The sequence below is a fragment of the Coptis chinensis genome, chromosome 2, assembly GCF_015680905.1.
Source record: "Coptis chinensis isolate HL-2020 chromosome 2, ASM1568090v1, whole genome shotgun sequence".
In the NCBI taxonomy this organism is placed as follows: Eukaryota; Viridiplantae; Streptophyta; class Magnoliopsida; order Ranunculales; family Ranunculaceae; genus Coptis; species Coptis chinensis.
Genome location: NC_141457.1, coordinates 7,741,882 through 7,799,539, shown reverse-complemented (window position 1 = coordinate 7,799,539; position 57,658 = coordinate 7,741,882). Strand labels below are relative to the sequence as shown.

At 37.7% G+C, this 57,658-nt stretch overlaps 3 protein-coding genes across 3 annotated transcripts; all 3 read right to left on the bottom strand.

Moving 5' to 3' along the window:
- Positions 1 to 4,246: 4,246 nt before the first annotated feature.
- On the bottom strand, positions 4,247 to 4,789 carry LOC147514670 (uncharacterized). The gene has a single exon (XM_086592656.1). The coding sequence runs from the start codon at positions 4,787 to 4,789 to the stop codon at positions 4,247 to 4,249; it is 543 nt and encodes a 180-aa protein (XP_086448782.1).
- A 642-nt stretch (positions 4,790 to 5,431) lies between these two features.
- Positions 5,432 to 6,652, bottom strand: LOC147514669 (uncharacterized). The gene has a single exon (XM_086592655.1). The coding sequence runs from the start codon at positions 6,650 to 6,652 to the stop codon at positions 5,432 to 5,434; it is 1,221 nt and encodes a 406-aa protein (XP_086448781.1).
- A 28,795-nt stretch (positions 6,653 to 35,447) lies between these two features.
- LOC147514668 (uncharacterized) lies at positions 35,448 to 36,176 on the bottom strand. The gene has a single exon (XM_086592654.1). It carries the CDS (start codon positions 36,174 to 36,176, stop codon positions 35,448 to 35,450), a length of 729 nt encoding a protein of 242 aa, XP_086448780.1.
- Positions 36,177 to 57,658: the final 21,482 nt, after the last annotated feature.

The window sequence follows — 57,658 nt, the reverse complement described above, 5'->3', positions numbered from 1 at the left end:
CTTTGTCTTTATAACTTTCATCTTTGCTAACCGCTCTCTCTCGTTCGTCCATTCCCCCTGATCCTACGTGCCTCATCTCGCCACCTGTCCATCAACCTACCCCGCAGTTCTCGGCAGTTAGGGGTCCGCGACTCCTATCTGCTGCACCCGGTCTTCTCTTCACTATTCTGTATACATGTCTTTCTCCACCAATGATGTCCCATGTCACGAATATGAACCCTACAGATGCCCTCTCTCAGTCCTATTGGTAGTCCGCGGACAAACGATAGAGCCGAGATCTAACAACCGCAAAGCATGGTTTGTCTCTATTATTTTAAATTGTTTCATCTATTGCATGTCCGTGTTCCATCATTACTGTCACGTGGGAACGGCGCAGGCACCGTTGGAATCTGACTTTTCGATTCTCGAGGCCCACGTGTCCCCTTTCCCTTGGTCCCCTTCCTAGCAATTACCCTTTTTACCCTTTGGCTCTTCAAATCCCGCCCAAACTTTTCACTTTCCTCACAACCCATAAACCCCTCATTCCTTTTCATTTGCCTTCCTTCATTTTTCATCTTCTCCAACCTCCTCAAGTTTTTCCTAGTGTTCTTCTATCTCAAGGTTCCTTCTTGCATCGCTTGCGTTTCTTTTTGGTCCATCCACCGCCTTGGCTGCTGTTGCATCTTAGGCTCGTCCTTCACTTTCTCTCTCCCCCTCATTTATTTGCTATACTGCATTTTCAGTATTGTTTCAGCACTCTTTCCTTCTCTCCTAACTTGTACTCTTCCCCAATTATTCACTCGATCCAACTTAGTGTCCATCGCGATATGACGGGATCTGATTCGGCGGAGACATCCGCCACCAGATCCGATGGATCCGGTGCCTCTCCATCCCGATCTAGCCACTCCACTGCGAACAGATTGGAATCCCGGGACTCTAGCTCTGCCAGCCCAGCCGCTATACCATCTACCTCAGGGAGGAAGGCTTATCTTCCTCCCCCTCCATCATATTACTGCCGCCTAACTTAGAAGCAGTTAAAACTACCTATGGCATCCCAGATGACGTGTTATTAGAACACGTGACTAGCGTCACCCATTTTCCACACTTGGTAAAACCAAGGCCAGGATGTCTTGTCGTGACTGTTGGACAGATAGTGGCCGGTTTGCGTTTCCCCTTAACTCTTCTCGATATCGAGGTATGCAACCATTTCAATATTCCGCCTTGTCAAGGCATAGGTAACTTCTAGCGAGTTATGTACACCGCTAACCATTACAACGAATCCCACACTCCTAAAATCCAACTCTGCGACATAGTCGCTCATTTTTATTTGAAAAAGAGCACCAAATTCGGAAGCGTAAGGTACCACTCCTTTTGTACACGTCTGCGGAAGAAGTCCTTTGTTCTCAGCCTCACAACTTCAGACAAGGTGTGGCACCATTATCCATTGTATGTGTCTGGAAGTTTTATTTCCGCAGACCTCCCTTCAAAAGTTTCTCTAAGGCATCTCCATTTCCTTATGAGTGGTAAGTAAAACACTTTGATCCCCAAATCTCCTGCATAACCTTGTTTCTAATGTGTTTTCTTTCTGTGGCCCAGGTTGGAAGCCAGATTCTCACTCTCAATTCTACGCCGGCATCTCCTTTGACATTTTCCAAGGACTCCGGGATCTAGGGAGTAATCAGTGTGAGGTTCTTGGCATAGACCCCGACAAAGGCAACCTTCTTTTGCTTGACCCCTCTCTTAAAGACATAGGGAAGTACCAAGGTCCCCTCTACCGTTTGCCGCCACCCAAAGAGCGCAAACCCAAATCCTCTCCTTCCTCCAAAAGAAGATGCCCAACTCATAGGTCATTTGGCTATACTACCAAGATCTCCCACTCGAAAGCCGCCGCCCAACGAGCCGCTCCTCAATCCCGCCCTCCCCTTACATATACCACCCCCTCTTCTTACTCTGCTTTAGCAGATTGGGAAGACGATTTTGCTCATCCCTCTTCTTCTGTGCCTGTTGCTGACATGGCTTCCAGCAAACTAAAACTCTGGGATAGTGACTCAGAAGGTGATAAGCCCACTGAAGCTGCGGCCAAGAGCCTTCCAGCCAAAAAAGCTCGGACTGCACCTCCGCCTCTATCAGAACCAACCCTTCAATCACCGCGGCCCCTAGCTACCTCTCGCCGCCCTAGAAAGGAACATCATCAGTCAGTCCCTCCTACTTCTGGCTCTGTGGAGATATTGCATCCGCGATTTAAGGCTCGAGACCGCGATGTAACTATACGCAATTCAGCCCTTGACAATCCTACAGTTGCGGCTTCACTGTTTTTCAACTCTCATCTGCCCAGAGACCAAGCATATGGCGATTCAGACTCCCTCGCCTCTCACCGAGCATCCATTTATACCGGTTGGGAAAAGGTATTTCAACTACACCCCCCCCCCCCCATTTTTTTTTTCAACTCTCATCGGCCCCTTTTGCTAACATGTATCTCCTTAGTTGAGTCTGGACATCGACTATATTGTGCGCGGCCTGACCAATACCTTGGAATCTCTGGAGGTCGCGAAACAGGAGATTAATGGTCCCAACGGGTGGAAAGCCAAGCATGCTCAGTTGGAGAAAGACCGTGATGATCTTTGGATCATTGCACTGAAGGCCCAAAAAGCACTCCAACAAGCTGAGGACAAGCATCGGGACTACATAGCAGGAGTCAACTCTAAAATGGAGAGCCAAAGGGAGCTGGATAAACTTGCTACTCAGGCCGCAGTGGACAAAGGTGTGAAGGAAGTGGCCGAACGATTTAGAGCCCTAGCTGAGAAGAAGATTGCTCGGGAATTGAATAACCAACTTGAAGAGCTTGCTACGGCTGGTCGTCTACTTCCCATTCTGCCTCTAGTCCAAGTCCCTGACACTCAAATCGAGTCGCCATCTCTCGCTGTACCTGAGGCCGCTACCCCAGTGCTCGCCGCCGGCACTTCCAGCGCGGTCACCTCTCCCATTGATGTTGATGTTGATACTAACACCGCGGTGGAAGGGGCTGAGGTTTCTTCCCAGCAGGAGGGGGTTGAAGGGCAGCAGTAAATTATTTGGAAATACTTTCGTACTTTTGTGGTTTTGATATTACTTTCTTACAATATACTTTGCAGTATCTAATTTTGCTTGTTATGCCTGTTTTTCTGGGTATGCCCAGCAAGTACTCAATCAAATGTATCAAGTCGTTTATTTTCTCCTCCCCTCATAGTATGAAATCACTTTCCATTATTCATGTACCCAGCCATGACTCTATATTATTACAAAAGTTGGACTTCATTTTTGATTATATTTTCTCTTTGCAATTTGTTTCTAAGTACATAATATGCAAGGTGTTTTCATTAGTCCTGTTGGGGCAACTCAATTTGCCCCCATGTTGATTTGGACATGTTGTCCGTGAAGGGCCCTTCCCTCCCCCCCGCTGTCTTTAATCGGCTGTGAAGCCTGTTAAGGCAACTCCTTGCCCTCATGTTGATTTGGACATGTTGTCCGCGAAGGGCTCTTCCCCCCCCGCTGTCTTTGATCGGTTGTGAAGCCTGTTAGGGCAACTCAATTTGCCCCCATGTTAATTTGGACATGTAATCCGCGAAGGGCTCTTCCCCCCCGGCTGTCTTTGATCGACTGTGAAGCCTGTTGGGGCAACTCAATTTGCCCCTATGTTGATTCGGACATGTAATCCGCGAAGAGCTATTCCCCCAGCAGTCTTTGATCGGTGTGAAGCTGTTGGGGCAACTCATTTTGCCCCCATGTTGATTTGGACATGTTGTCCATGAAGGGGGCTCTTCCCCGCTGTCTTTGATCGGTTTGAAGAAGCCGGTTTAGGGCAACTTCAATTTGCCCCATGTTGATTTGGACATGTTGTCCGCGAAGCGGCTCTCCCCTATGGCAACTCAATTTGCCCCCATGTTGATTTGGACATGTTGTCCGCGAAGGGCGGCCCCCCCGTTGTCTTTGATGGGCCGAAAGCTGTTGGGGCAACTCAATTTTGCCCCCATGTTGATTTGGACATGTAGTCCGCAAAGGGCTCTCTTCCGCCCCCCCCTGCTGTCTTTGATCAGCTATGAAGCCTGTTGGGACAACTCAGTTTGCCCCCATGTTGATTTTCCTCATTCAATACCGTATTTTCATCGGAATAAACACACTCTTTTTATTCAAGGATATAATAATCGAAAGACAAGATCTCATGCCCAACTCCCTGATTTTTATTCAATAGCATTTTTATTACTCAAGTAGAAAATAGAAAGAAAACTAATTAAAGAATGCCTTCGGTATGGAATTTTTTCAACATCCTAATATTCCATGGTTTCTCTATATTCTCTCCTGCCGAAGTCTTTAACCTGTAAGTTCCTGAAGTACCCTTCTCTGTCACGACATATGGCCCCTCCCAGTTGGGGCCCAGTTTGCCATCATTCTCTTTCTTAGTGGCCGGTGTAACACGCCGCAGCACCAAATCCCCCACCTTAAAAGTTCGTGGCTTCACTCGCTTATCATATTGTCTCTGCAACTTTCGGTGATATTCTTCCAGTCGTATGCTTCGCGCTATTTCTCTTTTTTCCTCTATCAAATTCAACTTCGTGGCTAAGATCCTCTCATTTATTCCCAATTCCACAACTTTGGTTCTTGTCGTTTTCTCTATCATCTCCATCGGTATGACTGCCTCTACTCCATATGCCATTGGAAATGGTGATTCCTTAGTAGATGTCCGCGGTGTGGTACGATAAGCCCATAACACGTGATTCAACTCGTCCGCCCACGCACCTTTTCGATCCTCCAATTTTCTCTTTAAGTTATCCATTATAATTTTGTTTGACGCCTCTACTTGTCCATTCCCTTCAGGATTGTAGGAGGCTGAGAACCCCTACTTCACCCTAAATGCCTGCAGAAACTCTCGCACTTTTCCCCCAGTAAACTGAGTCCCATTATCCGCGATGATCATATGGGGCAGCCCGAACCTGCAGATGATATTCTCCCATAAGAATTTCTTCACATTCTCTTCCTTAACCTGTTGCAAAGCCACACCCTCCACCCATTTGGTAAAATAATCAGTACCGGCCAACATAAATCTCCTTTTTCCGCTTGCCATTGGTAAAGGCCCTACAATATCCAACCCCCACATGGAGAACGGCCAAGGGCTGAACACATTGTGCAAGGGCTCAACTGGTGCATGTATGAACGGTGCAAACCTTTGGCATTTCTCACAGTTCTTGGCATACTTTGTGGCATCTCTCTTCATATGGGGCCAAAAATACCCCTGTGATATCAACCTGTGTGTAGTGGTTCGCCCTACGGAATGACTCCCACAATCGCCATCATGAACCTCTGCCAGAAATTCTTGAGGCTGCCGTGGACCTATACATCTTAGTAGTAGTCCGCTGAAATTTCTTCTATATAAGTCACCCTCCAGCAATGTGTCCCTCTGACTCCGCTGTTCCATTCTTCACCTCTCCTGTTTATTACCTATCTTTACTCCCCTCAAGAAAGCCTTAATTGGTTCCATCCAACCCTGATCCTTCTCGGTGGTGAGCCAAACCCTATCCTCATCTGATGTACTTGGTTTGCTCAACACTCTAACTTCAATAGATCTACCCTCTGATCCAGGAAGAACTACCGCTACATAAGCCAAAACATCGGCATGTCTATTCTCTCCGCGGCTTAGGTGGGCAAACTTTATTTTGTCGAACTTGCTTGCTCTTCGTCGTAGGACCTCCAGGTATCTCTCCATCTGGGGGCAGCGAGCCGCAAACCCTCCATTCACCTGACAAACTACCAAATTGGAATATGAAAAAACAGACAACTCATTCACCCCCAGATCTTTGGCCAAATCTAATCCAGCTATCACAGCTTCATATTCAGATTCGTTATTTGAAGCCGCGAACCCAAGTTTCATAGATAGCTTAAGGCGACTGTTTTCAGGAGTCACTAACACGACCCCAATTCTATTTCCTATATCCGTAGCTGAGCCATCTGCGAAAACTCTCCACCCATTGCGCATATCCCAAGGATCCAAAGGATCGCGAATGGCCTCCCCCACAGATTCCATCACCATTTCCTCTCCCCAAGTAGGATCCTCTGCTGGAAATTCGGCCAGAAACTCCGCCATGGCTTGTGCCTTTTCTGCCATCCTGATTTGGTATGTAATCTCATAAGAACTTAGTAACACCGCCCACTTTAGCATCCTACCTGACTTCTCGGCCCTCAACGCCTGTTTGAGAGGCAAATTTGTTACTACCACCACAGAATGAGCTTCGAAGTAAGGCTTCAACTTAAGAGCTGAAAATATCAATGCCAAAGCATACTTCTCAATCCTACTGTACCGGGTCTCCGCATCCAGTAGGGTTTTGCTTTGAAAGTAAACTTGCCATTCTATCTTGTCGATCACCCTTACCAGAACCGAACTTATCGCGTACTCGCTAACACCCAGATATAAATGCAATTTCTCGCCCTGTTCTGGCCGTGATAGCAAGGGGGCCTTCCCTAGGTAATCTTTCAACTCCTGAAATGCTTCGTCACACTCCGCGGTCCAATGGAAATCAGGAGTTTCTCTCAGCAATCGGTATAAAGGCCGACATTTGTCCGACGACTTGGAAATGAATTTGTTAAGTGCCGCAACTTGCCCAGCCAGTCTTTGTACTTCTTTCACATTCTGCGGAGATGGCATTTCAATCAACGATCGAATCTGTTCTGGATTCGCCTCTATTCCGCGGTGGGTGACTATGTAGCCCAGAAATTTTCCTGAAGTTACCCCAAAGGTGCATTTCTCGGGATTGAGTTTCAACTTATGCTTTCACAATATGCCAAAAGTCTCATGGAGTCCTTCTAAGTGTTCTTTTTCTGACATGTTTTTTTCCACCATGTCGTCAATGTATATTTCGATCCCCCTTCAAATCTTGCATTCGAACATCTTTTCTCCCAACCGCTGAAAGGTGGCACCCGCATTTTTTAAGTCGAAAGGCATCCTAGTGTAACAATAGGTACCACCCTCCACCACGAAGGTGGTTTTCTCTTGATCTGGCCCAAACATCGCGACCTAATTGTATCCCATCGATACATCCATGAAGGAGAACACCTTGTATCCTGCCGTTCTATCAACTAACTCATCCACCTGGGGCATAGGGTAACAATCTTTTGGGCACTCCTTGTTCACGTCAGTGAAGTCAACACATATTCTAACCTTGTTGTTCTTTTTTGGTACTGCGACCACATTCGACAACCACTCTGTAAACTCTACTTCCCTTATTATCCCCGCCCCCTTCAGCCGTATAACCTCTTCGTGAATCCCTTCAGCATATTTGGGTCTTATGCTCCTCATCTTCTGTCTTACTAGTTTAGCACCTTCATTCATATGCAAATGATGACAGTCGTATTTCGGGTCTAAACCCATGATATCCTCGATTACCCATGCAAATATATCAGCATTGTCTGTCAAGAACTGCACCAGCTTACACTTCCATTCCTCCGGCAAGTCAGCTCCAACTGATGTAAACTTTTCTTCATCTCCCACCCCCAGGTTCACTACTTCCAACTCATCCAAAGTTTTCGGTCCCAGCAGAGGCTCGTACACTTCGCTTTCACGCTTCCTATAATTGCTATGCTGAACCTGGTTCGGTCGACGACCCCTCCCCTTTTGTTCTGCGGACCATGCTTTTCACAGTAACTTGATGAATGTTCTGTGCTGCCACTTGATCCCCCTTTATTTCATATGTTCCCCCATTAGTAGGGAAGCGGACCACTTGATAAAATGTCGCGAGATGGCTTTCATTTTGTGGATCCACTTTCTCCCTAGTATGGCATTATACTGGGAACTTGTATCCACCACCATAAATCTGGTGAATACCGTTGTCGGACCGGCTGTAACTGGTAACATCAACTCCCCCATGGGCTTTGTCATGCTGCCATTGAACCCATATAGATTGGTTTGAGGTGCTTTTAACTGATCTCTACTGATATTTATCTCCTCCATTGCCCCCTTAAACAACAAGTCTACTGAACTTCCGCAGTCTATCAACACTCTCTTTACTAGATAATTGCCCATCACTATAGTAATCACCAATGCATCCTCATGCAGGGAAATTACTGACTCTAAGTCTTTTGGGGTAAACATTATGCCTTCCTCACCTATCGCGGTTCCTCTAACCAACCACGGCACGCTGACCACCTCGTTCACCTGCTGTAAACTCACTGTCTTTCGTACCTTTTCTCTGTGTGCATTTCTTCCCAGGGTTTCTCCACTAAAGATGACATTGATGGTACCTATAATTCTAGCCGGAGTTGGTACTCTCTCGGATTGGCGAACCTCTGCAACAAACTCCCTTAGCATCCCCTTTTCAATCATTCTCTCCACTAACCACTTCAATGCATAACATTCATTCATGGCATGATTCCTGATTTGATGATATGCACAGAATGACTTCCCTTCTATTTCCGCAGGTGTATTCCGTGGACCCTTAAAGTACTGTTGCCCCTTAATGAGAGACAAGATTTCCTCTAAGGGTCTGTTAAACAGAGTCAGTTCGATTTCCCAGTATGGCTTCCTCTCTCGGATATCTCTTCTGCCGCGGTCCCCCATCCTATCCAGACCTCGGCTCTCCCCTCTGTACCCTCCTTTCTCTTTTTCTTCTATTATGCTTTTTCCCTTCCGGTCATCTCGGTCGACAGCCTGCACTGCCTTTCCTGATCTCTTTTGTTCCTTCGCATTTCTCTGCATTATATCCTCGTAGCGTATGTATTTTTCTACCTTTGGATACAAAGCATGCAAAGAAGTTATTTCGATTTTGGAAACCGACTCATGAACTCTAGTTCCCGCCCTCAAGCGGTGCTGGAAGGCTATGACCACTGTATGCTCATCCAAATTTTCCACCCTCAATGTCTTCTCCTTGAACCTAGACAGAAATTCTCTGAATGATTCCGCGGACCTTTGTTTTATGTTGAACAGAGCCGCGATATCAACCACCCTTCTTTTCTGGTGTATGAAGTGGTCGACAAACGCGCGCTCCAATTCCTCAAACCTTTTGATGCTCCACGAAGCCAACCTTCAATACCAATCTGAGGCTCCCCCCTTTAAACTGGCTGGGAACATCATGCAGCGAAGCCCATCATATTTACTCTCCTACCATAACGGCATCGGTTGCCGGAAATGGTGCAAATGATCCGTCGGGTCTCCCTTTCCATCATACCTCTCAAACCTGGGTTGGGAGAACCTCTTAGGTAGTTCTGAGTTCCATATCGAATCTGCCAGTAGATTTTTGTTGAGGCTTGCAACTTCCTTCTGTGTAGCGCTCTGGTTTGCTTTGTCTGCTGCGCGGTTTATCTCCCTTTCTTTCTTAATCATAGCCTTTACTACCTCCAAGGTGATACCCACCGTTTGTTCTGCGTCTAGAGGTGGGTACTCTTCATTCTTCCCCTCCACTTCGCTGCTCCGATGATCGCCCCGCTCCATTTCACCATGTGTAATCTCTCTTTCCTTTCTCAACTCGTCATTTTCATTCCGTAACCTTACTATCTCCTCTTGGAGAAGTCTGGTGGCATCCACCGCCACGTCAGATATTTTTTCCTCTCCTACCCTTTCTTCCTCTCCTATCCCTTCTTCTTATCCTGCTCTTTCCACCTCGGTGCTCTCTGTTTCTTCAACCACTTCTCTAACCGGTGCTTTCTTAGGTCTCCCTACTCCTCTTTTCACTACCATAGCCGTTTCCTCTTTCGGTCCCCACAGACGGCGCCAAATGTATCACCCTCTATTACAACTTACAATATTACTTGTCTCTCTCTTTTCTCTTCACTCCGGTCTCTTTTCTTTTCTTTTTTTCTCCCTTCTTTCTCTCTCTTCTTTGTCTTTATAACTTTCAACTTTGCTAACCGCTCTCTCTCGTTCGTCCATTCCCCCTGATCCTACGTGCCTCATCTCGCCACCTATCCCTCAACCTACCCCGCAGTTCTCGGCAGTTAGGGGTCTGCGGCTCCTATCCACTGCACCCAGTCTTCTCTTCACTATTATGTATAAATGTCATTCTCCACCAATTATGTCCCATGTCACGAATATGACCCTTACACCGATCTTTCCACGAGAAAATTTCTGAGTGAAAATTTTCGACAGTTCATTATTTTTCCCAAGGCATTATGCCGATCTTTCTAAGAGAATTTTTTTTCGGAGTTAAAATTTTTGACTGCTTCATTATTTTTGTCTAAGGCATTATTTCGGTTTTTCTTCGAGAAATTTTCCAAGTGAAAATTTTCGACAGCTTCATTATTTTTTTCTAAGGTATTATGCCGATCTTTATAAGAGAAATTTTCCAAGTGAAAATTTTCGACTGCTTCATTATTTTTGTCCAAGGCATTATGCCAATCTTTTTTCGAGAAATTTTGCAAGCGAAAACTTTCGACAGCTTCCTTATTTTTTCTAAGGCATTATGCCGATCTTTCTACAAGAAATTCTCCGAGTGAAAATTTTCGACAGCTTTATTATTTTTTCTAAGAGAAATTTTCCGAGCGAAATTTTTTGACAGTTTCATTATTTTTTCTAAGGCATTATGCCGATCTTTCTAAAGGAAATTTTCCGTGTGAAAATTTTCAACTGCTTCATTATTTTTTTCTAAGGCATTACGCCTATCTTTCTACGAGAAATTTTCCAAGCGAAATTTTTTGACAGCTTCATTGTTTTTTCTAAGTCATTATGCCGATCTTTCTAAGAGAAATTTTCCGAGTGAAAATTTTCGACTGCTTCATTATTTTTGTCTAAGGCATTATGTCGATCTTTCTTCAAGAAAATTTTCACATTCGACTGCTTCATTATTTTTTATAAGGTATTATGCCGATCTTTCTAAGAAAAATTTCTTTTCTGTAATAGCCATTTTCATAAGATGGGCCTTTGTAGGTATTGGGCCCAGAGAATAGGCCCAAGACCCTACTAGGCCCCATGAGGTAAACCTAAAGAGGAGATATAAAAGTGAGGAGAGGAGGACAGGAGAAGAGGGGAAAAAGGAAGGGAAGGAGAAAAGAAGAAATAGAGGAAAGAGGCACCAGAGAGAGAAAAAGAGAAAGGTTGAGGGGAGGAGGAGGGAGGAGACAACCAGAGTAGGTGGAGACGACGGCCAGAGGAGACGTTGGCCAGAGAGGAGGCGGAAGAGGAGGGAAAATCTAGAGAAGGGGAGTATAGAGACGTCGGCCAGAGAGGAAGAGGAAGAGGAGGGGAAATCTAGAGAAGGGGAGTATGGAGACGTCAGCCAAAGAGGAGGAGAAAGAGGAGGGGAGATCTAGAGAAGAGAAGAGAGACGTCAGTCAGAGAGGAGGAGGAAGATGAGGGGAGATCTAGAGAAGGGGAGTATGGAGACGTCGGCCAGAGAGGAGGAGGAAGAGGAGGGAAGATCTAGAGAAGAGGAGCAGGGAGACGACGACCAGAGAGGAGGAGGAGTAGTGAGATGATGTCCCGAGATGAGGAAGAAGAGAGGAGGAGATATCTATAGTAGAGAAGGGAGAAGACGACGGCCAGAGGAGACGACGGCCAAAGAAGACGACGACCCGAGGATACAACGGCCAGAGAGGAGGAGTAGGGAGATGATGTCTCGAGATAAGGAGGAAGAGAGGAGGAGATATCTATAGCAGAGAAGGGAGAAGACGACGGCCAGAGGAGACGATGGCCAGAGGAGACGACGGCCAAAGGAGACGACGGCCCGAGGATACGACGGCCAGAGAAGAGGAGTAGGGAGATGATGTCTCGAGATAAGGAGGAAGAGAAGAGGAGATATCTCTAGCAGAGAAGGGAGAAGACGACGGCCAGAGGAGACGACGGCCAAAGGAGACGACGGCCCGAGGATACTACGGCTAGAGAGGAGGATTAGGGAGATGATGTCTCGAGATAAGGAGGAAGAGAGGATGAGATATCTATAACAGAGAAGGGAGAAGACGACGACCAGAGGAGACGACGGCCAAAGGAGACGACGGCCCGAGGATACGACGACCAGAGAGGAGGAGTAGGGAGATGACGTCTCGAGATAAGGAAGAAGAGAGGAGGAGATATCTATAGCAGAGAAGGGAGAAGACGACGGCCAGAGGAGACGACGGCCAAAGGAGACGACGGCCCGAGGATACGACGGCCAGAGAGGAGGAGTAGGGAGATGATGTCTCGAGATAAGGAGGAAGAGAGGAGGAGATATCTATAGCAGAGAAGGGAGAAGACGACGGCCAGAGGAGACGACGGCCAGAGGATACGACGGCCAGAGAGGAGGAGTAGGGAGATGATGTCTCGAGATAAGGAGGAAGAGAGGAGGAGGTATCTAGAGCAGAGAAGGGAGGAGACGATGGCCATAGGAATGGCGGCCAAAGGAGACGACGGTCAGAGGAGACGCCGGGCAAAGGAGACGACAGCTAGATGAGACGACAGCCAGAGAGGATGAGGAATAGGAGGGGAGATCTAGAGAAGAGGAGAAGGGAGACGACAGCCAGAGAGGGGAGGAGGAGTAGGGAGATGATGTCCCGAGATGAGAAAGAAGAGAGGAGGAGATATCTATAGCAGAGAAGGAAAAAGACGAAGGTCAGAGGAGACGACGGCCAGAGGATAAGACGGCCAGAGTGGAGGAGGAGTAGTGAGATGATGTCCCGAGATGAGGAGGAAGAGAGGAGGAGATATCTATAGCAGAGAAGGGAGAAAATGACGGCCAGAGGATACGACGGCCAGAGAGGAGGAGTAGGGAGATGATGTCCTGAGATGAGGAGGAAGAGAGGAGGAGATATCTAGAGCAGAGAAGGGAGGAGACGACGGCCATAGGAACGGCAGCCAAAGGAGACGACGGTTAGAGGAGACGCCGACCAAATGAGACGACAGCCAGAGAGGAGGAGGAATAGGAGGAGAGATCTTGAGAAGAAGAGTAGGGTGACGACATCCAGGGAGGAGGAGAAAGAGGAGGGGAAACCTAGATAAGAGGAGCCAGAATGAGGAGACAATGAGAGGAGAATAGGGAGACAACTAGAGGAGATGACATCTAGAGAGGAGGAGAATCCAAGAGTGAGATAGAAAAGAGTGGAGAGAGGAGAGAACTACAGTGCAGCTTGATCCCTTGATAAGGGGGTACGTAGGCAACCCAAATGGGTTCAGCTGATGAAGTCAGATTAGGTGTATTGTTCGCCTTCAGCATCTAACCAAGTAGTCGAGAATTATAAAAATAAAAAAAAAAATTGTGAAATGGGTTGCAACATTTTCAGAGTGAAAATTTTCGACTGCTTCATTATTTTTGTCTAAGGCATTACGCCTATCTTTCTTCGAGAAATTTTTCAAGCGAAAATTTTCGACAGCTTCATTATTTTTTCTAAGGCATGATGCCGATCTTTCTAAGAGAAATTTTCATAGTGAAAATTTTCGACTGCTTCATTATTTTTGTCTAAAGCATTATGCCGATATTTCTTCAAGAAATTTTCCATGTGACAAATTTCGACAGCTTCATTACTTTTTCTAAGACATTATGCCGATCTTTCTAAGAAAAAATTTTCGAGCAATTTTTTTTTACAGTTTCATTATTTTTTCTAAGGCATTATGCCGATCTTTCTAAGAGAAATTTTTTTTCAGAGTGAAAATTTTCGACTGCTTCATTATTTTTGTCTAATGCATTATGCCGATCTTTCTTCGAGAAATTTTACAAACGAAATTTTTTGACAACTTCATTATTTTTTGCTAAGGCATTATGCCGATCTTTCTAAGAGAAATTTTCCGAGTGAAAATTTTTGACAGCTTCATTATTTTTTCAAAGACATTATGCCATTCTTTCTAAGAGAAATTTTCTGAGCGAATTTTTTTGACAGTTTCATTATTTTTTATAAGGTATTATGCCGATCTTTCTAAGAGAAATTTTCTGAGTAAATTTTTTTTATTGTTTCATTATTTTTGTCTAAGGCATTATGCAGATCTTTCTTCAAGAAATTTTACAAGCGAAAATTTTCGACAGTTTCATTATTTTTTCTAAGACATTATACCTATCTTTCTACGAGAAATTGTCCTAGTGAAAATTTTCGACAGCTTCATTATTTTTTCAAAGACATTATGCTGATCTTTCTAAGATAAATTTTCCGAACGAAATTTTTTTATAGTTTCATTATTTTTTCTAAGACATTATACAAATCTTTCTAAGACAAATTTTTCAAGTGAAAATTTTCGATTGCTTCATTATTTTTGCCAAAGGCATTATGCTGATCTTTCTTCGAGAAATTTTCCAAGTGAAAATTTTCGACTGCTGTATTATTTTTTCAAAGGCATTATGTCGATCATCCTAAGAGAAATTTTTTTTCAGAGTGAAAATTTTCGACTGCTTCATTATTTTTGTCTAAGGTATTATGTCGATCTTTCTTCGAGAAATTTTACAAGCGAAAATTTTCGACAACATCATTATTTTTTCTAAGCCATTATGCCGATCTTTCTACAAGAAATTTTCCGAGCTACAATTTTCGACACCTTCATTATTTTTTCTATGACATTATGCCAACCTTTCTAAGAAAAAATTTCTGAGCGAATTTTTTAAAAAGTTTCTTTATTTTTTCTAAGGTATTATGCCGATCTTTCTAAGAGAAATTTTTTTTCAGAGTGAAAATTTTCGATTACTTCAATATTTTTGTCCAATGCATTATGAGGATATTTCTTCAAGAAATTTTACAAGCGAAAATTTTTGATAGCTTCATTATTTTTTCTAAGGCATTATCCCGATCTATCTACGAGAAAATTTCAGAGTGAAAATTTTCGACAGCTCATTATTTTTTTCAAAGGCAATATGCCGATCTTTCTAAGAGAAATTTTCCGAGCGAAATTTTTTGACAGTTTCACTATTTTTTCTAAGGCATTATGCCGATCTTTATAAGAGAAATTTTTCGAGTGAAATTTTTTTACTGCTTCATTATTTTTGAAAAAGGCATTATGCCGATCTTTCTTCTAGAAATTTTCCAATTCGACTGCTTCATTATTTTTTCTTAGGCATTATGCCGATCTTTCTAAGAGAAATTTTCCGAGTGAAAATTTTCAACTACTTCATTATTTTTGTCTAAGGCATTATGCCGATCTTTTTTCGAGATATTTTTGAAGTGAAATTTTTTGACAACATCATTTATTTTTCTAAGGCATTATGACGATCTTTATAAGATATTTTTTTTTAGAGTGAAAATTTTTGACTGCTTCATTATTTTTGTCCAATGCATTATGACGATCTTTCTTCGAGAAATTTTACAATCGAAAATTTTCGATAGCTTTATTATCTTTTCTAAGGCATTATGCCGATCTTTCTACGAGAAAATTTTCCAGTAAAAATTTTCGACACTTCATTATTTTTTCTAAGGCATTATGCCTATCTTTTTAAGAGAAATTTTCCGAGAGAAATTTTTTGACACTTTCATTATTTTTTCTAATGCATTATGCCGATATTTCTAAAAGAAATTTTTCGAGTGAAAATTTTTTACTGCTTTATTATTTTTGCCAAAGGCATTATGCCGATCTTTCTTTTAGAAATTTTCAAAGTGAAAATTTTCGACAGCTTCATTATTTTTTCTAAGGCATTATGTCGATCTTTTTTCGAGAAATTTTCTAAGTGAAAATTATTGACAACATCATTATTTTTTCTAAGACATTATGCCGATCTTTGTAAAAGATTTTTTTTTTTCAAAATGAAAATTTTTTCCTGCTTAATTATTTTCGTCTAAGGCATTATGCCGATCACTTTTCAAGAAATTTTACAAGCGAATATTTTCGACAGCTCAATTATTTTTTCTAAGGCATTATGCCGATATTTTTAAGTGAAATTTTTTTTCTGAGTGAAAATTTTCGACTGCTTCATTATTTTTGTCTAATGCATTATGCTGATCTTTCTTCGATAAATTTTCGATAATTTCATTATTTTTTCTAAGGCATTATGCCGATCTTTCTAAGAGAAATTTTCCGAGTGAAATTTTTTGACTGCTTTATTATTTTTGTCTAAGACATTATGTCGAACTTTCTTCAAGAAATTTTCCATTTGAAAATTTTCGACTGGTTCATTATTTTTTATAAGGCATTATGCCGATCATTCTAAGGGAAATTTCTTTTCAGTTTGAAAATTTTCGACTGCTTCATTATTTTTGTCTAAGGCATTTTGCCGATCTTCCTTCGAGAAATTTTTCAAGCGAAAATTTTCGACAGCTTCATTATTTTTTCTAAAGCATTATGCGGATCTTTCTACGAGAAATTTTCCTAGTGAAAATTTTTGACAGCTTTATTATTTTTTCAAAGGCATTATGCCGATCTTTCCAAGAGAATTTTTTTGACAGTTTCATTATTTTTTGCAAGGCATTATGCCGATCTTTCTAAGAGAAATTTTTCGAGTGAAATTTTTCGACTGCTTCATTATTTTTGCCAAAGGCATTAACCCAATTTTTCTCCTAGAAATTTTCCAAGGGAAAATTTTCGAAAGCTTTATTTTTTTTTCTACGGCATTACGCCGATCTTTCTAAGAGAAATTTTCAGAGTGAAAGTTTTCGACTGCTTCATTATTTTTGTCTAAGGCATTATGCCGATCTTTTTTCGAGAATTTTTCCAAGTGAATATTATTGATAGCATCATTATTTTTTCTAAGACATTATGACGATCTTTATAAAAGAATCTTTTTTTTCAAAGTGAAAATTTTTGACTGCTTCATTATTTTTGTCTAAGGCATTATGTCGATCTCTTTTCGAGAAATTTTACAAGCGAATATTTTCGACAGCTTCATTAATTTTTCTTAGGCATTATGCCGATCTTTCTAAGAGAAATTTTCCTAGTGAAAATTTTCGACTGCTTCATTATTTTTGTCTAAGGCATTATGCTGATCTTTTTTCTATAAATTTTTCAAGTGAATTTTTTTGACAACATCATTATTTTTTCAAAGGCATTATGCCGATCACAGTAAGAGAATTTTTTTTTTAGAGTGAAAATTTTTGACTGCTTCATTAATTTTGTCCAATGCATTATGACGATCTTTCTTCGAGAAATTTTGCAAGCGAAAATTTTCTATAGCTTCATTATTTTTTCTAAGGCATTATGCCGAATTTTCTAAGAGAAAATTTTATAGTTAAAATTTTCGACAGTTCATTATTTTTTCTTAGGCATTATGCCAATCTTTCTAAGGGAAATTTTTTAATAGTTTCATTATTTTTTCTAAGGCATTATGCCGATCTTTTTAAGAGAAATTTTTCGAGTGAAAATTTTCGATTGCTTCATTATTTTTGCCAAAGCCATTATGCCGATCACTCTTCTAGAGATTTTTTAAGTGAAAATTTTCGACCGCTTCATTTTTTTTTTCTAAGGCATTATGCCGATCTTTCTAAGAGAAATTCTCCTAGTGAAAATTTTGGACTGCTTCATTATTTTTGCCTAAGGCATTATGCCGATCTTTTTTCGAGAAATTTTCAAAGTAAATTTTTTTGACAGTATCATTATTTTTTTTAAGGCATTATGTCGATCTTTATAAGAATTTTTTTTTTCAGAGTAAATATTTTAGACTACTTCATTATTTATGTCTAAGGCATTATGCCGATCTTTGTTCGAGAAATTTTACAAGCTAATATTTTCGACAACTTTATTATTTTTTCTATGGCATTATGCCGATCTTTCTACGAGAAATTTTTCGAGTGAAAATTGTCGATTACTTAATTTTTTTTTCCAAGGCATTACGCCAATCTTTTTTTGAGAAATTTTCTATGCGAAAATTTTCTACAGCTTCATTTCTTTTTTCTAAAGCATTATGCAGATATTTCTAAGAGAAATTCTCAGAGTGAAAATTTTCGATTGTTCATTATTTTTGTCTAAGGCATTATGCCGATCTTTCTTCGAGAAATTTTCAAATTGAAAATTTTTGACTGCTTCATTATTTTTGTTTAAGGCATTATGCCGATTTTTCTTCGAGAAATTGTACAAGCGAATATTTTTGATAGCTTTATTATTTTTTTTCTAAGGCATTATGCCGATCTTTCTAAGAGAATTGTTTTTTCAAAGTGAAAATTTTCGACTGCTTTATTATTTTTGACTAAGGCATTATGCCGATCTTTCTAAGAGAAATTTTCCTAGTGAAAATTTTCGACTGCTTCATTATTTTTGTCTAAGGCATTATGCCGATCTTTTTTCTAGAAATTTTCCATATGAAATTATTTGACAACATCATTATTTTTTCTACGGCATTATGCCGATATTTATAAGAGACCTTTTTTTTTCAGAGTGAAATTTTTTGACTGCTTCATTATTTTTGTCCAATGCATTATGGTGATCTTTCTTCAAGAAATTTTGCAATCTATAATTTTCGATAGCTTTCTTATTTTTTCTAATGCATTATGATGATATTTTTACGAGAAAATTTTCGAGTGAAAATTTTCGACAGTTCATTATTTTTTCTAAGGCATTATGCTGATCTTTCTAAGAGAAATTTTCCCAGCAAATTTTTTTGATAGTTTCATTATTTTTTCTAAGGCATTATGCCGATCTTTCTAAGAGAAATTTTTCCAGTGAAAATTTTCGACTGTTCATTATTTTGCAAAAGACTTTATGCCGATATTTCTTCTAGAAATTTTCCAATGGAAATTTTTTGACTCCATCATTAATCTTTCTAAGGCATTAAGCCGATCTTTCTAAGAGAAATTTTTCGAGTGAAAATTTTCGACTGCTTCATTATTTACTCCAAGGCATTATGCCGATATTTTTTTTAGAAATTTTGCAAGAGAATTTTTTTGACAACATCAGTATTTTTTCTAAGGCATTATGCCGATTTTAGTAAGAGATTTTTTTTTTAGAGTGAAATTTTTTGACTGTTTCAATATTTTTGTCCAATGCATTATGACGATCTTTCTTCGAGAAATTTTACCGATCTTTTAGAGTGAAAATTTTCGACAGCTTCATTATTTTTGTATAAAGCATTTTGCCGATCTTTTTTCTAGAAATTTTCCAAGTGAATTTTTTTGACAACATCATTATTTTTTCTAAGGCATTATGCCAATCTTTATAAAATATTTTTTTTTCAGAGTTAAAGATTTTGACTACTTCATTATATTTGTCCAATGCATTATGACGATCTTTCTTCGAGAAATTATACAAATGAAAATTTTCGATAGCTTCATTATTTTTTCTAAAGCATTATACCGATCTTTCTACGAAAAAATTTCCGATTGAAAATTTTCAATAGTTCAATATTTTTTCTAAGGCATTATGCCGATCTTTCTAAGAGAAATTTCTGAACGAAATGTTTTGACAGTTTCATTATTTTTTATAAGGCATTCTGCCGATCTTTCTTCGAGAAATTTTACAAGCGAATATTTTCGACATCTTTATTATTTTTCCTATGGCATTATGCCGATATTTCTATGAGAAATTATTCGAGTGAAAATTTTCGACATATTCATTATTTTTTCTAAGGCATTACGCCAATCTTTTTTTGTGGAATTTTACAAGCGAAAATTTTCTAAAGATTCATTATTTTTTCTAAGAGAAATTTTGCGAGTGAAAATTTTCGATTGCTTCATTATTTTTTTCTAAGACATTATGCCGATCTTTCTTCGATAAATTATCAAAGTGAAATTTTTTCGACTGCTTCATTATTTTTTCCAACGCATTATGCCGATCTTTTTTAGAGAAATTTTTTTTCATTGTGAAAATTTTCGACTGCTTCATTATTTTTATCTAAGGCATTATGCCAATCTTTCTTCGAGAAATTTTACAAGCGAAAATTTTCGACAGCTTCATTATTTTTTCTAAGCCATTATGTCGATCTTTATACTAGAAATTTTCCGAGTGAATTTTTTTGACAACTTCATTATTTTTTCTAAGGCATTATGCTGATCTTTCTAAGAAAAATTATCAGAGAGAAATTTTTTGACAGTTTCTTTATTTTTTCTAAAGCATTATGCATATCTTTCTAAGAGAAATTTTTTTTTGAGAGTGAAAATTTTTGACTGCTTCATTATTTTTGTCCAATGCATTATGACGATGTTTCTTTGAGAAATTTTTTAAGCGAAAATTTTCGATAGCTTTATTATTTTTTCTAAGGCATTATGCCGATCTTTCTACGAGAAAATTTCTGAGAGAAAATTTTTGACATTTTATTATTTTTTCTAAGGCATTATGCCGATTTTTCTAAGAGAAATTTTCTTAGTGAAAATTTTCGACTGCTTCATTATTTTTGTCTATAGCATTATGCCGATTTTTTTTCGTGAAATTTTCCAAATGAAAATTTTTGACAGCATCAATATTTTTTCTAATACATTATGCTGATCTTTATGAGAGAATATTTTTTTTTCATAGAAATATTTTTTGGTTGCTTCATTATTTTTGTCTAAGGCATTATGTTGATATTTTTCGAGAAATTTTTCAAGCACACATTTTCGACAGCTTCAATATTTTTCCTATGGCATTATGCCAATTTTTTTACGAGAAATTTTTCGAGTGAAAATTTTCGACATCTTCATTATTTTTTCTAAGGCATTACGACAATCTTTTTTTAAGAAATTTTCCAAGCGAAAATTTTCTACAGCTTCATTACTTTTTTCTAAAGCATTATTCCGATATTTCAAAGAGAAATTTTGTGAGTGAAAATTTTCGATTCCTTCCTTATTTTTTTTCTAAGGCATTATGCCGATCTTTCTTCGAGAAATTTTCAGAGTGAAAATTTTCGACTGCTTCATTATTTTTTCCAACGCATAATGCCGATCTTTCTTAGAGAAATTTTTTTTCGTAGTGAAAATTTTCGACTACTTCATTATTTTTGTCTAAGGCATTATGCCGATCTTTCTTCGAGAAATTTTACAAGCGAAATTTTTTGACAGTTTCATTATTTTTTCTAAGCCATTATGCCGATATTTCTACGAGAAATTTTCCGAGTTAAAATTTTTGACAGTTTTATTATTTTTTCTAAGGCATTATGCCGTTCTTTCTAAGAAAAATTTTCTGAGAGAAATTTTTTGACAGTTTCTTTATTTTTTCTAAGACATTATGCCGTTCTTTCTAAGAGAAATTTTTTTTCAGAGTGAAATTTTTTTGACTACTTCATTATTTTTGTCCAATGCATTAAGACGATCTTTTTTTGAGAAATTTTACAAGTGAAAATTTTCGATAGCTTCATTATTTTTTCTAAGGGATTATGCCGATCTTTCTACGAGAAAATTTCGGAGTGAAAATGTTCGACAGTTCTTTATTTTTTCTAAGGCATTATGCCGATCTTTTTAAGAGAAATTTTCCGAGAGAAATTTTTTGACTGTTTCATTATTTTTTCTAAGGCATTATGCCGATATTTATAAGAGATTTTTTTTTCAGAGTGAAATTTTTTGACTTCTTCATTATTTTTGTCCAATGCATTATGACGATCTTTTTTCGAGAAATTTTTGTCCAATGCAATATGACAAAAAATTTAGATAGCTTCATTATTTTTTCTAAAGCATTATGCCGATCTTTATACGAGAAAATTTCCTAGTGAAAATTTTCCACAGTTCATTTTTTTTTTCTAAGGCATTATGCCGATTTTTCTAAGATAAATTTTCCAAGTGAAATTTTGTGACAGTTTCATTATTTTTTCTAAGGCATTATGCCGATATTTCTAAGAGAAATTTTTCGAGTGAAATTTTTTTACTGCTTTATTATTTTTGCTAAGGCATTATGCCGATCTTTCTTCTAGAAATTTTCCAAGTGAAAATTTTCGACAGCTTCATCATTTTTTCTAAGGCATTATGCCGATCTTTCTAAGAGAAATTTTACAAGTGAAAATTTTCAACTACATCATTATTTTTGTCTAAGGCATTAAGTCGATCTTTTTTCGAGAAATTTTCCAACAGAATTTTTTTGACAGCATCATTATTTTTCTAAGACATTATGCCGATCTTTTGAAGAGAATTTTTTTTTTCATTGTGAAATTTTTTGACAGCTTCATTATTTTTGTCTAATGCATTATGCCGATCTTTCTTCGAGAAATTTCACAAGCGAATATTTTCTACAGCTTCATTATTTTTCCTAAGGCATTATGCCGATCTTTCAACCAGAAATTTTCCGAGTGAAAATTTTCGACAGCTTCATTATTTTTTCTAAGGCATTACGCCAATCTTTTTTTGAGAAATTTTCCAAGCGAAAATTTTCTACAGCTTCATTATTTTTTCTAAGGCATTACGCCGATATTTCTAAGAGAAATTTTCCAAGTGAAAATTTTCGATTGCTTCATTATTTTTGTCTAAGGCATTATTCAGATCTTTCTCCAAGAAATTTTAAAAGTGAAAATTTTCGACTGCTCCATTAACTTTTCTAAGGCATTATGCCGATCTTTCTTTGTGAAATATTTTTTATATTGAAAATTTTCGACTGCTTCATTATTTTTATCTAAGGCATTATGCCGATCATTCTTCGAGAAATTTTACTAGCGAAAATTTTTGACAGCTTCATTACTTTTTCAAAGCCATTATGCCGATCTTTCTATGAGAAATTTTCCGAGTGAAATTTTTTGATTGCTTATTTATTTTTTCTAAGACATTATGCTGATCTTTCTAAGAAAAATTTTCCGAGCGAAATTTTTTGACAGTTTTATTACTTTTTCTAAGGCATTATGCCGATCTTTCTAAGAATTTTTTTTTTCCAGAGTGAAAATTTTCGACTACTTCATTATTTTTGTCTAATGCATTATGTCGATTTTTCTTCGATAAATTTTACAAGCGAAAATTATCGACAACTTCATTATTTTTTTTAAGGCATTATGCCGATCTTTCTACGAGAAAATTTCTGAGTGAAAATTTTCTACAGTTCATTATTTTTTCTAATGCATTATGCCGATCTTTCCAAGAGAAATTTTCCGAGCGATTTTTTTTACAGTTTCATTATTTTTTTTAAGGCATTATGCTGATCTTTTTAAGTGAAATTTTCCGAGTGAAAATTTTCGACTTCTTCATTATTTTTGTCTAAGGCATTACAACAATCTTTCTTCGAGAAATTTCCCATGCAAAAACTTTCGACAGCTTTATTATTTTTTCTAAGGCATTATGACGATCTTTTTACGAGAAATTTTTCGAGTGATAATGTTAGACAGCTTCATTATTTTTTCTAAGGCATTATGCCGATATTTCTAAGAGAAATTTTCCGAGCGAAATTTTTTGACAGTTTTATTATTTTTTCTAAGGTATTATGCCGATCTTTCTAAGAGAAATTTTTCGAGTTAAAATTTTCAACTGTTCTTTATTTTTGAAAAGACATTATGCCGATCTTTCTTCTAGAAATTTTCCAATGGAAAATTTTCGACAGTTTCATTATTTTTTCTAAGGCAACATGCCGATCTTTCTAAGAGAAATTTTCTGAGTGAAAATTTTCGACAACTTCATTATTTTTGTATAAAGCATTTTGCCGATCTTTTTTCTAGAAATTTTCCAATTGAATTTTTTTGACAACAAGATTATTTTTTCTAAGGCATTATGTCGATCTTTATAAGATATATTTTTTTTTCAGAGTTAAAGATTTTGACTACTTCATTATATTTGTCCAATGCATTATGACGATCTTTCTTCGAGAAATTATACAAGTGAAAATTTTCGATAGCTTCATTATTTTTTTTAAGACATTATACCGATCTTTCTATGAGAAAATTTCGGATTGAAAATTTTCAATAGTTCAATATTTTTTCTAAGGCATTATGCCGATCTTTCTAAGGGAAATTTTCCGAACGAAATGTTTTGACAGTTTCATTATTTTTTCTAAGGCATTCTACCGATCTTTATTCGAGAAATTTTACAAGCGAATATTTTCGACATCTTTATTATTTTTCCTATGGCATTATGCCGATATTTCTACGAGAAATTTTTCAAGTGAAAATTTTCGACATATTCATTATATTTTCTAAGGCATTACGCCAATCTTTTTTTGTGAAATTTTCCGAGCGAAAATTTTCTAAAGCTTCATTATTTTTTCTAAGGCATTATTCCGATATTTCTAAGAGAAATTTTGCGAGTGAAAATTTTCGATTGCTTCATTATTTTTTTCTAAGGCATTATGCCGATCTTTCTTCGAGAAATTTTCAAAGTGAAATTTTTTCGACTGCTTCATTATTTTTTCCAACGCATTATGCCGATCTTTTTTAGAGAATTTTATTTTCATTGTGAAAATTTTCGACTGCTTCATTATTTTTGTCTTGCATTATGCCGATCTTTCTTCGAGAAATTTTACAAGCGAAAATTTTCGAAAGCTTCATTATTTTTTCTAAGCCATTATGCCGATCTTTCTCCAAGAAATTTTTCGAGTGAAATTTTTTGACAACTTCATTATTTTTTCTAAGGCATTATGCCGATCTTTCTAAGAAAAATTATCAGAGAGAAATTTTTTGACCGTTTCTTTATTTTTTCTAAGGCATTATGCATATCTTTCTAAGAGAAATTTTTTTGGAGAGTGAAAATTTTTGACTGCTTCGTTATTTTTGTCCAATGCATTATGACGATGTTTCTTTGAGAAATTTTTTAAGCGAAAATTTTCAATAGCTTCATTATTTTTTCTAAAGAATTATGCCGATCTTTCTACGAGAAAATTTCTTAGTGAAAATTTTTGACAGTTTATTATTTTTTCTAAGGCATTATGCCGATCTTTCTAAGAGAAATTTTCTTAGTGAAAATTTTCGACTGCTTCATTATTTTTGTCTATGACATTATGCCGATTTTTTTTCGAGAAATTTTCCAAATGAAAATTTTTGACAGCATCATTATTTTTTCTAATGCATTATGCTGATCTTTATGAGAGAATTTTTTTTTTCAGAGTAAAATTTTTTGACTGCTTCATTATTTTTGTCTAAGGCATTATGACGATCTTTTTCGAGAAATTTTACAAGCACATATTTTCGACAGCTTCATTATTTTTCCTATGGCATTATGCCGATCTTTGTACGAGAAATTTTTCGAGTGAAAATTTTCGACATCTTCATTATTTTTTCTAAGGCATTACGCCAATCCTTTTTTAAGAAATTTTTCAAGCGAAAATTTTCTACAGCTTCATTATTTTTTCTAAGGCATTATTCCGATATTTCAAAGAGAATTTATTGAGTGAAACTTTTCGATTCCTTCATTATTTTTTTCTAAGGCATTATACCGATCTTTCTTCGAGAAATTTTCAAAGTGAAAATTTTCGACTGCTTCATTATTTTTTCCAACGCATAATGCCGATCTTTCTTAGAGAATTTTTTTTTCGTATTGAAAATTTTCGACTGCTTCATTGTTTTTGTCTAAGGCATTATGCCGATCTTTCTTCGAGAAATTTTACAAGCGAAAATTTTTGACGGCTTCATTATTTTTTCTAAGCTATTATGCCGATCTTTCTACGAGAAATTTTCCGAGTTAAAATTTTTGACAGTTTCATTATTTTTTCTAAGGCATTATGCCGATCTTTCTAAGAAAAATTTTCCGAGAGAAATTTTTTGACAGTTTTTTTTTTCCAAGGCATTATGCCGATCTTTCTAAGAGATTTTTTTTTTTCAAAGTGAAATTTTTTAAATACTTCATTATTTTTGTCCAATGCATTATGACGATGTTTCTTTGAGAAATTTTACAAGGGAAAATTTTCGATAGCTTCATTATTTTTTCTAAAGGATTATGCCGATCTTTCTACGAGAAAATTTCGGAGTGAAAATTTTCGACAGTTCTTTATTTTTTCTAAGGCATTATGCCGATCTTTCTAAGAGAAATTTTCCGAGCGAAATTTTTTGACTGTTTCATTATTTTTTCTAATGCATTATGCCGATCTTTATAAGAGATTTTTTTTTTCAGAGTGAAATTTTTTGACTTCTTCATTATTTTTGTCTAATGCATTATGACGATCTTTTTTCGAGAAATTTTTGTCCAATGCATTATGACAAAATATTTCGATAGCTTCATTATTTTTTCTAAAGCATTATGCCAATCTTTATAGGAGAAAATTTCCTAGTGAAAATTTTCCACGGTTCATTATTTTTTCTAAGGCATTATGCCGATCTTTCTAAGAGAAATTTTCCGAGCGAATTTTTTTGACTGTTTCATTATTTTTTCTAATGCATTATGCCGATCTTTATAAGAGATTTTTTTTTCAGAGTGAATTTTTTTGACTTCTTCATTATTTTTGTCCAATGCATTATGACGATCTTTTTTCGAGAAATTTTTGTCCAATGCATTATGACAAAAAATTTCGATAGCTTCATTATTTTTTCTAAAGCATTATGCCGATCTTTATACGAGAAAATTTCCTAGTGAAAATTTTCCACAGTTCATTAATTTTTCTAAGGCATTATGCCGATTTTTCTAAGAGAAATGTTTAGAATGAAATTTTTTTACTGCTTTATTATTTTTACTAAAGGCATTATGCCGATCTTTCTTCTAGAAATTTTCCAAGTGAAAATTTTCGACAGCTTCATCATTTTTTCTAAGGCATTATGCCGATCTTTCTAAGAGAAATTTTACAAGTGAAAATTTTCGACTATTTCATTATTTTTGTCTAAGGCATTAAGTCGATCTTTTTTCGAGAAATTTTCTAATAGAATTTTTTTGACAACATCATTATTTTTATAAGACATTATGCCGATCTTTGGAAGATAATTTTTTTTTCATTGTGAAAATTTTTGACAGCTTCATTATTTTTGTTTAAGGCATTATGCCGATCTTTCTTCGAGAAATTTCTCAAGCGAATATTTTCTACAGCTTCATTATTTTTCCTAAGGCATTATGCCGATCTTTCTACGAGAAATTTTCCGAGTGAAAATTTTTGACAGCTTCATTATTTTTTCTAAGGCATTACGCCAATCTTTTTTTGAGAAATTTTCCAAGCGAAAATTTTCTACAGCTTCATTATTTTTTCTAAGGCATTATGCCGATATTTCTAAGAGAAATTTTCCAAGTGAAAATTTTCGATTGCTTCATTATTTTTGTCTAAAGCATTATGCCGATCTTTCTCCAAGAAATTTTAAAAGTGAAAATTTTCGACTGTTTCATTATTTTTTCTAAGGCATTATGCCGATCTTTCTTTGTGAAATATTTTTTATATTGAAAATTTTCGACTGCTTCATTATTTTTGTCCAAGGCATTAAGGCATTATGCCGATCTTTCTTCGAGAAATTTTACAAGCGAAAATTTTTGACAGCTTCATTACTTTTTCAAAGCCATTATGCCGATCTTTCTACGAGAAATTTTCCGAGTGAAATTTTTTGATTGCTTTTTTATTTTTTCTAAGGCATTATGCCGATCTTTCTAAGAAAAATTTTCCGAGCGAAATTTTTTGACAGTTTTATTACTTTTTCTAAGGCATTATGCCGATCTTTCTAAGAGAATTTTTTTTCCAGAGTGAAAATTTTCGACTACTTCATTATTTTTGTCTAATGCATTATGTCGATCTTTCTTCGATAAATTTTACAGGCGAAAATTTTCGACAGCTTCATTATTTTTTTTAAGGCATTATGCCGATCTTTCTACGGGAAAATTTCTGAGTGAAAATTTTCAACAGTTCATTATTTTTTCTAAGGCATTATGCCGATCTTTCTAAGACAAATTTTCCGAGCGAAATTTTTTACAGTTTCATTTTTTTTTTTAAAGCATTATGCTGATGTTTTTAAGTGAAATTTTCCGAGTGAAATTTTTCGACTTCTTCATTATTTTTGTCTAAGGCATTACGCCAATCTTTCTTCGAGAAATTTCCCATGCGAAAACTTTCGACAGCTTCATTATTTTTTTTAAGGCATTATGCCGATCTTTTTACGAGAAATTTTCCGAGTGATAATTTTAGACAGCTTCATTATTTTTTCTAAGGCATTATGCCGATCTTTCTAAGAGAAATTTTCCGAGCGAAATTTTTTGACAGTTTCATTATTTTTTCTAAGGCATTATGCCGATCTTTCTAAGAGAAATTTTCCATGTGAAAATTTTCGACTGGTTCATTATTTTTTCTAAGACATTATGCCGATCTTTCTAAGAGAAATTTCTTTTCAGAGTGAAAATTTTCGACTGCTTCATTATTTTTTGTCTAAGGTATTACGCCTATCTTTCTTCGAGACTGGGTTCTCCACTAGATTTGGCCAGTGCTCCTCCCCTTCCTCAGCTCTCTCACTCTCCAACCCCTCACTTGGCTCTTCCCCGACCTCTTCCTCCACCCTTTCTCTATTTCTTCTCAACTCCTCATTCTCCTCTCTCAGCCCCTCGATCTCTTCCCGCATCAGCCGTGTCTCTTCCGCTTCTCGACCCTCCTCTCGTTCTGCCCCTTCCCCATTCACTGCCTCCGGTATCGCGTCTTGGACTCTCACTTTTTTGGTCTACCCACTGCTCTCTTTGGTGCCATTTCTATGCTGCTCATATCTGCTCCCCACAGACGGCGCCAAATGTTACAACCCTGTTTCTATTACAAGCACTATTCCCTAGCTCTTAGGCACTATTCTCCTTCTCAGCCCTACTCACTCCCCTTTCTCTCTCTTATTCGCTCCCCTTTTCTTTAGGTCTTCTTTCTTTGGATTAATGAATCCGCCTCCTCTTCTCTCTCTCCCACTATTTCTCTTTATATCTTTCTTTTCATCCATCATGGCCCTCCATCTGTTCCTCCATCTCGCGGTCCTCTTATCTCAACGTGTAGGGTTTTCGTACCGTGACCATGTGCCTTGGCTCTGATCTTGTACATCGCGGCTAAGTTCCTAAACTGACCCGGGCGCATCCACCCACTGATGTCCAGGGTCCCTAATCCTACCGCTACAGATGCCCCCTCTCGAGTCCGCGATCTTCCGGCGATCAGGGGGTCGAGAGTTCAGCTCATTCTATCTCTCTGCCATGACCCTCCACCACCCTTGCATCGCTGGATTCACCTGCACCCCACGCGTTTACTGCATGCATCCCTTCGATTTCTGTGTTTCCATGCATCATCCCCTGGCTGGTCCCTTTTGGTGTCTCCTCGATTTCAGTTCCCCTCAAATTATGATTTTGCCTATCCCTCTTATAAAAGCCCGCTCGATTCTTCCTTCTCACTCATTTTGCCTTCTACTTTCTTCTAGATTTATTTTCTCCACCACTCCCTCATCTTCCCTTTCTGGTTACTCCGATCCAGCGCGCGTTCATCACCTGCTTTTTCCTTCCGCTAAAGCTTCTGTAACAGCCACACTCTCATTTCCACAGGTTGGTCTTCTTCCCTATCTACTTCCTTTTTCTTTTGTACTGTGCATTACTCTTTTAAAGTACGATTCTCTCTTTCTTCCCCCTCTGTTCGGTTGCGTGCGAGCGTCTTCCTCTATGAAATCTTCCGCAAATGTCGGATTCCAGATCCGGCACCTTTTCCTCCTCCCCTTCTCGCAGTGTTGCCTCACCCCCTCTTTTTGATCCCACTGAGGCTCCATCCACTTCCAGGCAACCCTTTTCCCTTCTGCCGCCTCCACCACGCAGCTGTAGACCTAATCTAGAGGCGGTCAAGGCTGCCTATGGCATTCCTGCTGACGTCACCCTAGAACATGTGCTTGACCTAACTTACTTTCCCTATTTGATCCCTTACAAACTGGGGTGTCTCATGGCCACGGTAGGGCAAATCATTGCTGAACTCCGCTTACCCCTCACCCGCCTTGATATCGAGGTACGCAACCATTTTAACATCCCCCCTTGCCAAGGTATTAGCAACTTCTGGAGGGTCATGTATGCCGCGAACCACTACAACGAGTCTGGAATACCTAAGATAATAGTTCGTGACATGACCGCTCACTTTTCCATAAAAAAGAGCACAAAGGATGTCAGCGTGGGATATCATTCCTTCTGCGTCCGCCCTAGAAAACAACATTTTGTCCTCCGTGTCACCTCTTCCGACAAGGTGTGGCACCATTATCCGTTGTATATCTCAGGAAACTTCCTGTCTGCGGATCTTCCTCCTGAACTGAACCTTAATCATCTGGTTTTCCTTCCCAGTGGTGAGTCCTCCTTTTATTTACCATTTAATGTGTATGTACCTTGGTTCCTCATCTAATCTTGCAACTCTTTTCTACAGGCTGGCGACCAGACTCGAAGTCACGACCCTACGACCATATCTCCTCCACCATTTTCCAGAAGCTCCGCGACTTTGGGCCCTCTCGATCCGCAGTTCTTGGAATTGATCCCACCACCACCACTCTACTACTGTCAGACCCCCAATTGAAGGTCATTGGAGGGTATAGTGCCCCCTTTTCGGCCCCCCTCCACCCAAGGAACGAAAACCTCGGAGCTCACCGCCTCCCAAGAAAAGACGACACCCCAAGAAATCCCACCATCACACAGTAACTACTCGCCAACCCCGACCTCCTTTCTCCAACTCCCCTTCCCAGTCCGCAACTCATCCCTCTTACCAGTCCCTAACCACTTGGGAAGATCAATATCTATCCCCCATTCTCTATCGGCTACTTCTCCCCACTCCGATATGGGAGCCAACAAGAGAAAACTATTTGACAACGATTCGGATGAGGATGTCGTTACTGAGGTTGCTCCTGCCACTGTAGCCCGCTCATCTCCTGGACCGAGTTCAAAGCGTCCGCGACCCTCTGCATCTGAAGAGCCCCCCACCAATCTGAATACTTCAATCTCTGCTACCACCATCCATCCAGACCCGCGGTCTGGTAAGGAGACGGTTGCCCGATCTGGCAAAGGGGTCGCTGACCCTGTCCTTGTTTTCTGCCCCACCTTCAAGGTTCGCAATCGCATCGTAAATGCCAATGATTCGGCCTTGGAGAACCCTACAGTGGCCTCCTCCCTTTTTTATGGGTCTCACCTTCCCAACGATCTTGCTTATGCAGAAGGGGGCTTATTTGACCAACACAGAACCTCGTTCTACACCGGCTGGGAGAAGGTATCCTTTTTCTCTCTCTAATTAGCTTTCTTCCTCTTTTCTGGATAACCTGACCTTTACTATCTCTTTCAAATGAGCTTGGATATCTCCTACATGATCCGCGGCCTCTTTGGTGCTAGGTCCAAAGTTGAATTGCTAGAGAAGGAAGTCGCCCGACTGGAACAGTTGAATGGGGCTGCAGAACTGGACAAGCTCAGAGCCCAGGACGAGCTCAAGTCAACTGAGGCCTCCCACTTGGCCTACATGAATAAGGTTAATGACCGACTGAGTCACCAGCGCGAAACTTTACTCTCGCAGCATAACGTAGCCACCGCAGCTCTCTCTAAGAAACACCAAGAGGACACGATGACCCTTCTTAAACAACAGGAATCTGACATGGATGAACTTTAGGACCACTTCTGTGTGCTGGCTGATAAGAGGGTGGCCAAGAAGATCAAGGAGGAGTATGCATGACTGACTTATCAAGGAAAGTCGGCTCCTTCCAGAAGCCCCCACATCGGTCCTGTGGCGCCGAGGTTGCGGTGGTACCCATGATCCCGCTTCTCTCATGGCGTCACCGCTCCCGAGGTAGCGGAGATGGTGGCTGGGGCTATTGATGCAGCTGCGGATGCTGCTATTAAGGAGGCTGCTGATGTTGTGGTCCGCAAAAAAGTGTAGATGCTTTTTATGTTATGACCCTAGTTTCTGAGTTCCTTGTCTTGTTGTAACTACTGTTGTCTTTTGCTACACTTGTTACTCTATACTTTTATTCTCTTTCCTTCTCTTTAATGGTCGTTGCTGAGGATTGATTGCCTCCTTTTAATTTTGGTGGTTGCATTACTTGCCTTGCACAATCTGTTTTGTCTACTCTTTATCTCTTTGCGGGCCCAATACAATGTAAGGCCCTTTGTGTAATGCAGCTTGTGTTCCTACATTACTATTGAAGGCAACTCGATTTGCCTTCTCTCTTTTGGCTCAGCCGCTAGATTGCCTCTGAGGTGCTGGGGCACCTCCCCTCTCCCCGCTCAGGTTCGCGGCATGTGGCAACTCTCTTGCCTTGGATCTCATGTCTGCCAACCGGGTCATCTCACTTTGCCCCGTTGGTTGGGACCTCATATCCCTAGTGGGGCAGCTCATTTTGCCCCTTTTAGTTCGGACCTCTCGTCCGTGAAGGGCTCATCCCTCCACCGCCTTCACTCACGAAGGGCAAGTGAAAGTTAATGCAACATTGTCCATCCCAAAAGTGTTATGGTTTTATATATTTACAAATACCTCATGCAGATGAGGACCTCTCCTATTACATTTACTCATGAAACTTTTTTAATAACCTCACATTCCAAGGTTTCTCCATCATTCTTCCTTCCATGGTTTGCAATTTGTAAGTACTCGTCCCTCCAATGTCCACCGGTATATAGGGCCCTTCCCCAATTTGTCCCCAACATCCCCTCATTCACTTTCTTTGTGCTGGGGGTCACTCTACGAAGCACCATGTCTCCTACTTTGAATCTCCTCAATCTCACCCTCTTGTTGTACTACCTTTGGAGGCGGCGGTGATACTCTTCCAACCTTATGCGCGCGGTGTCCCTTCTTTCTTCGGCCAAGTTTATGTCCCTGGATAGGATGCCCCAGTTTGACCCACTCTCAACAGCCCATGTTCGGGTGGTAGCCACCTCATTTCCGACGGTATCACGACATCTATGCCATATGCCAAATTGAAAGGAGTCTCCCCGAAGCGGTTGTCCATGTGTAGTTCGATAGGCCCACAACACATGGTTTAACTCATCGCCCCAAGCCCCTTTTTTATCCTCCAATTTCCTCTTCAGATTGTTGAGTATGGTTTTGTTGGAAGACTCCCGCCCATTGCCCTCTCGATTGTAGGGGCGAGAATCCCTATTTTACCCGATAAGCTTGCAAAAATCTTTCACCTTAGCACCCGTGGAACTGGGTTCCGTTGTCCATGATAATAGCATAGGGCAGCCCAAACCGACATATTATGTTCTCCCACAGGAATTTGACCACTTGCACCTCTTTTACTTGTTGCAGCGGCACATCCTCAATCCATTTGGTAAAGTAGTCGGTAGTGGCCAACAGAAATCTCCTCTTGCCACGGGCCATGGGCAGACCCCATTATATCGAGGGCCCACATCGCAAATGGCGAGGGACTAGCCACATTATGTAGCGGCTCAGCAAATATATACTGAGAAAACCTCTGACATTTCTCACATCTTTTGGCAAATTCTACAGCATCCCTTTTCATGTGAGGCCAAAAGTATCCTTGTGTCAGCAACCGGTGAGTCGTTGTCTTGCCCGCTGAATGGCTCCCACAATCTTCCCTGTGTAACTCCGCGATCACTTCTTGTGCCAGCCTTGGTCCCAAGAAGTTTAGTAATGGCCCCGTTGAAGTTCTTGCGGTATAACTCCCTCCCAATAGTGTATACCTCAGGGACACCTCTTCCACCTCCTCTTCTCTCCTTATCAAGTACCTCATGCCCCGATAAGAATTGTTTGATAGGCTCCATCCATCCTTCCTCTTCTTCTACAACACTCAATATCTCCGAGGGCTCCTCGATTTTCGGTCATCCAATTTTCTTACTTGGATAATCCTCCTCCTCGACCGGCATGGCTACGGCTACATAGGCGGGGCATCCCAGATGGCGGTTCTCCCCTGCGGTTTAAGTGTATGAAACCGGATTTGTGTGAACCGCCGCCCACCTCTCGCGACGACTTGCAAATATTTCACCATCTGGGGCACCTCACCGCGAACCCGCCATTCACTTGACATACCACCAGATTCGAATCTGAGTACACGGTAAGTTCCTTCACCCCCAAACCTTCCACCATCCTCAAGCCCGCAATCACAGCCTCATATTCTGATTCATTGTTTAAAGCCGCGAATCCCAACTTCATTGTTTGCTCTAGCCTATTCTTTTCCGGCGTAACCAGTACCACACCTATTTCGCTACCTGCATCTGTGGCCGACCCATCCGCAAATACCCTCCAACCATTCCTCTCATCCCATGGGTTCAAGTGATCCTGTCCCTCTTCTCGTTCAGGCTCTAAGACCATTTCTTCCCCCCACATGGGATCTTCTGTAGGAAACTCTGCCAAAAACTCTGTCACTGTCTGAGCTTTCTCCGCCGTCTTGATCTGATATTGAATCTCATATGAACTCAGCATCACAGCCCATTTATGCATTCTTCCTGATTTCTCAGCCCTCAGAGCTTGCTTGAGGGACAAGTTCGTCATCACTACCACTTCATGAGCTTCAAAATATGGTTTCAACTTCAGGGCTGAAAATATCAAGGCAAGAGCGTACTTCTACACTCGGTTGTACCTAGTCTCTGCATCTAACAAAGTCTTACTCTGAAATACACCAGTTTTTCCATCTTATTCACCACGCGAATGAGGACCGAGCTGATTGCATACTCCGTGACCCCGTGTACAAATACAACTTCTCTCCCATTTTGGGCAGCGACAACAGGGGTGCCTCCCCTAGATATTTCTTTAACTCTTGAAATGCTTGCTCGCACTCTGCTATCCATGTAAAGTCTGTAGAGTTTCTCAACAATCTATACAGCGACCTACATTTGTCGGATGATTTTGAAATGAATCTGTTTAGGGCCGCGACTCTCCCTGCCAATCGCTGCACCTCTTTCACCATTTGCGGTGATGGCATTTCCACCAATGACCTTACCTGTTCAGGGTTAGCCTTTATTCCCCGGCCATACCACGATATACCCCGAAATTTTCCCGTGGTGACTCCGAACGTGCATTTCTCTGGGTTGAGTTTCAAATTGTGCCTTTGCAATATACCGAAGGTCTCCCTCAAACCCTCCAAGTGTTTTTCCTCTGACATGCTTTTTTCCACCATATCATCTATGTATATCTCGAACTATTTTCGAATTTTGCTCTCGAACATTTTCTCCCCTAACCGCTGAAAAGTGGCTCCTGCGTTTTTCAACCCAAATGGCATTCTAGTATAGCAGTACGTTTCCCCTTCCACCACGAATGACGTCTTTTCCTGGTCCGATCCATACATCTCAACCTGGTTGTATCCCATGGATGCATCCATAAACGAGAACATTTTGAAACCCGCAGTTCTGTCCACCAACTCATCTACTCGCAGCATAGGGTAGCTGTCCTTGGGGCATTCCAAGTTTACGTCCGTAAAGTCAACACACATCCGCACCTTGCCGTTTTTCTTTGGGACTGCGACTATATTAGATAACCAGTCTGTGAACTCCACCTCCCTTATGATTCCCGCTCCCTTCAACCTGGCAACCTCTTCCCGGATTCCTTCTGCGTACTTAGGTCTCACGCTCCTCATCTTCTATCTTACTGGTTTCGCATCCTCCCTCATATGCAACCGATAACATGTGAAATCTGGGTCCAAACCTGTGATGTCCTCTATCCCCCACGCAAACACATCCTTGTTCTCCGAAAAACACTGTACCAGTTTACCTTTCCGTTCTTCCGATAGATTTGCCCCTATTGATGTAAATCTCTCCTCTTCCCCTACCCCCAAATTCACTACCTCCACTTCATCCAATGTCTTCGGACCCATAACAACCTCCTCCTCCCCCTCCACGACCCCGCACTGTAATTGTTATGCATCTTTCCGGGGTTCAATGATTCTCCTCCAGGTCCGCGGACCATCCTCTTGACAGTATCCTGATGACTGTTCTTCGATGCCACCTGATCACCGCGGACTTCATACATTCCCATTGAGGTGGGGAATCAAATAACTTGGTAATAGGTTGAAGGCACCGCTTTCATCTCGTGGATCCACCTCCTTCCTAGGATCGCGTTGTACTGGGAGTTGGAGTCGACCACCATAAATCTTAAGAACACCCTCACAAGCCCTATCGTCACTGGCAACAAAAGCTCTCCCATAGGCTCCGCGGACACTCCCATTAAACCCATACAAACCGGACCGCTGGGCGCCTTCGGTTTGCCCCGGATCGACCCTCATTTCATCTAACACTCCCCTAAACAGCAAGTCCACCGCACTACAACAATCAATCAGTACCTTTTTGACCATGTAATTGCCCATTTCCACCGTAATGACCAACGCATCTTCATGTGGAGTGTTAACAGCTCGGAGATCCGCACTGGAAAATATAATCCTATCTTCCCCATTCAATACCCCTGAGCTATACCGCGGTCCTATGTTCGACTCATTGACCTGCTGAATCCTTACCACCCTTCTTACCTTGTCTATGTGGGCGTTGTGGCTCAGAACTTCTCCAATGAAAATAACATTGATGGTTCCCAATATTCTCCCTGGAGCTGGCACCGGCTCCACATTTGGAGTCTCCACTATAAATTCCCTCATCATTTCCTTCTCTATCAACCTCTGGATCAACCATTTTAGCACATAACAATCATTAGTCTCATGATTGCGAACCTGGTGGTACGCATAGTACGGCTTGCTTGGCATTTCGGCAGTATGGTTCACGGTCCTTCGTACCGCACGCGTTCTTGATCAATGGTAATATCTCACTCAACGGCCTGTTTAAAGGCGTATATTCTAACTTGCGGTATGGCTTCCTCTCCCTCTATTCCCTTCGCGCTATATCCATATTCCTTTTCGGCCGTGATGTGTGGCCGCGATATCGTTCACTACCTCTGTCCACCGACTCTGTCCTTCTGTGATCCCCTTCTTTCTCTACCGATGACACTGCCTTTGCCCCCCTCTTAGATTCTTTCTACATTGCGTCCTCGTATTGAATATACTTCTCTACCCGCGGATATAACTCGTGCAAAGTCACGATCTCATTCTTGGCAATGGACTGATGGACCCCTGTTCCAGGCCACAGACCTCTTTCAAACGCTATCACTGCTGTCCTTTCATCCAAATTCTCCACTTTCAAGGTCTCGGCTATGAAGCGGCACAAGTACTCTCTGACCGATTCCGCCGATCTTTGTCTCACATTAAATAAGGTCGCGATGTCCACAACCCGCTTTTTCCGATGTATAAAATGATCTATGAACGCCTGCTCCAATCCTTGGAAATTAGTTATACTCTTGGAAGGCAACCGATAATACCAGTCCGAGGCTCCCCCTTTCAAGCTGGCCGGGAACATCATGCACCGCAACCCATCGTACCGCGCCTCTTACCAGAGTGGCATCTATTGCCTAAAATGATGAATGTGATCTGCTGGGTCTCCCGTTCCATCGTACCTTCCAAACCTTGGTTGATTGAACCTCTTTGGCACCTCCGACGTCCATATCGCATCCGCTAGTGGGTTGCAGTTCAATCCAGCTACTACCTGATTGGCCACGCCTGTTTGGTTCTTCGTCTGTTGAAGATTTGCCTCTCGGTCATTGTTTATCATCTCTTGGACTTGCTCCATTGTTTGCCCCGTGACTGGGTTCTCCACCAGATTCGGCCCGTGATCCTCCCCTTCCTCAGCTCTCTCACTCTCCGACCCCTCACTTGGCTCTTCCCGGACCTCTTCCTCCACCCTTTCTCTGTCTCTTCTCAACTCCTCATTCTTCTCTCTCAGCCTCTCGATCTCTTCCCGCATCAGCCGTGTCTCTTCCGCTGCTCGACCCTTCTCTCGTTCTTCCCCTTCCTCAATCACTGCCTCCGGCATCGCATCTTAGACTCTCACTTTTTTGGTTTACCTATTGCTCTCTTTGGTACCATTTCTATGCTGCTCGTATCTATTCCCCACAGACGGCGCCAAATGTTACAACCCTGTTTCTGTTAAAAGCACTATTCCCTAGCTCTTAGGCACTATTCTCCCTCTCAGCCCTGCTCACTCCCCTTTCTCTCTCTTGGTCGCTCCCTTTTTCCTTAGATCTTCTTTCTTTGGATTAATGAATCCGCCTCCTCTTCTCTCTCTCCCACTCTTTCTCTTTATATCTTTCTCTTCATCCATCATGGCCCTCCATCTGTTCCTCCATCTCGCGGTCCTCTTATCTCCACGTGTAGGGTTTCTGTACCGCAACCATGTGCCTTGGCTCTAATCCTGTACATCCCGGTTAAGTTCCTAAACCGACTCGGGTGCATCCACCCACTGATGTCCACGGTCCCTAATCCTACCATTACAATTACGCCAATCTTTCTTCGAGAAATTTTCCAAGCGAAAACTTTCGAAAGCTTCATTATTTTTTTTAAGGAATTATGCCGATTTTTCTAAGAGAAATTTTCCGAGTGAAAATTTTCGCTTGCTTCATTATTTTTGTCTAAGGCATTATGCCAATCATTCTTCGAAAAAATTTCCAAGTGAAAGTTTTCAGTTTTCGACAGCTTCATTATTTTTTCTAAGGCATTATGTCGATCTTTCTAAGAGAAATTTTCCGAGTGAAAATTTTTTACTACTTCATTATTTTTGTCTAAGGCATTATGCCAATCTTTCTTCAAGAAATTTTTCAAGCGAAAATTTTCGACAGCTTCATTATTTTTTCTAAGGTATTATGCCGATCTTTCTAAGAGAAATTTTCCAAGTGAAAATTTTCGACTGCTTCATTATTTTTGTCTAAGGCATTGTGTCGATCTTTGTTATTATGCCAATCTTTCTTCAAGAAATTTTTCAAAAATTTTCGACAACTTCATTATTGCTTCTAAGGCATTATGCTGATCTTTCTACGAGAAATTTTCCGAGTTAAAATTTTCAACAGCTTCATTATTTTTTCTAAGGCATTATGCCGATCTTTCTAATAGAAATTTTCCGAGCGAAAATTTTCGGCCGGTTTCATTATTTTTTTCTAAGGTAGTATGTCGATCTTTCTTCGAAATTTTCTCGAAATAAAATTTTTTTTAACGCTTCATTATTTTTTCTATGGCATTATGCCGATCTTTCTCTACGAAATTTTCCGAGTGAAACTTTCCGTCAGCTTCATTATTTTTTCTACATCATTAGGCCAATATTTTTGAGAGACACTTTTCATCAATTTTTATGAGCGAAAGTTTTCGTTGGTTTCTTTTTTCTTCTAAGTCGTATTATGTCAAATTTCAAATTTCTGTGCAAAATTTTTCTCCAGGGTCTTTCCGTTCGAAACTTTTTTTGCAGACTTTTCGTCGATATCTTTTGCTCAACATACCGCCATTTCAAGCTGCGGCAAAAATACACTTCATACTTTCCTTTAGCATAAAAATATTAGCTTCCCCAAGTTTTGTAATGACTTGAGCTAAGCTTGTTTTAGACCCCTTAAGGCGTCGCCTCTTTTTTTAGGCTTCCTTGACTTTTTTTTCGTCTCATTCGGTAGCCCAAATTCATACCTTCCATAATTTCATCAATGCTTTTAAGAACAAATTCATCCAATCTAGACTTTGCTCAAATCTTCATCAGAATTGATTAATCATTGGATCAAATCCTCCGCCTTCTTGCCGCCAATTCTTCCTTTGGGAGCAAACCGATAATCATATTTGCCAGTTCAACCCCAATTTCATCTAGCACCTCATTGGTCGATCATCAGTTTCCTCTTCAGCGTCGTCATCGCCTACAACATCATCAATGGCGCCCGACATCGTCTCTGTTGTTATATCCATTATCTTGCTCATCCATATTGAGAAGTTTTTTTGTTTCTGTTCAAGCAGATTTCCTTCGAGAACAACAAACCCACAAACAAATAAACAATGAGAATTTTATTCAAATCCACAAACAAGTTGGAAAGTATGTTCCTTTAAACAACGTATGCTCGAGAATTTCCTCAACTCCCCCGAGTGCTTGGATGATGTCGGTTATCCCAAGAATCTTCAAGATCCTCAATAGTTAAGTGTCTGTTCTGGGATTGTGCCTCCTGCCTCTTCAATGCATATTATCCCCAGACACGTTGAGATTCTAGAAACTCACAATGAGAAACCAAATCCTCCGCATGTTTGGCTTTTGGTTTTGGTATAACTCCTGGTTTTTGGTTTTAGCTTTTTTCGGAGCAATGTTTTTCGGTTTTAACTTCTGCGTAAGGTGGGAGACTCGATATATCATATCAGAAGAAAGTCGTGTTTGTAGGTGACTTTTATCTACTTCCAATTTCTCTCTCATCAAGTCCTATTAGAATCACGTGCTAGTCAAATATTCTAGTCCATGTGCAAGTACTATTCAAGTCCAACTTATATTGGACACTAGCACTATCTCTTATCCAATCCGTATTTAAATTTAGAGTCCTAGTTTTCTATGGTATTTGATCCCATCACATGCAATAATTTATTTGTTGCATGCATGTACATACTTATCACTTCCTAACTTTGTCTTTATCTCCTTGCCTCCTTGGTTCAAACTCATGTTTTATTCTCCTACCTTTGTCTTTATCTCCTTGCCTTTTTGGTTCCGAAATTCACAATTTGTGTTTCAATAGTAGTTTTGACTAGGACATGGAGACTTATCACTTTGCACTTATCTAGTTAAGCACATATATTTCGGTACACTTCTTTTATTCTTTATGAAATACTAATTACATCTAATTAGGAATTATCCAAGTCCACTACTTACTCCAATTCATTATGAAGTTTTTTTCCTCCTATTCTTACTAAATTGACCCTACATTTAATTTTAATTGTCTAATCCTAATATAACTCTTCCACTGGCATGAGTAGTCATAATCAATTTTATGATTATTACGTAATGATTTTGGTACAGTTTTTGCCATCAATTTCTTTTGCAATTTTCTTTTGTGCCACCCATTTCAATTCTCATTTCAGCCATCTTTCATTTAACTACATTGCATCCCATATAAATTAGTTTGACATTATTTCGTTCATAAAAATTCACAAATTTTTCTCGATAGTCAATTTTCCTAACGTTTATATTCACACGACCCTTTGTTATACATTCCGCTCACTCTTTTCTTATTCTTTTTTTTCCTTGATTTTTCTTCTATTCTTTGCCATATGAACTTTGTTCGCATGCCAAAGAAGGGGCAGTGTTTCGACCCCCACCTATGTGGCAAATGCCCATTAGTAGGGGTCTCCATTTTATTCGTTTAATCGACAGGGCTAAAGCCTAATTTACAATACCATGGATCAATGTATATGCATATTAACTCATGTGTTTAAGGCTGAACCTTAGCCACATGGCTTGCCACTAACGTACATTAATTTATGTCCAGATTCGTTTCTTATCAAGGAGATAATTATCAGTTGAGAGTTGTATTCAATTACAATTACTTAAGCTACAAGAATACTTTAGCTACAAGGAGTCTCTACCCTACCTATATAAATACCAAACTATTTTGCATAAAGAACTACGTTCTTAAGACTTAATTTGGGTACGAAGGCAACTGAAAGGTATAGTCTCATCATTCACTTGATCACCATCACTTTTCTCATTACTTTTCTACGATATTCATGTAACTCATCACCACTTAGTGTTTTGATCATATTTGGTCGAAACAGATATGATAATGAAAAGAAACTAGAGATAATGATAATCCACCTAATGATTTTTTTTCATGCCATATTCAAATTACTCATTGAAAAGTACTATTCTTTAGGTTTTCCCGTAATGTTCCAACCTAAAGCCTCAAACTTTATCATCCCTAGCAACAACCTACATATTTATAGTCATTATTACTAGCATATAGGATAATTACAACTAAACATTTATGTTCTAATCATAATAATCTTTGGTTTAATTCAATATATATTTTATCTTTAAACAAACATAAGAAACTAAACCTATTAAAACATACATAATGAATAATTCTACTTTAACATTATATTCCTCATTAGGATTTATAATCACTCCCTCTAATAAAAGGATTGGAATAACCACAAGAACATGATTAAAAGAAAGACATTATGCTATATGGAAAAAGAAAGGTAGAAGCTTTAATGATGGTGGAATAATGGTGGCTAAACAACCCTAATTTTCTAACCCTAAAAACTAAACTAAGGTTGGATAATATAATGGATGTTTAGACTTGAAGTTATTAACCACTACTTTTATAGAAAACAAGTAGGCTTTAACATGTTGTGATCGAAATTCTAGCTCTTCATAGTATCACGGGCAAAAATATTTCACTAGGGTCCAATAATTAAGGTCCGAATCTATAACATTTTACTGTTTTGCCCTTTTCGTCGACTAATATAGCTCCAAATGGGTTAAGGCCTAGACCATTAGAGCATTCCTAAAGCAAGTCACTTTGAGGGGGAAATAACAACTTGTCACCCTTAATTATGAGCCAAAAACAATGGCCCAATACAAGGGTGACAATGAGGGTAGTTTTTCATTAAGTAACAACGAGGGTAGCACTTGCTACAGAAATAGCTGTTGAGTTATGAAATTCAGACGGAACCTTTTATTCCGTCTCGTGTGTTTTTTCGATTGTTTTTTTGTTTTTTTTTCGGACGGGATGTTTCATTCCGTGCCGTGAGTTTTTTTTTTTTTTTACATTTGTTTACAAAATGGAATAAAACATTCCATCTGAATTTTAAACGTCCCATTTGCATTGGGCAACCTCTAGTAGCTTCTTACCAAGAAGGTAACTATAAGGGGAAATAGTCATATGTGGAGATAACAAGTTTTTGTTTGTATTGGGAAAACTATTTTTTGCTGCTTTTAATTTTGTTGCTTGTGTTAGTTGAATGAAGTTGCATTTAATCTCACGTAAAGCAATTTTATTACTTTGAAGTCAACGGTGTTCTTAGGATGTAGCAGCTTCTACATGATGTATATTTTGGAATGGTTATTATTATACATTTTTTGTTATTTATTATCTTTCGACTCAACTCGTGGATCAACATGGATTTATTCTTCAGTTACTATCATACACATATATGAGTGTGATATGAAATGATACATGCAACACACTGATTTGACTTTTTTGGGTAATTACCTACTCTTTCTTGGGGTTTTTTATTATTATTATTATTATTATTTTTTTTTTAGAAGTTGATGAGAATCGACCTCTAAGGATGTTAACACCTACTTTTCCTTCTCGATCATCATGTTTTTATAAAAGCTGCTTGTGAGTCCACATTATTCAGGCTTTTCATCAACATTAGAAAATTTGTCAATGAAACCATTTGGTCACCCTACTCAGGCATAATGGCACATGAATACACAATTCGAATGTGCGGGGCGAACAAAGTTCGATTCATTTTGGTGTTGTTATGGAACATGTTTTGTATTGAAGCCTCTACTTTTAACTCGGTGAATAAAAAGGATGCATGTCTTGGTCAAATACTCTGTCGTCCCCTAACCTGTAGCGAATTAGTGAGTACTGAGTAGTTATGTTTACTTTAGTACTAGTGATAGGTTAGTTTTCAAATATATTAAAATGGGGGCAAGTATAACACCAAGCATGCTAAATGTTAAACGATCAAGTACATATCAAAAGTGGAAGTGTTGAACACATACTCTTTGAAATGTCATATTCAACGTTTGTTGGCAAAACCATACGTATTATTTGCCAAAATTAATGCGATATAATTTGTTTGGCAATTAAGGAGAAAGTATTAAGCTCAATATGGACCTTTGATTTGATTGCTTGCTTATAATTATGGGGAAGAAAAAAAAATACAATTTATTTGTAAGTCTCTTTGGACTTTACCAAGTCTTTGAGATATATGATCGAAAATAATTAAACTCTAGCATTTAACAAGGATATGAGCAAATACAACCCAAGTCTTGATTGCCATTATCCGTGCAAGCTCCATTGCCGTTGTATTGGTGTGTGCATTGTTCCCGACAAGCTAAAGGATCACAACCATCTTTAAATAGTTTAAGTTGGCATGTTCCAGCATTTGCTCTTGGAATCACCGCTACAGCTACAAAATTAATTTTAGACAAACTTTAAGTGAGACAAAAGTAAGTGAAATCGTAGATATTTTGGAACAATACCAACAACGTCTTCTTCTTTTCTTTTTTGAAAGATTGATAAGGATGGTTTGTGTATAAAGGAATGTCCAAACTATGTTGTGAAGATACAAAAATAAAACAATAACACATATCCATGAGAAATTGAAGTAACAAAGACGAATGCAAACCTGAGAAGGCAATAAGAACAAGAAAAAAGAAGTAGATGGAAGAAAGCTTAGCCATATGTTCTTTGCCTAAAAAAAATATGTGACTCTACTATCTTCCTATGGGATAGGAGATAAAGGGACTAAGGTATTTATAGATGTTAAGAATTACAAATTGATTTATGTCATATAAATGATTACACTTTTAGGTGGTTTGTAGTTGCTAACAATACTAATACTAATTAATACCATATTTTGGATTAGTTGTTTTTAGCAAACTTTGGTGATATTTGTGGTAAGAACTTTAAGGCCAGAGGATTCTATCAATATTATAAGATATTACAATAAATTTAAGGACTATATGGTCCTATAATCAATGTTTTTCTATGTATAAGGGCATTTTAATCATAGTCCCAAATACAATATTTGACATTAATTTGGCAAAGTCAAAACGTGAAATGTGTACAAATTCGATAAAAGTTTGGACAAAATTGCATTGCACTACTAGAAACTACAAGATAGAATAACATAGTTGCAGAAATAATTTGAATATATCACAATTTATTTGGAAAGGTGAACTATTTGATAAATATATTTTTGTAGAAAAAATTGATAAGGACAAAATTCCGAAATAATAAACCCAGAAAACAACCCTTATTTCAGAAACACTCTTAAGGACAATAGTTAACTCTTGTCTGAAAAAGACAATAGTACCCAGGTATACACAAGTGTCTGTGCATACCAAGTATCACATGAAAATGGTAAGCCACAAGTGTCGGTGCATACCACCTTTGGTATGCATAGTCTTTTGTGCATACTAAACATAGAAGGATAAAATTGGAAAAGATGAAAAATAAAAAAGTCAAGTATGTCCTTATTAATAATTAAAATGTGAAATCTGGTTTTCCTAGTAGTTATAAGCCAAAAAATGTCATTCTCAATTGTTTTAAAACTCAAATGTTCTAGACTATGATTAAAATTGGAAAATGGGCATTTTGGCTTATTTCTTGTATATTTTTTACCATGAACTTATATTAAAATTTAGCATTTAAACCACACCACTTTTAAAAGTGTGTTCCATTCAACATATAAAACCACACCTTCATTTAAAAATAAAAATGTAGTCCATCAGCCTAAAATTGTTAGAATAAAATAAATTTCCAACATTTATTTTTTTTTATTAAAAATGTGGTCCATTAACCATAACAAAACGGGTCCAAATTCGTCAAAAGTTAAAAAAAAAAATCCTCTTCTCAAACTTGATTTTTCTTGACTCCATAGTAAAAACTCAATAAATGTACTTTTAGGTCGACTTGTAATTGTGCCAACAATGATATAGACCATTTTTTGTTACTGATATATGAAACATAATGTTTTTTTTTCATGTGTTGCAATGTGGTTGATGTGGGAAATTTTATGTAGGTTTCATTGAGTTTTATAATTAGGAAAATGATAAATAATATATAATATTTGGGAAAAATAACCAAAAAAAAATAGAAAGATCACAATTTAAGAATGGAGGTAGATCACATTTCTTAGTAGAAACTGTGATCGATCTATCTGGGAGATAGACGATGCACATTTTTCAGTACCAGTTGGGATAGAGCACAATTTTCCTACAAATCGTGGTATGTAGAGCACGATTTTCAGGTAATTCAAAAACGCGTTCTTATGCTTCATGGAAAAGACCACACCATGGTAAAACATGGTCCAAATTTGAGATTAATTAAAAACGTGTTCTATTACATATGACCATATTTTAAAAACCTGTTTATCGACTTTTATGCAATTCGTAGTGTTGGGAAAGACATAAATAATTAGAACTTGATGATGTTTTATTATTTATTTATCCTTTTTTTTCTAAATAATAAATAAAAATAATTAATAAGGATATGGGTAGACACCTACGGCCCTACTGCGCACATGTATATTACTAAGCTATTTGATAGTAAAAATCTCCCCCTGGCTAAGGACCTGCAACTCTCAAACGAATTCATAAGGGCCATTTTCTAACGAACCAAAATATTCATTTGTAACACATATATCCGTTACTACCTTTCTAACGGACATAACTGTTAGGTTCTCTAGCATCCGTTAGTATAATTCCATTTTTTTTTCAATTATTATTACAAAATAGTTTTAATGTTTGGTGACAATTATGTCTATTAGGAAACAACTAAAAAAACATCCAGAAGGGTATACATGGAACTAACGGAAAATAATACAATTAAATAAAACAGTTTTACACTTTTGCTCGTCTCTCTCGAGTGTTCAAGCCTCCATGAAACACAATCCCCCATCTCCTCTGTCAAACCCTCGCGGACGAAGATGGAAATGAATCAGGTACGATTTCTCTCTCAATCTCTTGATCTGTTTTCTTTCTCTTTTACCCAAACCCTAGCTAGCAAATTTCTGATTTTTTTTTTTTTTTTTTTGTTTTCATTGTGCTCCAAATTAGGTTTATTTAATTGTCTTCCTGATGAATTTGGCAAAATTAAGTTTTGTGTGGAAATTGTAACATTGGAATATAAATTTGTGCTCCCATTGGGGATATTTCGTTGGTTTGAGATTTGGTTGTCTAATAAAATATCAAATGAATTTCTTTATTAATTTAATAGTTTTCCCATTTTTTTTAGTGAAATACATCTCCAGATATGGGTTGGTTTATTCCCTGTTATTTTTTTTTATTTTTTTATTTTTTTATTTTTTTTTGTGAAGTGAAAAGCTTCGGGGACATTGAACCTTTACTGTATTGCTAAATAGCTTAACGAAAAAGTGCATAGTCTCTGGTTAGTGAGATGACTAAAGCTTTAGCTTCTAAGAAGAGCAAGAAATTTGAACTTGTTTGTGTTGAGGAGGATATCGACATTGGTGAGGATATGCCAACACATAATTTCCCTCCAGTGGAAATTGAGAAGGAATCGAGTAGCTCCAGAGGCAGCTCTTGTAGTGATTCGGATTCATCCAGTGGTATGGAGTTTGTATCTCTTCCCTCATTTACTAGGTAGACTTGTAGACTGTGTAATGACATTGCCAATTTCTCTTGGCGTTGTTATAGGTTTGGATACTTCGTTGGATAGTGATTCCGCAGTAGTACTTAATTATGGAAACATTTTCAGATTCATGAGAGCAACTCTTTGGAGTCTGTTATGATTGAAAAGGTTGATAATTTTTCATGTGACAACTTGTAAGTTAAATCACATTTTTCTCTCTTTCTTGTATATTTGTTTTATACAAAATGTATTAATCTATTTGCTTTTTGTTCATCTCATTATATAAAGATTATATACTGATCAGAACTTATCAGTCTGTTATATAAGACTGGTATTCGGCCAAAAATATTAGTTACAAATATTTTAGTTCATCACTAGTCGACACGCTCCTACATATGTGGTAGTTCGAAGTAAACTAAGGTTCTGTAAATGCATTCATTTTTAATAATGATTTGATCGTGTTTATCAAAGGGCTTTCAGTGTGTGCTTTCTACTTAAAACGTGTGTCTTGCGATTATTGTATTTTTGCTAGCGAATGATCAATTTTCATATACAGGCTTGTGCTTTTAGAGACTCGTTCGAGAAGTTCAAGAAAGCAGGAGCTGAAGTTGTAGGGATCAGTGGTGATGATCCTTCTCCACACAAGGTATACTTTTCCTAGCTTCTTGAGTTTTTAACTATTAATCTTTGGAAACAAACTGATTACTTAAGAGTAAATGCAATGTCGTGGGAACTGATACATGAGTAAACGAAACAAAATTAGGCAAAAACCCAAGTGACTTTCTAGCATTCAAGTAAGAGGATTGTACTTAAGAGTAAATGCAATGTCGTGTTATAGACTTATACTATCTAAAATATAGAAGTTCCACAAACACTTATAACCCCTGGATAGACTTTGTTCACAGACATGTTTTTCTATGCAGTGAGCATACACATGCTCATGTAGAATTTTTGTTCTCTAAAATTGTTTTGGTGATTACAAGCAGGCTTCCATTTACATTATTGAGTGATGAGGGTGACAAAATCAAGAAAGAATAGGGAGTCCCGTCAGATTTATTCGGAGCATTACGACCTGGGAGACAGACTTATGCTCTTGACAAGAAAGGTGTAGTTTAACTGATTTATAATAACCAATTTCAACCCGAGAAGCATATAGATGAGACACTAAAGCTACTACAAAGTCTTTGAATCATTTTTATGTTCTTTATTCATTTTTCTTCCACTTCTTATTACTTGTTACTATCATCTTGAATTTTGTAAGCTAATAAAGTTGTAAGGTATTTCTCTGTCCATCTCTTGAGCATCAGTATATACTCTTGGTTTGCTATAGAAATTATGTTCTAAGTTCTGATTTGTAGTTTGTATGATTAGTCCAAAACATGTTAGAAATCAACTTGATACATGTATTTTTTTGTTCCTTTATTTTCTTAGTTAAACTTTGTTAATATTTAACCCCCATGACTAGGTTAATCAACATAAATGGAAGTTTAGCAGAAGGTGCACAATCCATTTCTATAAAATGGCTTATCGGTATAGTTGCTCATTTCCTATAAATAACATATCATATAACTCGTCTCCTCGTCCTTAATTTAATTTGTTAGTGTGGTCTAATATGTCATGTGTTCCTTACTGGTCTCGACTTAGTTGTATTTTTTTAGTTGATTTAGGTGGCATGGGTCACATTTCATGGGCTTTTTCAGTAATGGATTTCAATTGATTATGTTAAATATCTTCGTTTGAAAATATTGTAAGTCATTTCAGTGTTGTTGTATCTGTTTCGGTAAACTATGTATGAAAGGTACCGCTACCATGACTTAAATATCCTTAGAAGGTTAAGTTCGACATTCTTGACACTTATTAGTTTTGAGTGCGTGGACTTTTTTAAATGAGTAGTACTAACAACTCATGTACTATTTGACCTTTGGCCATGTAAGTGTGTGCCCATCGGCCTCCTTGACAATGGCTTTGACAACTGTATTAAAAGTTTTGTATTAGGCACATTGGTCACCTTGTAATTGCCTTTGAAATAAACATATCCCCGAACCATGTTATCTATCGTTATAATGTTCGGTCCTTCCTGATTTTGGGTTGCAACTATTTCACTAACATTATAACATGAGCATTGGGAGAATATGTATGGACTATTGAGACATTATTTTCCTGTTTGTTTGGTAATGAGAGTGGATTACGTAGTAAGAAGATATAACTAGGGGAGTTATTATTGTGAACATAGATTATAGAATTTGTAATGCTATGAATGAGTTGGAATTCATATTGAATTAGTGGTCCATCTTTGCTTCTTTTATGATGTTAGTTTACTTAAGTACCATTACTACATACAATTCAATACATCTCATTTGTATTCCTTTTTTTTCCTCAGGTGTTGTGAAAGTCATGCCAGTGACCAGTGAGTAGAAATACATGTAAGAAATTGGGTTTTGTGTTTGTGAGGGAGGGTTTTGTATTACTGTTGTACTTAGCTTTTGTACTTGGTATACATTGCTAGTAGGTAACTTATGGTAATGCAAATATGTAATGTGTTTGTTTATACCATAATAAGGGTTTTGTAATGGCTATATAATATACTACATTGTTGAGAGTGAATTTTGGATGATCAGATTCATGGGTATTCATGCCTCACTCATGACCGGAAGCGGAAGCTCTTTAGTGGATTCGTTGCGAATATTTTTCTCCATTGTTGTGTGTGTTGAGCCTCTAAATGTTTGATTTGTAAATTGAGATTTGGATTAGTGGCTCTATGTTTAAAATGTTTAATAAAGTTGGTGTTCCTTGTTATTTATTATATATATTTTTTGGATAAAGGTGTTCCTTGTTATTTACTTGTTACTTTGACTTATTGAATGTGATATATATAAATGTAAGTTGGAATAATCATATTTGCTAGGGATATATGGGCAAGATTGGAAACCGGTGGGGGGTGTAGTACGTGGAGGAAGGGAGGGGGACATTTTGTTCCCAAATAATATATTTTTTTTCATTGTACTGTAGTTTAGTAACGGATATAACCGTTACACAAATTGTTACCAATAAGTGCGCCAAACTTTACTAATGCTAATATCCGTTACAAATGAACAACTCCAATAGACAACTAAAAGTGATATATTCGTTACCAAATATATACTAACAGATATAACCGTTACTAAATTAATTTTAGTAACGGATATATTCGTTACTAAAATTTTGCCTAAGTGATTGTAACACCCCAGAGGTAACAGATATATCCGTTAGTAAAAATATAAGTAACACTTATAACCGTTGCTAATCGCCTTTTCTGGTGTAGTGGAACCGCCCAAATCACTATAGCAACCCCCCCGGGGGAGGGGGGGAGGATGAGGCTAAGATCAATAGTAAAACTTGAAATATTGTTAAGAGTGTGATTGTGTAGCAAGTTACACGATACTTTGAGCATCTAGCTTTTTCATCAAAGCAAATTTTCTATAAATCAGTTCAAATAAATATGTTTAACCTTATCAAAAATAATTTTCAAAAATATAGAAATATAGACATTGCATTGTAAACAACTTTTAATATGGTTAGACATCTTCAAATGCATGAGCTCATTTTTTTTTTCTGAGCTAGGATGATGTTAACTTTGGGGAGAACAAAACATCTTTACCAAGAAGCAGCTTCTAATTCAATGTTTTTCATGGTGGAGTTTTTTTGGAATTCATATAATCATGTGACCTAATAAACACGAATTTACTAAACTAAATATTAATGCATAGACACTAATAGATAATCTAACAAACACATGTTTAGATTAATACTCTACTCTCTCTATACTATTAAATAATATATAGATCTAGTAAAGGATCATTCCACTCTTAAACAATCAAGAATTATGGAATTCAATTAATTAAATCAAGAAAGAAAATGGTGAGAGAAATAATATGTTGAGAATAAACTAACTATGATTATCTTATTGATTAAACTTAAACTAATTTAACTAAATAATAAAATATGATATGATAATGAAAAGAAACTAGAGATAATGATAATCCACCTAATTATTTATTTCATGCCAAATTCAAATTACTCAATGAAAAGTAATATTCTTTAGGTTTTCCCGCAATGTTCCAAACTAAAGCCCCAAACTTTATCATCCCTAGCAACAACCTACATATCATATCTATAGTCATTATTACTAGCATAAAGGATAATTACAACTAAACATCTATGCTCTAATCATAATAATCTTTGGTTTAATTCAATATACATTTTATCTTTAAACATACATAAGAAACTAAACCTATTAAAATATACACAATGAATAATTCTACTTTAACAATCTATTCCTCATTAGGATTTATAATCACTCCCTCTAATAAAAAGATTGGAATAACCACAAGAACAAGATTAAAAGAAATACATTATGCTATATGGAAAAAGAAAGGTAGAAGCTTTATTGATGGTGGAATAATAGTGGCTACAAAACCTTAATTTTCTAACCCTAAAAACTAAACTAAGGTTTGATAATATAATAGATGCTTAGACTTGAAGATATTAACCACTACTTTTATAGAAAACAAGTAGGGCTTTACATGTTGTGGTCAAAATTATATCTCTTCATAGTATCACGGGCTAAAATATTTCACTAGGGTCTAATAATCAAGGTCCAAATCTATAGTGTTTTACTATTGTGCCCTTTTCGTCGACTAATACAGCTCCAAATGGGTTAAGGCCTAGACCATTAGAGCATTCCTAATGCAAGTCACTTTGAGGGGAAATAACAACATGTCACCCTTAATTATGAGCCAAAAAGAAAGCCCAATACAAGGGTGACAATGAGGGTAGTTTTTCACTAAGTAACAATGAGGGTAGCATTTGCTACGGAAATAGCTATTGAGTTGTGAAATTCAGACGGAACCTTTTATTCCATCTCGTGTGTTTATTTTATTTTATTTTTTTTCAGACGGGATGTTTCATTTTGTCCCACGAGTTTTTTCGTTTTTTTTTCTTTCGGACGGGATGTTCCATTCCGTTCGGCGTGTTTTTTTTTTAATATTTTTTCATTATTTACATTCAAATGGAATAAAACATTCCATCTGAATTTTAAAGTCATATTTGCATTGGGCAACCCCTAGTAGCTTCTTACCCAGAAGGTACCTATAAGGGGAAATAGTCATATGTGGAGATGACAAGTTTTTGCTTGTATTGGGAATGCTCTTAGAAAGCTATTTTTTGTTGCTTTCAATTTTGTTGCTTGTGTTAGTTGAATGAAGTTGCCTTTAATCTCATGTAATGCAATTTTACTACTTTGAAGTCAATGGTGTTCTTAGGATGTAGCAGCTTCTACATGATGTATATTTTAGAATGGTTATTATTATATATATTTTTTTATTTATTATCTTTCGACTCAACTCGTGGATCAATATGGATTTATTCTTCAGTTACTATCATACATATATATGAGTATGATATGACATGATACATGCAACACACTAATTTGACTTTTTTGGGTAATTACCTACTCTTTCTTGGGATTTTCTTTTTGTGTTTTTTAGAAGTTGATGAGAATCGGCCTCTAAGGATGGTAACACCTACTTTTCCTTCTCGATCATCATGTTTTTATAGAAGCTGCTTGTGAGTCCACATTATTCGGGTTTTTCATTAACATTAGAAAAGTTGTCAATGAAACCATTTGGTCACCCCACTCTAGCATAATGGCACGTGAATACACGATTCAGATGTGCGTGGCGAACAAAGTTCGATTCATTTTGGTGTTGTTACGGAACATGTTTTGTATTGAAGCCTCTACTTTTAACTCGGTGAATAAAAAGGATGTATGTCTTGGTCAAATACTCTGTCGTCCCCTAACCTGTAGCGGATTAGTGAGTAGTTATGTCTAGTTTGGGACTACTAATAGGCCAGTTTTCAAATATATTAAAATTGAGGCATGCATAACACCGAGCATGCTAAATGTTAAACGATCAAGTACATATCAAAAGTGGAAGTGTTGAACACGTACTCTTTGAAATGTCATATTCAATGTTTGTTGGCAAAACCATACGTATTATTTGCCAAAATTAATATGATATAATTTGTTTGGCAATTAAGGAGAAAGTATTAAACTTAATATGGACCTTTGATTCGATTGCTTGCTTATAATTATGCGGAAGAAAAAAAAATACAATTTATTTGTAAGTCTCTTTGGACTTTATCAAGTCTTTGAGATACATGATCGAAAATAATTAAACTCTAGCATTTAACAAGGATATGAGCAAATACAGTCCTGAAGTGCAGTGCCATTGTCCGTGCAAGCTCCATTGCCGTTGTATTGGTGTGTGCATTGTTCCCGACAAGCTAAAGGATCACAACCATCTTTAAATAGTTTAAGTTGGCATGTTCCAGCATTTGCTCTTGGAATCACCGCTACAGCTACAAAATTAATTTTAGACAAACTTTAAGTGAGACAAAAGTAAGTGAAATCGTAGATATTTTGGAACAATACCAACAACGTCTTCTTTTCTTTTTTGAATGACTAATAAGGATGGTTTGTGTATAAAGGAATGTCCAAACTATGTTGTGAAGACACAAAAATAAAACAATAACACATATCTATGAGAAATTGAAGTAACAAAGACGAATGCAAACCTGAGAAGGCAATAAGAACAAGAAAAAGAAGTAGATGAAAGAAAGCTTAGCCATATGTTCTTAGCCTAGTTAAAAAAAAAAAAAAAAAACTCTACTATCTTGTTAAAGGATAGGAGATAAAAGGACTAAGGTATTTATAGATGTTAAGAATTACAAATTGATTTATGTCATATAAATGATTACACTTTTTTTAGGTGGTTTGTAGTTTCTAACAATACTAATACTAATTAATACCATATTTTGGATTAGTTGTTTTAGCAATCTTTGGTGATATTTGTGGTAAGAGCTTTAAGGCCGAGGATTCTATCAGTCTTATAAGATATTACAATAAATTTAAGGACTATATGGTCCTATAATCATTGTTTTTCTATGTATAAGGGCACCTTAATCATAGTCCCAAATACAATATTCGACATTAATTTGGCAAAATTAAAACGTGAAATGTGTACAAATTCGATAAAAGTTTGGACAAAATTGCATTGCACTACTAGAAACTACAAGATAGAATAGCATAGTTGTAGAAATAATTGGAATCACAATTTATTTGGAAAGGTGAACTATTTGATAAATATATTTTTGTAGACAAAATTGATAAGGACAAAATTCTGAAATAATAAACCCAAAAAACAACCCTTATTTCATAAACATTCTCAAGGACAATAGTTAACTCTTGTCCGAAAAAGATAATAGTACCCTGGTATGCACAAGTGTCTGTGCTTACCAAGTATCACATGAAAATGGTAAGCCACAAGTGTCGGTGCATACCACCTTTGGTATGCATAGTCGTTTGTGCGTACCAAACATAGAAGGGTAAAATTGATAAGGGTGAAATATAAAAAAGTCAAGTGTGTCCTTATTAATAATTAAAATGTCAAATCTGGTTTTCCTAGTAGTTATAAACCAAAAAATGTCATTCTCAATGGTTTTAAAACTCGACTGTTCTAGACTATGATTAAAATTGGAAAGTGGGCATTTTGGCTTATTTCTTGTATATTGTTTTACCCTGAACTTATATTAAAATTTAGCATTTAAACCACACGACTTTTAAAAGTGTGTTCCATTCAACATATAAAACCACACCTTCATTTAAAAATAAAAATGTAGTCCATCAGCCTAAGCAAATCTGAGCCCAAAAATGTTAGAATAAAATAGATTTCCAGTGTTTATTTTTTTTATTAAAAATGTGGTCCATTAACCTTAACAGAACGGGTCCAAATTCGTCAAGAGTAAAAATATCCTCTTCTCAAGCTTGATTTTTCTTGACTCCATAGTAAAAACTCAATAAATGTACTTTTTGGTCGACTTGTAATTGTGTCGACAATGATATAGACCTTTTTTTGTTACTGATATTTGAAACATAATGTTTTCTTTCATGTGTTGCAATGTGGTTGATGTGGGAAATTTTATGTAGGTTTCATTGAGTTTTATAATCAGGAAAATGATAAATAATATATAATATTTGGGAAAAATAACAAAAAAAAAAATGGAAAGATCACAATTTAAGAATGGAGGTAGATCACATTTCTTAGTAGAAACTGTGATCGATCTATCTGGGAGATAGACCATGCACATTTTTCAATACCATTTGGGATAAAACACAATTTTCCTACAAAGTGTGGTATGTAGAGCACGATTTTTAGGTATTTCAAAAACGTGTTCTTATGCTTCATGGAAAAGGCCACACCATGGTAAAACATGGTCCAAATTTGAGATTAATTAAAAACGTGTTCTAATACATATGACCATATTTTAAAAACCTGTTTATCAACTTTTATGTAGTACGTAGTGTTGGGAAAAACCTGCGAAAGGTATTACCCGACAGACCAAAAACTGCCGCAAGACCGTCGGAAAATGCTCGGTCGGCATAGGCTTCCGACGGTTTTTATTGGTCAAAACAGGCCGTCGGGGTTGGGGATCTTTGCCGACGGACATTCCTGCTGTTAAAAACCGTCGGATATGTCGGCTGTCAAAAACCGTCGGATAGTTCCTGCTGTCAAAAACCATCGGATATTCCTGCTGCTAAAATCCGTCGGATATTCCGGCTAGTAAAAATCGTTGGATAGTTCTCATTTTATAAAACCGTCCGGTTAGACCAAATCACCAACCAACCGGATATGCCAACTGCTAGCCGTCGAGTAGTTTGCTACTAGACGGTTTTTATCCGTCGGGTATTAGTTCTTTATTTTAAAAAAAATATTTTTTATAATAATTGTTTCAGGTATCCCAACATTACATTTTTGCAAGTTCTCACACAAATGCTACGAACGCCAATGTATTCATAAACAAACAATGTCTTCATAAAAAAAAAACAAGAATAAGACATGTCGTTCACTAAGTATACATATTACTTCCTTCAGAAACCAAAAATCAGCACCACGTACACCATCTATCTAGTAACCAGTCCTAGTAATCTCTAGTACCATTACTTACAACAAACATACTCAAAAAAACAAAATAGATGAAGTTTGCATATCCCACACAATAGATTACTCATACTGCAATCTTGATTCAACCCTTCAACAAAATCACTAAGGTCCAAAGCGTCTCACCAAGTTGGTAATCCATTTGCCAAGATCTTGAAGTGAGGTTTGCTGACCAAAAAAAATTAAGAAGAAGAAGAAGATCATGAAGTACTCTCTTAGGAACTAGAAATAATTCTAGCTGTTCTATTCTAGCTATAAGTACCTAAAAATACCCAAACAAAAACACGTGCTACAAGAATGTAAGAAACTTGCTAATCAAAATAGAATCAAAAGCCTTGAGTTTGAATGTAAGAAACTTGCTAATCAAAACAGAATAAAAAACACGTGCTGGAAGAATGTTTGAAGTTTGCACACTAACAAAAAAAGAATCAAAAGCCTTAAGTTCTGTTTGTGCGCCCTCTCTGCGTCCTTGAACAACTGCATGCCTATCTTGAATTTTGAAGAGCCATCTGTGTTATAATAGCTTGTAGCTTTGTTCCCACTCCTAAGATTGCACGCAAGCGATTCGGGGTGAGATTGAACTTCAAAGACTAGTTAGGAAAACTACTACCATAACACATAAAATTGCTTACAAGTAGAGGAAACACGGCTATCCACAACAAAGCCTGCCATCCTGGAAATAACAATATGATCTAATGAAAAGACTGCATCTTAAATTGAATTTGAATTGAGAATATAAATAACCAGAAAAAATGTTTGATTAAAGACGTGAGCTCACCAAAGAACACATTCTTAAGAAAAATACCACAACCGAAGGCCATAGCAAAGGATTTGTTGACATCATGGAGCAGCGATTCTAAATTAAAATGCATAATTAGAAATCCATTATCAAAACCAACACAACTAGAAAAGTTTTACGATAGAACCACAACCAAGAATGGCATACCTAATTCCAACAACTATCTTGAAATCGTCTTCTAATGACCTTTTGATATATTTTTGAAAGTTAAACTTACTTCCAGGGGATAAATGAACCTATAAGAATAAAAAGTTAGCACAATACAAAACAAAATTGAAGGAATCTGACGATTTGTTGTAGGCAAAAACTCACACTAATGAATCCATGACGCATAGCCAGGTAGTCGGACTTGCGTACAGATCTGAAAAACAAAACTGCCGAGAATCCATGACGCATAGCCAGGTAGTCGGACACTAAAAACTTGACGCATAACTCACACTAAGAGAATTATAGCAACGCAATACATAAATTATGAACAGTTTATGACTCAGAATATACTCCGTTACTGTATCAAAGCAATATTAATTGTGTACTATGACCAGCAAACAACATGTCAAGGTGGCTTTCTAGTGTTGATTGATGCATTTAAAACAAATGCCTAGTGCAAAAAGAAATAGGATTTCGCAGTACAGAAAAAGGACCAAGACATTCTAAGTATACTTCCAGCTTGCAGTGAATGTTGGGACATTTAGTTCACATGACATAGCCTCAATTTTACAGATAAAGCGGGGTGCTCAGCCATAGAAGGAGCATGGACTTGGGCACTAGGTTCTAGTCAGAAAACCTTTCAAAAGATAATACAAGGCAAACCTCAAAATTTTCTGAACAATTAGTCGCTTTGTAAGCCTCTCCCGAGCTTTTGAAATGGGTGTATTCGGACCTTCAAGAGGACAACGAGGATCTTCTGCACCTGTGCATTTCAAAAAAAAATATATAATAATAAGAATACAGGTTCTGATGTTGCAGCTACAATCCATTGGGGCTAAAGTTCCCATGGTTATCAACCATTTGAAATTTGATATGAGAGCAGAATCATGTTTTTATTGTTAAAATTTGATATGAGGCGGTGGAAGGAGGGAAAGATTTAGGAATCACATCCATGGACTGAGGACTAGAAACTTTCACCTGGAAATTGAGGTTGGAAGCTACAAGAGCTCGATGTATGTAGTTCATAGCGGG

Bases quoted from the DNA above. Each gene is read 5' to 3' on its own strand.
- LOC147514669 (XM_086592655.1), bottom strand. From the start codon at position 6,652: ATGCCATCTCCGCAGAATGTGAAAGAAGTACAAAGACTGGCTGGGCAA.
- LOC147514668 (XM_086592654.1), bottom strand. From the start codon at position 36,176: ATGCCAAGCAAGCCGTACTATGCGTACCACCAGGTTCGCAATCATGAG.
- LOC147514670 (XM_086592656.1), bottom strand. From the start codon at position 4,789: ATGGATAACTTAAAGAGAAAATTGGAGGATCGAAAAGGTGCGTGGGCG.